At 36.7% G+C, this 72,089-nt stretch overlaps 1 protein-coding gene across 4 annotated transcripts; it reads right to left on the bottom strand.

The window, feature by feature from the left end:
- Positions 1-11,797: 11,797 nt before the first annotated feature.
- Crispld1 (cysteine-rich secretory protein LCCL domain containing 1) lies at positions 11,798-59,368 on the bottom strand. Of its 4 annotated transcripts, XM_087549562.1 has the most exons (16): positions 58,662-59,030; positions 57,521-57,840; positions 41,867-41,985; positions 41,428-41,560; positions 40,449-40,564; positions 39,708-39,808; positions 37,803-37,943; positions 37,365-37,425; positions 37,197-37,263; positions 36,879-37,009; positions 34,083-34,126; positions 33,923-33,995; positions 30,894-30,969; positions 27,635-27,765; positions 21,225-21,293; positions 11,798-14,035 (listed from the first exon to the last, which is right to left on the bottom strand). In XM_087549562.1, exons 2-15 carry the CDS (start codon positions 57,776-57,778, stop codon positions 21,242-21,244), a joined length of 1,503 nt encoding a protein of 500 aa, XP_087405688.1. In that variant the 5' UTR covers positions 57,779-57,840; positions 58,662-59,030; the 3' UTR covers positions 11,798-14,035; positions 21,225-21,241. The 4 variants fall into 4 exon arrangements, with proteins under 4 accessions (XP_087405688.1, XP_087405690.1, NP_001128435.1 ...); XM_087549564.1 differs by lacking the exons at positions 57,521-57,840; positions 58,662-59,030 and adding an exon at positions 49,227-49,327; NM_001134963.1 differs by lacking the exon at positions 11,798-14,035 and having other exon boundaries at positions 19,081-21,293; positions 58,662-59,368.
- Positions 59,369-72,089: the final 12,721 nt, after the last annotated feature.

The following is a 72,089-nucleotide window of genomic DNA, read 5'->3' on the forward strand; positions in this document are numbered from 1 at the left end:
TTTCGAGTGTTATTCCCTTTCCCGGTTTCCGGGCAAACATCCCCCTCCCCCCTCCCCTTCCTTATGGGTGTTCCCCTCCCAACCCTCCCCCCATTGCCGCCCTCCCCCCATAGACTAGTTCACTGGGGGTTCAGTCTTAGCAGGACCCAGGGCTTCCCCTTCCACTGGTGCTCTTACTAGGATATTCATTGCTACCTATGGGGTCAGAGTCCAGGGTCAGTCCATGTATAGTCTTTAGGTAGTGGCTTAGTCCCTGGAAGCTCTGGTTGCTTGGCATTGTTGTACTTTTGGGGTCTCGAGCCCCTTCAAGCTCTTCCAGTTCTTTCTCTGATTCCTACAATAGGGGACCTATTCTCAGTTCAGTGGTTTGCTGCTGGCATTCGCCTGCTGGATCCTCAGGCAGTTCAATGTCCAATTTTCTGAGGAACCTCCAGACTGATTTCCAGAATGGTTTTACCAGTCTGCAATCCCACCAACAATGGAGGAGTGTTCCTCTTTCTCCACATCCTCGCCAGCATCTGCTGTCACCTGAGTTTTTGATCTTAGCCATTCTCACTGGTGTGAGGTGAAATCTCAGGGTTGTTTTGATTTGCATTTCCCTTATGAGTAAAGATGTTGAACATTTCTTTAGGTGTTTCTCAGCCATTCGGCATTCCTCAGCTGTGAATTCTTTATTTAGCTCTGAACCCCATTTTTTTTTTTTTTTGGAGCTGGGGACCGAACCCAGGGCCTTGCGCTTCCTGGGTAAGCGCTCTACCACTGAGCTAAATCCCCAGCCCCGAACCCCATTTTTTAATAGGGTTATTTGTTTCCCTGCGGTCTAACTTCTTGAGTTCTTTGTATATTTTGGATATAAGGCCTCTATCTGTTGTAGGATTGGTAAAGATCTTTTCCCAATCTGTTGGTTGCCGTTTTGTCCTAACCACAGTGTCCTTTGCCTTACAGAAGCTTTGCAGTTTTATGAGATCCCATTTGTTGATTCTTGATCTTAGAGCATAAGCCATTGGTGTTTTGTTCAGGAAATTTTTTCTAGTGCCCATGTGTTCCAGATGCTTCCCTAGTTTTTCTTCTATTAGTTTGAGTGTGTCTGGTTTGATGTGGAGGTCCTTGATCCACTTGGACTTAAGCTTTGTACAGGGTGATAAGCATGGATCGATCTGCATTCTTCTACATGTTGCCCTCCAGTTGAAACAGCACCATTTGCTGAAAATGCTATCTTTTTTCCATTGGATGGTTTTGGCTCCTTTGTCTAAAATCAAGTGACCATAGGTGTGTGGGTTCATTTCTGGGTCTTCAATTCTATTCCATTGGTCTATCTGTCTGTCTCTGTACCAATACCATGCAGTTTTTATCACTATTGCTCTGTAATACTGTTTGAGTTCAGGGATAGTGATTCCCCCTGAAGTCCTTTTATTGTTGAGGATAGGTTTAGCTATCCTGGGTTTTTTGTTATTCCAGATGAATTTGCAAATTTTTCTGTCTAACTCTTTGAAGAATTGGATTGGTATTTTGATGGGGATTGCATTGAATCTGTAGATTGCTTTTGGGAAAATGGCCATTTTTACTATATTAATCCTGCCAATCCATGAGCATGGGAGATCTTTCCATCTTCTGAGGTCTTCTTCAATTTCTTTCCTCAGTGTCTTGAAGTTCTTATTGTACAGATCTTTTACTTGCTTGGTTAAAGTCACACCGAGGTACTTTATATTATTTGGGACTATTATGAAGGGTGTCATTTCCCTAATTTCTTTCTCGGCTTGTTTCTCTTTTGTATAGAGGAAGGCAACTGATTTATTTGAGTTAATTTTATACCCAGCCACTTTGCTGAAGTTGTTTATCAGCTTTAGTAGTTCTCTGGTGGAACTTTTGGGATCACTTAAATATACTATCATGTCATCTGCAAATAGTGATATTTTGACCTCTTCTTTTCCGATCTGTATCCCCTTGATCTCCTTTTGTTGTCTGATTGCTCTGGCTAGAACTTCAAGAACTATATTGAATAAGTAGGGAGAGAGTGGGCAGCCTTGTCTAGTCCCTGATTTTAGTGGGATTGCTTCAAGTTTCTCTCCATTTAGTTTAATGTTAGCAACTGGTTTGCTGTATATGGCTTTTACTATGTTTAGGTATGGGCCTTGAATTCCTATTCTTTCCAGGACTTTTATCTTGAAGGGGTGTTGAATTTTGTCAAACGCTTTCTCAGCATCTAATGAAATGATCATGTGGTTCTGTTCTTTCAGTTTGTTTATATAATGGATCACGTTGATGGTTTTCCGTATATTAAACCATCCCTGCATGCCTGGGATGAAGCCTACTTGATCATGGTGGATGATTGTTTTGATGTGCTCTTGAATTCGGTTTGCCAGAATTTTATTGAGTATTTTTGCGTCGATATTCATAAGGGAAATTGGTCTGAAGTTCTCTTTCTTTGTTGTGTCTTTGTGTGGTTTAGGTATAAGAGTAATTGTGGCTTCGTAGAAGGAATTCGGTAGGGCTCCATCTGTTTCAATTTTGTGGAACAGTTTGGATAATATTGGTATGAGGTCTTCTATGAAGGTTTGATAGAATTCTGCACTAAACCCGTCTTGACCTGGGCTCTTTTTGGTTGGGAGACCTTTAATGACTGCTTCTATTTCCTTAGGAGTTATGGGGTTGTTTAACTGGTTTATCTGTTCCTGATTTAACTTCGATACCTGGTATCTGTCTAGGAAATTGTCCATTTCCTGAAGATTTTCAAGTTTTGTTGAATATAGGTTTTTATAGTAAGATCTGATGATTTTTTGAATTTCCTCTGAATCTGTAGTTATCTCTCCCTTTTCATTTCTGATTTTGTTAATTTGGACGCACTCTCTGTGTCCTCTCGTTAGTCTGGCTAAGGGTTTATCTATCTTGTTGATTTTCTCAAAGAACCAACTTTTGGTTCTGTTGATTCTTTCTATGGTCCTTTTTGTTTCTACTTGGTTGATTTCAGCTCTGAGTTTGATTATTTCCTGGCTTCTACTCCTCCTGGGTGTATTTGCTTCTTTTTGTTCTAGAGCTTTTAGGTGTGCTGTCAAGCTGCTGACATATGCTCTTTCCTGTTTCTTTCTGCAGGCACTCAGCGCTATGAGTTTTCCTCTTAGCACAGCTTTCATTGTGTCCCATAAGTTTGAGTATGTTGTATCTTCATTTTCATTAAATTCTAAAAAGTTTTTAATTTCTTTCTTTATTTCTTCCTTGACCAGGTTATCATTGAGTAGAGCATTGTTCAATTTCCACGTATATGTGGGCATTCTTCCCTTATTGTTATTGAAGACCAGTTTTAGGCCGTGGTGGTCCGATAGCACGCATGGGATTATTTCTATCTTTCTGTACCTGTTGAGGCCCGTTTTTTGACCAATTATGTGGTCAATTTTGGAGAAAGTACCATTAGGAGCTGAGAAGAAGGTATATCCTTTTGCTTTAGGATAGAATGTTCTATAAATATCCGTTAAGTCCATTTGGCTCATGACTTCTCTTAGTCTGTCGACATCACTGTTTAATTTCTGTTTCCATGATCTGTCCATTGATGAGAGTGGGGTGTTGAAATCTCCCACTATTATTGTGTGAGGTGCAATGTGTGTTTTGAGCTTTAGTAAGGTTTCTTTTACATATGTAGGTGCCCTTGTATTTGGGGCATAGATATTTAGGATTGAGAGTTCATCTTGGTGGATTTTTCCTTTGATGAATATGAAGTGTCCTTCCTTAACTTTTTTGATGACTTTTAGTTGGAAATTGATTTTATTTGATATTAGAATGGCTACTCCAGCTTGCTTCTTCTGACCATTTGCTTGGAAAGTTGTTTTCCAGCCTTTCACTCTGAGGTAGTGTCTGTCTTTGTCTCTGAGGTGTGTTTCCTGTAGGCAGCAGAATGCAGGGTCCTCGTTGCGTATCCAGTTTGTTAATCTATGTCTTTTTATTGGGGAGTTGAGGCCATTGATATTGAGAGATATTAAGGAATAGTGATTATTGTTTCCCTTTATATTCATATTTGGATGTGAGGTTATATTTGTGTGCTTTCATTCTCTTTGTTTTGTTGCCAAGACGATTAGTTTCTTGCTTCTTCTAGGGTATAGCTTGCCTCCTTATGTTGGGCTTTACCATTTATTATCCTTTGTAGTGCTGGATTTGCGGAAAGATATTATGTAAATTTGGTTTTGTCATGGAATATCTTGGTTTCTCCATCAATGTTAATTGAGAGTTTTGCTGGATACAGTAACCTGGGCTGGCATTTATGTTCTCTTAGGGTCTGTATGACATCAGTCCAGGATCTTCTGGCCTTCATAGTTTCTGGCGAGAAGTCTGGTGTGATTCTGATAGGTCTCCCTTTATATGTTACTTGACCTTTTTCCCTTACTGCTTTTAATATTCTTTCTTTATTTTGTGCGTTTGGTGTTTTGATAATTATGTGACGGGAGGTGTTTCATTTCTGGTCCAATCTATTTGGAGTTCTGTAGGCTTCTTGTATGTCTATGGGTATCTCTTTTTTTAGGTTAGGGAAGTTTTCTTCTATGATTTTGTTGAAGATATTTACTGCTCCTTTGAGCTGGGAGTCTTCACTCTCTTCTATACCTATTATCCTTAGGTTTGATCTTCTCATTGAGTCCTGGATTTCCTGTATGTTTTGGACCAATAGCTTTTTCTGCTTTACATTATCTTTGACAGTTGAGTCAATGATTTCTATGGAATCTTCTGCTCCTGAGATTCTCTCTTCCATCTCTTGTATTCTGTTGGTGAAGCTTGTATCTACAGCTCCTTGTCTCTTCTTTTGGTTTTCTATATCCATGGTTGTTTCCATGTGTTCTTTCTTGATTGCTTCTATTTCCATTTTTAATTCCTTCAACTGTTTGATTGTGTTTTCCTGGAATTCTTTCAGGGATTTTTGTGTCTCCTTTCTATGGGCTTCTACTTGTTTATTTATGTTTTCCTGGAGTTCTTTCAGGAATTTTTGCGATTCTTTCAGGTATTTTTGCGATTCCTCTCTGTAGGCTTCTACTTGTTCTCTAAGGGAGTTCTTCATGTCTTTCTTGAAGTCCTCCATTATCATGATCAAATATGATTTTGAAACTAGACATTGCTTTTCTGGTGTGTTTGTATATTCCGTGTTTGCTTTGGTGGGAGAATTGGACTCTGATGATGCCATGTAGTCTTGGTTTCTGTTGCTTGTGTTCCTGCGCTTGCCTCTCGCCATCAGATTATCTCTAGTGTTACTTTGTTCTGCTATTTCTGACAGTGGCTAGACTGTCCTATAAGCCTGTGTGTCAGGAGTGCTGTAGACCTGTTTTCCTCTCTTTCAGTCAGTTATGGGGACAGAGTGTTCTGCTTTCGGGCGTGTAGTTTTTCCTCTCTACAGGTCTTCAGCTGTTCCTGTGGGCCTGTGTCTTGAGTTCACCAGGCAGCTTTCTTGCAGCAGAAAATTTGGTCTTACCTGTGGTCCTGAGGCTCAAGTTTGCTCGTGGGGTGCTGCCCACGGGCTCTCTGCAGGGGCCGCAACCAGGAAGACCTGTGCCGCCCCTTCCGGGAGCTTCAGTGCACCAGGGTTCCAGATGGTCTTTGGCTTTTTCCTCTGGCGTCCGAGATGTGTGTGCAGGGAGCAGTCTCTTCTGGTTTCCCAGGCTTGTCTGCCTCTCTGAAGGTTTACCTCTCCCTCCCACGGGATTTGGGTGCAGAGAACTGTTTATCTGGTCTGTTTCTTTCAGGTTCCAGCGGTGTCTCAGGCAGGGGTCCTGCGGCTCCTGGGCCCTCCCCCACGGGAGCCCAGAGGCCTTATACAGTTTCCTCTTGGGCCAGGGATGTGGGCAGGGGTGAGCAGTGTTGGTGGTCTCTTCTGCTCTGCAGCCTCAGGAGTGCCCACCTGACCAGGCGGTTGGGTCTCTCTCTCACCGGGTCTGGGAGCAGAGAGCTGCTGTGGGCCAGGATCCGCGGGTGTGGGACTTCCTGATACCCCATTTCTTAATAGGGTAATTTGACTCTCTGGAGTTTAGCTTTTAGACTTCTTTGTATGTATTAGATACGAGGCCTCTATGAGATGTAAACATCTTTTCCCAATCTGTTAGTTGCTGATTTGTCCTAATAACAGTGTCTTTTGCCTTACAGAAGCTTTGCAATTTTAAAGGTCCCATTTAGTGATTCTTAATCTTAGAGCATAAGTCATTAGTGTTCTGTTCAGGAAATATTCCCCAGTGCCCATGTGATGGAGATTCTTCCTCACTCTTTCTTCTAGTAGTTTTTTGTGTGTCTGGGTTTATGTGGAGGTCCTTGATACACTTGGACTTGAGCTTTGTACAGGGTGATAAGAATGGGTCAATATACATTCTGCTACATGCTGATCGCCAGTTGAACCAGCCATTCTTCATTAAAAATGCTACCTTTTTGCCACTGGATTGTTTTCACTCCTTTGTCAAAAATCAAGGGGCCATAAGTGTGTGTGTTCACTTCTGAGTCTTCAGTTCTGTTCCATTAACCTACCTGACTATCCCTGTACCAAAACCATGCAGTTTTATCATGATTGCTCTGTAATACAGCTTGAGGTCAGGGATAGTGATTCTCCCTGAAGTTCTTTTATTGTTGAGGACAATTTTGGTTATCCTTTTTTTTGATATTCCAATTGAATGTTGGGTATTGCTTTTTCTATCTTTGTGAAGAAGTAAGTTGTAATTTTGATGTGTTGAATCTGTATATTGCTTTTGGTAAGATGGCCATGGCCATTATTACAATATTAATCCTGTCAATCCATGAACATGGAAGATCTTTCCATTTTTTTAAGATTTTCTTCAATTTCTTTCTTCAGAGACAACATTCTTGTCATACCGATGTTTCACTTGCTTGGTTAGAGTCACACCTTGGTATTTAATATTATTTGTGACTATTGTGAAGTAGGTCATTTCCATAATTTCATTCTCAACCTGTTTATCTTTTAGAAAAAGAAGGCTACTGATTTATTTATATTAATTTTATATCCAGCTACTTTGTTGAACTTGTTTATCAGGCTTAGTACTTCTCTGGTGTAATTTTTGAGGTCACTTACGTATACTTTCATATCCTCTGCAAATAGTGATATTTAGACTTCTTCCTTTCCAATATGTATCCCGTTAGCCTCCTGTTATTGTCTGATTGTTCTAGATAGGATTTAGAGTAGTATAGTGAATAACTAGGGAAAGAGTGGGTAGCCTTGTCTAGTCCTTGATTTTAGTGGCATTGCTTCAAGTTTCTCTCCATTTAGTTTGATGTTAGCTACTGAAATGTTGTATATTGCTTTTATTATGTTTAAGTATGGACCTTGAATTCCTGTCCTTTCCAAGACTTTTGCCATGAAGTGGTGCCAAATTTTGTCAAATGCTTTCCCAGTGCCTAATGAGACGATCATATGCTTTTTTTTCCCATGAATTTGTTTATATAGTTAATTATGTTGATGAATCCCCTGCATTGCTGGGATGAAGCCTACTTGATCATGATGGACGATCTTTTTGATGTGTACTTGGATTTGGTTTTCAAGAAACTGATTTCTCTATTTCTTCTTCATCCAAGTTATCAACTTCCTTGAGTATGTCGGGTTTCTGTGGTTTGTATTGTTATTGAAGTCCGTGGTGATCAAATAGGATGCATGGATTGTTTCAATCTTCTTAGATCTGTTGAGGCCATTTTGTGACTGATTATATGGTCAATTTTGGAGAAAGTACCGTGAGGTGCTGAGAAGTTGTTATATTCTTTAGTTTTAGGATGAAATGTTCCAGAACTTCTCAGCAATAGGGTATCTGAGATAATATATTCTTATCTATATTATAAGAAGTCTTCAGAGATAAGAGTAAGCCACATGGAAACATCTCAATTCTTCACCTTTGCAAACAATATTGTACAAAAGCTGGAAGATATAACTAGAGCTTGTTAGCTTGACTCTGTCCTGTGAGATAGAATGAGACCTTATAGAATAAGTAAGGATAGTTAAATAAAAAAGCCCTAAGAATAAAAAATTGAAAGAATGAAAGAGAGGAGTAAATAAAGGAGGAAGGGAGAGAAGGAGGGAGACAAGAAAGTAAGATAATAGGTGATGATAGATAGATTAGATGATAGATAAATGATAAATGATGGATGGATAGAAAGAAAGAAAGATAGATGACCACTGTTGAAGTCAGATGCAATAGACCTGAAGTAGAATAGACACATTTAAAACCAGAAGACCTGTAGAAGTAGAGCAGCTTCAGTAGCTACACATATAACAGATGAGAGGGAAGGAAAGACTTAACTTTGAGTTGAATTGACAAATATTTGATTGATCTTTTATTTTTAAAAAAGGGCGAAATAATTTTGTCCTGAATGGTCTCAAAAAATGATCAAGGATAAACTTTTTAATGTGTTCAAAATGAGTAAATTTATTACATGGAGCAAGCAAAAGTAATAGATCTAAAAGCAAGTAACAGACAGGTAAGAAGAGCAGACAGCAAAACATCAAGTCAGGTACAACATCCAGCAGAAATGTCTACAGTAGTCTGAGGGAGAGAGGAAATAAAAGTTATGTTATTAAATAGGGGTTTACAAACTCTCAGCGTAAAGTCTCTAGAGAAGCCATGTTCAGGCCATCTCCTGAAGTTCCCAATGGTGACCTCACTCTACTGGTGAGCTTTCGGCTTCTCGTTCCCTCAGCAGACACTTTTATGTCATGGAATAAGTAATAATGACTCTGACCTCTGTTAGAAATTATTAATCTTTCAGCTGTTCTCAAGGGTGCAGAGTTTTTATTTTTGGAAAAACCTAGAGTATTTCTCTCATTTACAGACACCAGGGTCCAAGTCCAGGATAGGTGGTACATGAGAGGCATCTGATAGAAACATGCTGGAATCTGGAACACAGAGGACCTCTGTACCACAGGGAACTTTTCAATTATCTTAAGCAGCACATTATAATTTGGCAATATAATATTTAGTACAAATGAGAAGATGAAACATGAAAACTTAGACTTGGCAATTTAAAGTGATTATAGATCATTTCAGAAGAAGAAAAAGCATAAAACACTTCCAAGTTTCCAAGTATGGGCAATGAAAGTTACTTCATTGAATATATATTAAAGGGGTAATTGTGAGATAATGTACATTTCAATTACATGTTATCACTACTTATTAATATGTATAGCCATTTTCCTATATAAATATATAATATTGTTCTTTCTTGATAATGTCTGATTAATATTTCCATCTCAGGACTCTGCATGCACTCCTTTCAGGGACTTCAGGTCAATTGTACATGTAAAGAAGGCAATGTTACTGGGAGATCTGTTAACTTCTAGGTTAATTACTATTAACAGTCTCATTTGTTCTGCTAATTAGAATAAAGACAGTTACCCACTAGATCATCATATGATCAGTTTGCATCTTAGCATTGGACAAGTCTTCATTCCATCAGTTATATTACAGTTGAAAATGTTTGCTTTTGACAGATTCCAGTTCTGATTTTTAGTTTTTATTAGAGTAAAAATACTATTTCATTTATTTTTGAAATTATAATATAGTTATACCATTTCTCTCTTCCCTTTCTTATTACTCTTCTATATACCCCTCCTTGCTTTCATTCAAATGCATGGCCTCTTTTTAAATTAATTGTTCCTCAATACCTTTTCTTGTACCTCTTCCACTTCCCTATTCTTTTTATTTGTTAGTTACTGTAAACTGATATCTGATTGTTCCACTAATTGGATAATAGGCATAACTGTGTCTGATAGTGTCCCTGTGTCTCTCCTTTTTCTTTCTTACCATGCCTAGACATTTCTCAGTAAGTGCTTGACATCTTGCATTCAAACAGTATGCCCTCTGAATCATTATTTCCATTCAGACAGAAAATACCATGTAAGTGGAAAGCAGAACGACCAGATCTTAGTTAGGATTTCATTGCTGTGAAGAGACATCATGACCATGGCAATTTTTATAACAGAAAGCATTTCAGTGCGGCTGAAATCCATCACAGAGAGATAACTGTCAATCAGTCTAGGACTACTCTGATTTAAGGATTCCTTACAGACTTATCATCACATGCTTTTATTAATCTCCAGTCCCAAGATGGAAACTGATGTGTCCTGTGTTTTCATAGGACCTAATGATTTTTTAATTCCTACAGTATCTGTTGCTATGTCTTACTTTTCATTTCTGATTTTGTTAATTTGGGTATTGTCTCTCTACCTTTTAATTAGTTTGGCTAAGTGTTTGTCTATTTTGTTGATTTTCTTAAAGAACCAGGTCTTGGGTTTCTTGACTCTTTGTATTCTTCTCTGTTTCTAATTGATTGACTTAAGTCCTTAGTTTCATTATTTCCTGACACCTATTCCACTTGGGTGTGCTACTTTGTGTCCCATAATTTTAGGTATGTTTTGTCTTTGTTTTTATTGATTTCTAGAACATATTTAATGTCTTTTTTTCTTGCTGGACCCAGTGATCACTGAATACAGTGTGTAGGCTTTCTGTTGCTTGTGTTGTTGTTGAAGTCCAGCTTTAATCCCAGGACAATGGGAGGCCCCAGAGAGTCCATGGGGGTGACTCTAGCTGAGACTCCTAACAGTGGGGAATATGGAGTCTGAAGTGTCCACCTCCTGAACCCATGCAGGACTCTCAGTGGAAGGATAAGGACACCAGCACACTCACAAAACCTTTGACCCAAAAATGTGAATTATGCAGGGACAAAGGGAAAGGCCAATGAATGACTGACCCAAATTGAGAAAGAACCAATGGGTAAGAACAAACCCCTGACACTATTAATGTTAATTTTGTTGTTACGACAGACAGTATCCTAGCATAAATGGAAACAGATGCAGAGACCTACAGCCAAACATTAGATGGAGCTTGAGGAGTCCGTGGAAGAGTTGGGGAAAGGACAGAGGTTTCTGAATTGGATGGGATTCCACAGGAAGACCAATATTCAACTAACCTGGATGCTTAAGGGCTCCCAGACATAGAACAACCAATCAAAGAGAAAGCGTGGGCTGGGATCTAGGTCCTCCACACATATGTAGTAGATGTGCATCTTGGTCCTCATGTGAGTCATCCAACAACTGGAGCATGGGCTGTCCCTGAATCTGTTGAGTGCCTATGGATCCTGTTTCCCTACCTTGTCTGGGCTCAGTGGGAGCGCATTTGCCTAGTCCTGTAGTGACTTGTGCCAGGGTGGGGTGATACCCATTGGAACTTTACCTTTTTTAGAGGTGAAGAGGATAGGGAAATGAGGGGAGGAACTGTGTGATAGGTGGACTGGGAGGAGATGGGGTGGTGGCTAATATTTGAGATGTAAAGTGAAAAAAATGTAAATAAATTAAATGTGTTATTTTGAAAATAAACACACACACACACACACACACACACACACACACACACACACACAAAACAACCAAGACTTACTTGAATCCCATAATAAAAATACCATTTCAAACTACAAGAAATAGAGTGGTTAAAAATAACTTTATTAAAAAAATTACTTTATTATAGTGCAATCTCACTGCATACATATTGACATGACAATAAAACAGGAGACGGTTATCAGCTAGTTCTCATATATTTTTGGAGGCTATACTAAAGTTGTAGAACCATTTTAGAAAACTGTTTAGAGATTTATAAAAGAAATGCATGCACAGACACACAGACACAGACACAGACACAGACACAGACAGACAGACAGACAGACAGACAGACATACACGCACGCACGCACACACACACACACACACACACACACACACACACACACACACCAGAACTATCTTAGTTAGGGTTTTCATTGATGTGAAGAGACACCATGACCAAGGCAACTCTTATAAAGGACATTTAATTGAGGATGGCTTACAGGTTCAGAGTTTCAGTCCATTATCATCAAGGAGGGAGCATGGCAGCATCCAGACAAGCATTACATGGGAGGAGATGAGAATTCTATGTCTTGATCTGAAGATATCCAGGAGAAGACTCACTTCCAGACAACTAGGATAAGGGTCTTAAAGCCCACACCCAGTGACACACCTTCTCCAACAAGGCCATACCTTATAATAGTGCCACTCTCTGGACTGAGCATATACAAACCATACCAATAACTTTGCAAGCATTCTCTAAAAGGCTTTATTTATGACATCTTTAATGAGTAATGTTGAAATATAGCATAGTACCTTCATATCACAGGGTGCTATTCAGAACAATGCAAGGAATTATGTAAGCATACAACAACATGGTGTCAATATGTGAAATGTTATCATATATGAAATAAGCCAGATTCAAAAAGTTACATTAATTTCATGTCTGAAATTCTATAGGAGCTAATACAATCATGGCAGAAGACAGAGAGGTGACTGTAGAATTAGAATAGTGACAGACAAGATCAGCAAACTAGCATCAAATTAGCTTCTGCACCAAAGAAAACAGTGGTGTTTGCTAGTTAGCTATGTATTTGCCAGTCATTAGGAAATCGTATACTCAGTATAATGCATATACTACAATGCATACAAATTAGATCTCTAAAAAAGTTAAATAAATGGTACAAATGGATCTTTCATGCTCAGTCATAAAAAGCCTGGAGTGATAATAGTATCAAACAAATTAATCTCAGAATAAAATTTCCAAATAATTTAAAGTCAATAGTAATAATATTTTTGATATATGGAGTAAATAAACTATCACTAAACTACACTTGATTTTTTTCCTTTTGTTAACAAAGCTGTAGGAACATTTAAGATGATATAAGTTGTTTATCTTAAATCATCATGAGACATTGTTGGAAGAGTATTTCTAGAAATTGGCTTTCTAATGTAGTCCTAATATAAGGTCGGGAGAGAATAGTCCTTTCAACAAATGTATATGGAAAACTAAATGACTGTAGGCAAAAAAACCAACATGAATTAATACCCCTAACTTACACAATGCACCAAAACTAAATCAATACAACTACATAATTATAAAATACATAGAAGAAAACTTAAGAGAAAATCCTTGCAACATGTTATATTTATCTTAGGCATGACACAAAAAGTATATGAAACAAAGAAGATTATTAAGTTGGCTTTTCATCAGTATTTAGAATTTCTGCTAGTATGCTACTAAGAGGATGAAAATATTTGAATTGTGTATTAATACAAAGACCTTGAGTCAAGGATATGTAAAATAATCTCACTGCTATAACTCAATAATACAACTTTTAAATGGGCAAAAGATTTGAAGAAGCACTGAGCTTATAAGGTACAAAAACAAATGATGATTGAAAAGATACTCAATAGACTTAGCTGTTACATAAATGCAAAAGCTCAGAAGGTGTCATTACACATGCATTGAATACCCAAATTAGAGTAAAATTATCAAGTTTGCCTATCTTCAAACAAAGGTCTTCTCACATTACTGCAGGAATAAACAACACCTTAAACAATAATTCAACCAAGTTAAACTCAGTCATATGTCTACCATATGACCTAAAGTTTACTTATTTACCTCAAATGAATGAAAGTAAATATATGTGTGAAGAATTGTTCATGAAGTGTCCATGTACCTTGTTCCCCATAAGATGAGACACAGAACAATGTTGATACCAGTTGGCAGGTGAAAGGATAAGCAATCTGATGTGCATTTGTAAGATGAAAATAATATCCAATGATAAGAAAAATGTATGAAAAATAACAAAAGGAGTTAGATTTAAAGCAGTTCCAGTAGATACTGATAATCACAATTCGAGGGAACTGCAGAAAATTCTGATAAATATCAGTGTTCAAAAGTTAATTCCCACAATCTCAGGAAATTGAGACTTGTCAGAAAAACACAGGAAAATTTGGGGAGGACCATGGAAATGCTTTCATCTTGATTTTCATGATGGCATATATTAATGTATAAGTTTGTAAATACTTACGGTTTAAATTCTGTTGCTTATCTCCCATGCTTATGTTCAAATGGCCAGTATTTCAGAATGTAACTGTATTTGGACACAGGGCCATTCCAGATGTAATTACTTAAGATGAGGATGAGAATAGAGTGGATCTCTAATCCAACTCATCTGACACCCTTATTGAAAGGGGAAATCTGTAACAGAGCCATACCCAAACATAAGGTTCTGTGGAAAATGATCTGTGCCAAATCCAAGGAATGAATAAATTGCTAGCTAACAAAGTTATGACAAGAGAAGGACATGGGAGAGATGATCACTATCCCCTAACACCATCAAAGGAACCATTATGGTATTTCCAAGACCTTAGTACCACCATTCAGATTCCATAACTGAAAGTATACATTTCTCTTGAGACAGTCTGTAGTTCTGCAATTACAACAACTATAAAAAAATTCATCGAAACAAAAAACTTTCAGTACCCATTCTCTATGTCTAAATCATATTCCAATACATTTTCTTAAAGATAATTGAGAACAGTTCATGAAAATCTGAAATAAAATCCATGCAAGTTATGAGAAAATCTACTATTTTAACTCCATCATCCTATTCTGCATATGTTTATGCACATGTAATAATAATCTGCAGAGTATTTTCAAAGAACTAGGTAATTTTAATGAGGTTCTTCCATTTAAACCTCATATATTATAAGAAAGTTATGAACATAATATTACCTTTAATAAAAGTTTAGCAAATCTTACATAGTACCTAACAAAAAATGAAACAAAACTGATATGATAACATAAAATGTCTTTACTAAATCTCCATGTTCAGTCATGATTTGCCCTGAGTTTCACATGCCATCACAATTTAATATTATCACACATTTGGATGAATATACATATTTTGTTGCAGTTTCAAATACAACACTTTTGGTTATGTTTTCTTCTTCTACACTGGTTATAAAATTCTTACTTTTAGGTCACACTTGACCTCTAAAGTCAATCTTCTCTCACAACCAGGAATCAAGTCACTGAGTTTTAGCTAATCACCAAAATCTGGTACTTTCCTTTCAATAGTAGCCTACTCTTGCTTGGTAAGCATAGTTCTTATAAACAGTTGTTGAAGTTGTTGATGTCTTTTGATATGACTTTGTAATATTTGCATCTTGGTGTCAGGTGATATGAGATTTGTCTACTTGTGTTTACGTTTTATTAGCACTTCCACTTTCATGTCTTAAACATATTTGAGGGTCTTAGGGCAGCAGAAGTCTGAGGAAGAATGAATGATGTCTAAGAAGATACATTCTGGAAGTGTAAAGTATATTAGCCAATCACATAGCTACCATGTTTTCAGGATATCCATGCTTTTATGAGTATGGTATTTTTATTCATAAAATTTATAATATTCTGTTCTTTGATGAATTGAGGGAGGAAAAATTACTCATTCTATTCTCTGGAAAAAGTAGTCCACTCAATCAAATTTTATGGTTGATTGTGTGATTGCATCCCAAGGCTCACATTTTAGAATACTTGGTCCTCAGTTGATTTAACTGTTTGAGAAGGATTAGAGGTTTCAGTAATGTTTCAGTGGGGGTGAACTTTGAAGTTTAAGAGAGCCCTGTTATTGCCCATATGCCCTCTGTCTCCTACTTGTGGTTCAATATGTGCACTCTCAGCTGTTCCTGCTGCCACAGCTTCAGTCAGGCACGAGGACTCCAGCTGTCTGGAGCCATAAGCCAAATTAAGCATGCTCTTTATAATATGTATTGCTCATGGTGTGTTTTCACAGCAATAATAAGGTAATGAGGACAATTAGCCTTCTACTTTTCTGGTGCTATCTCAGCCATTTTCTTGTCAATGTATTTTATGGACCAATTTCAATAAAATCAAAATCTCTATTCTTCATTTACAATCTTCTTGCATACTGCAAATTCATGATATTTTTCAGGATTATAAAATGTCTATTTTTCAGTGATGTCATAATCTAGTTGATGAAGAATGGTATCATTTAACAAAGATCATCAGATAGCAGGGATAAAGATTTTAAATATAGAGAAATGGAGATATGAATTATTTATAAATTCTGGTCCCAAACAATGTTACTCAACATTGAGAGTGTGTACTAGTACCAAAGCAGGAATATAATCTCCTATCTCTGGATACTTATTAAAAATAAATAATGTATAAGATTACAATGACATCTCTTCCCCTGAATGTATGTAATTCTTTCTCATGTGCAAACCACTGTTACAAAAATGCCAGTTATATTAACTGGCAGACTTCTTGGATCCCAATAGTGTCAAACTATTCACAATTAATATAAATTCCTTAGGTTGATGTCATTCATATCTATATATTTTTCAATCAAATGCTGAAGCCACTGAATGTATTGTGTATTGTGTCATAGTGGTGTCTCTTTAAATTTAGCAATATATATTTAACCTTATAGAGTTGGATATGGAGGTCCATACCTGATCTCAGTATTCTGGGGCTAAGAAAGAGGATTGCTCATAAGTTCAAAACAACTTGCATTGTACAGAAAGCTCTAGGCTTGTCTGAGCTATAAAATGATACACTGTTTTGGTCTTTTGAGGGGTTGAGGATGTTTGATCCCTAGGTGAGTATGATGCTAGATGGGGAAGAGATAATGGCGAGTTTTCTCTGCACTGGCACTTATTACTCCAGACTGATAAGATAAATATCTCTGTGTATCTGCCTTCATGATGTACCTAGACTATTGTCTTTAAGACAATTGTTGTGTCTAGAATGTCTCTGCAATAACTTGCACCTTCTGTTTTTAATGCAAGAATTGTTCTCCATTATCATACCTCTGCATCTGTAAGTACTCAGTATTTACTATCAATGCTCAGAAATGTCTTTACTATCATTATACCTTTGTAGGTACACAATGCTACAATCTTCACAGATCATACCATGCATTTGATTAAAGCATGATATTTATCTTGCTAACGAGAATCTATTTTTGGAGAACAATTTTGTTTCTAAGAATTTCTACAGTGATCAATATAGCCTGTAGAAGATTTTCTTAATAAATGAAACTAGAATGTTCTGCAAGGCAACACTGTTTATTTACTTGTTTTGCACTTTATTGTTCCTAGCCATGGTATTCTCATGTGAGTCATTTAAAAATTATTATTTTTTTAAAAATTATTTTTTAACGTAAAGACTCAATCTGTGATTTCTCCCTTTGCATTATATTTTAAGTCAATGAATGCATTTAGAATACCAAAATGTGATTTCCACATCTTCTCTGCATGCTTCTTTTGAATTGAACTTATGAATTACATATATACGGGTCCTCTGCTTTTCATCGTCCTGACTGTAATATAACCATAATTGATAACCAATACGGTTTCAATTAGAAAAAATTAGTCACTATTTTGGTATTTTGATGCAGTGATAAGAAGAAAGAGAACTGATTTATTCAGCATTAACTGCTGAATTATAAACAGTTCCCACCTGCCTTGTTAAGATTCAGGTCAGTCTTAATGCTAATGAATTAATGAAACATTTCACTGCTATATTTATTTAGTTTTTTAATATTGTGTTGCCAGAATAGGACTCACACCTCATAATTTCTTTATATCAACTAAACAACAGAATTTTTGTATGAAAATTATCTAAAACTCCAAATATGAAGTTTGGAGATTCAAAAATCATAGACTGTTTCTTTGATTAGCTCCCCATATTATTAGGAAAAATTATGGTTTTCCAAGAATTAAACAAATATTAACAAGTAGTAAAGATTTTAAAATTACATTATTAAATACAAGATGGAAATCAAGGGTAAAGGAAAAGAGAAATAGAGAAAAAAACTAAGCATGCATGAGTAAGCCTTATGGACTCCTAATGTGTAAGTCACACACACACACACACACACACACACACACACACACACACACACACTATGCATAAATATTTATTTAAAAGCATTTAAACAGACGTATCCTGCATGGGTGAAGAAAAACATGCTCCCAGAAGGCAGAGATTGTTAAATGAAATCTCAACACTAGTCATGCATAGGTTGAATTATTGATGAGGTGTACCCCAGAGGCACTCAAAACAATCTAGGTTGTTTTCATAGTTCCTGGTTGCCCACTATAACTATGGGTAAGACCCTTTTCTTAAAACACCATGCATTTAGGTCCCAGGACAAAGGAAAATTAATCTAGAACTGACCAAGAAACTCACTACTGGCTAGGTTTCACAGTACTGGCTAATGCAGATTTTTGCTGGGAATAAAAGGCATCATGGTCTTACCTAGCTCTGTACTTTGCATGATACAATATGATTTGCCAGACAAAATATGTCCAAGAATGCAAAATAGTAGAATTTCCATGGGAAATTCCAACTGCTCTCCTGATTGAACTGAAGGACTGTTACAGAGAGAGGAATTAAGCTTAGTCCTGTAAACATAGTCACCATGGCTAGGGAAATTATCAGTTCTAAGAGTGAAACTCTTGGTATTGTGTTTCTGGTAATCTTTGTTGTCAAAGTGTTTTCTACTAAATATTAGTGTTTATATCTATAGATTTGTGCTGCTCTCAACCTTGGTGAGGGAAGTTTCCTATTGAAGTGGGTAACAGTTAACATCAAGGTGTAACTGTTCATGGTGCAGGGTGCTGGGAATAAGTGATCGAAAGTGCTAAGCTGTAGATGAAATCTGTTCTTCAGTCCTGGCACAGCCATTCCAGGCTTAGAGGAGGGAAAGAGAAGAGTTTAATAACCAGAGGATGGGGAGGAGTGCTGTGTCATTCTGACCTCTAGATGTGACTTCATGCTGCACATGTGCAGCAGCTGTGGTTACCTGCACAGACCTTCAAGAGTTCAAGTCAGTCAAAAGGTCCCAGCATGGATGGGAAACAGGCTCTTAATTTCTCAATTCTATTTGAAAACCCATTTTAGCAGGTGATGGCTATTAAGGGAAGGAAAGTCACTCCTTGCCAATCACCATACCTATTCATGTATGGGAAGTGTTAACTGTATTTAGTGGGTTATACAAAACAAAGATTTAAAATTGAGGAGTTGTGTTGGGGAAATGACCGCAGGGGGCTTGGAGGGAGGGATTTATGGATGCTATGACTAAAATGAATTGTGAACATAATATGAAATTCTCATAGAATAAAATATGAAGAGAAAAAATGGCCATTGGTATATGCAAACTACCTAACAAAATTAAGATACACAGATTATTTCAATAGATGAACAGTTTTACCACAGAAAATGAATATTAAAATGAATATAATAAAAACTAACATACTTTGATGGCATGTTGCATGCCTAATATCTTTTGCCACACCATACATGATGTTTCAATCTCTATAAGGTTTCACATGTCCCACTTTATAGGCAGTAAGATGGAAATTTAAAGAGTTAAGTGGGCTACCCAAAGACACATTTTATAGAGAAAATAAACTATGTGATAGTAAGTGCCTTAAAAATAGGGTTAGTTTTTTTAGGCATTGGAAATTAAAAGAAGGGAACAATTCTACTGGGGTTTGGTTGATGCCCTGGAAAGGAGTAAAGCAGGATAAAGGTAAGGTGGAGATAGTGCACCAGTAGGAAAGATTTCCAGTGAAGCCTAACTAGAGACCAGTCTGAAGGACTGTCAAAAGTAATGGACATTCTTTAGGGAGATCAGTGACCAGAACACAAACTGGGTGAAAGACAGGTGCATGCATGCATATACATGCAAGAAAGTTACAATTAAACACTTGTATAAAATGTCCTTATGAAATCTAGTTCTATATACAATGAAAATGTCCCAGTATGGAAAATATATTGGTAATGTGTATTTTGGGAAAAATAATTCTAGGAAACTATGCTTTATTACTCTTGATTACCTTTTGAACAATTTAACTGCCGGCCAATCCACAACAAATGACCTTGTAATTTTGCCTTATTCTTAAACTACTTTTCTGAAATAATTTCTGAGTCTCTGTTTTTCATTTCTCTTTTGTATTACCTATTTGGCTTTCCCTGATCCCTGCATGAAAATGATCTCCATTTTATTGGCTTTTACATCCCTACTCATTTAAAATTATTTGAATTATTTTCTATATGGCTCTTTCATAATTATAATCATTACCTTATTTTCTGATACTTCATTTCTCCTTTATAAAATTCATAGCTCTCCTCTTATTCAACATTTCTCTTTCTTATAATGTTTCTAAGTAAATGACTATTTTTCCTCAAAACAAATATCTGCATGATTAGGTGGACTCTGTGCATTTCTACTAGTAAGCACTTATTTATATTGACGTCAGTAAGTCAAATTTAGAAAAGTAAAATCAACTCTGGTTATTTATTTTAGAATGATTCTAAGTCAAAGTATGCATTTAAAAGTAAAAATAATCTTCTGAAACTGATTAATTTTAATGTGCTTATAGAAAACAAGTTCACCAGCAGGAATAAAAAAATCTAACATTTTACACAATTTAAGTATCAAAGCACAATATATTTTTACATAAACAAATAAATCACTACCATAGGATCACACTAATGAAAGGTTTATACATAAAGTTGTTTGCCATTATGAAAACCAGTGGTAATAATAATAATGTAATGCACCAGTTCATCATCATTAGACTTTTTTTAAATTATACTTCCTGGCCTGCAGGAGTATTTGCCAGGATACAAACAAAAGTGTATTTTTCAGTTCTAACAATGCTAGCAAACTCTGTCTGCCATCTCACCCTCTAGTTACTATATGACACCAGGAGTGTTCTCCCAACACTGCCTGGGGAACATGGCAGTGTGACCCCTCCCAAGGAACCAAATATTTTCACTTGGATATATAAAGATTACTTTAATACAAAATAACGAGTGCAATATCAAGACTTAACATTTGACACAATGCAACTTAACACAAGAGAAAAACTGGCCAGTCCTAAGGGTAAGGCAGATAGAGATTTAGAATAGTCATAACACAATACTGGACTCGTCTGAAAACAAAAAAGTGACTTAAAAGTTTCTTTAAATTTTAGGCCTGATTGCTTTTCAAGGAACAGATAATTCTCTAGGGGCTTTCACAGTCACTTTAAATATACTTCAGCAGTGGCATATACAAAGCACCATATAATATAATATAAGAAATGTAGAACATCATGACTATGAAATTAAATGTAGAAATAACTGCTAAAATATAGCAATATTTAACACAGGATTTCTAAAACTACTAAATGTTCATTACTTTCCCTAAAGCTAATGTCCCATGTTTTATTTTAGAGACTTTGTCTATCAAGAATGGCATACATTGGTACTTTGGAGGTGGGCTGGCAATACTTGCTCTCTTCTGTACAGTATTGTTACAGTTGTATATAGATGTCAGAAATGTGGTACTTGGAGCAGGCTTTCTGTTTACCTTCCAAGTGTTCCCAGTCAAACAACAGCGAATACCCGGAATGCCTTTCCTCCTGTAGGGTTCTGTAAACTGCAATGTCAAAAGTGACATTAAGTCATCCATACATATTATCCTCCTAGTAAGTCATGCTCTGTGAGGACATTCAAGCAAGTAGCTCCATGAAGTCAGATGGCTCAACTGTCTCAGACTGCCATAATTTACTGTTCTGGGAAGCCCTGGTAAGGATTACATAATCCTCTAGATAGATGTTGCCTGCTGGACTAAACATTACTAAACTAAGTTGAGAAGCTAATGAAGAGCAGTGGCTACTCCAGAGTTTCACAGCATCTGGGGTATATTATCATGAATTGCTTCCTTAAGTTTTAATATAGTGGAGTTAGGCAACTGCTCTTTCACCCCTGTTGTAGGGATACTGAGACTACACTTTGCAATTGGTTTATCACATTAGTAGCTATTTATAATTTAGAACCTGGCCGATAGTTAAGCAACGCTGTAGAGTACTAGCTTACTATCATTTCCTAACTTTAATACAATACAAATAAAAACTGTATCACCATCACTCAGTGTAAGTCATAACCTTGATAGTTTTGAGAAAAATAGAAAAATGATAGTGAAACTTAATGATTAAATTTAAAAAGACCTAAGTACAGAAATCTCTCTCTCTCTCTCTCTCTCTCTCTCTGTGTGTGTGTGCGTGTGTGTGTGTGTGTGTGTGTGTGTGTCTGTGTGTGGTGTCTTTCTCTCCAACCAATGTCATTTGGAGGTTATTTTTATTTTAAGCAAACAATGAAAGTAATCCAAAACTATGTATTTTTATTCTAATATATGACTTATTTGTGTTTCATACAAAATTCTGATTTGCAATCGATACATTTGAATATTCCAAAGGACAAAATAAAATTCCTTTCTATATTTATTCTCATATAATAAGTAGGGAAAGGATTTTAGAGAGAGAAAGTGAGGAAATTAGCATACATGACACACTGACATGACATGTTAGGTGTACAAGTACGTATCAGGCTAATGTAAAATCATTTTTCTTTTTGCAGGATACAGAACACAGGCTCTGGGAAGTGGATGTGTTTCTTCCTTGTACATAGTGATACTCTGGAATCTACACCTCTTAACTTATACAGAATGTGTTAATCCTAGTGTTTGATTGTTATATGAACTTGGGCACATTAACCACTTAACCAATTTGAACCTCAGTTAATATACATACTAATTAGAGTTCAAGGCACTCAGCATTACTCAGCTGGTACAGAAGCCTCCACCAGAGACATTGACAGTGCTGGATATTCACAGTAATTAAAAATTAATTGTTATCCTCAGTTTTGTTAGGATATCATGTATCCTTAAAATAAGTTTTAAATTGAATCTCAGAAGTGTGAAGGCTTAAAGAAACCTAGAACTTAGATTATAAAAGTGTAGTGAGTTCTGCCTGCTTAGCAAGGTCATGATCCAGGATGCAGAAAGTCTCCTTCTCAGCCATGACTTCCTGATATACTCCCATATGGAAAAAAAGACACTTAATGAGTGAATCTTGATTGGGATTGCTAATCTGAACTCTTCACATGATAGTCTTTGTCCTCTTAGAAGCTACTAGAAGCCTGAATCCTTTCTGCTATAATTTTGCAATATGTTTTAGGAAATATCTAAAACTTAGGTATCTTCATAAATTAATGGAATACTGATGATTTTAAAAATCTATTAAACATTTATTTCTTTTTTAAATAAAATAATAAATAATAATCAATAATAATAAATAAACTGAGTAGATAAAATTTCCCAAGTCATAAAAATATGTCTCACTAATGAGCTGGACAACATAAAATAGCCTGAAAGAGTTCATTTACATCACACTAATCCTAGGCCTTAAAATCTTAAAAGAAATTATTGACTTCTGCTCACATTCCTGACAAAAGAGGAACCTACCTAGTACCTTCAGGACACACAAACCCAGGAGCAGTCTGGGACAGGGCATTTCTCGCTTCTGCCTGCTCCCAGAGTTGACCTGGTCCCACAGCTATCTGAATCCAGATCTGGCTGAAAGAAACAGGTCTACAGGAGAGCTGACACACAGGCTTAAAGGAGGGTCAAGCCACTGTCAGAGACAGCAAGACAATCTAACACCAGAGACAACTTGATGGAGAGGGGCAAGTGGAAGAACCTAAGCAAAAGAAAGCAAGACAACTTGATATCATCAGAACCCAGTTCTTCCACCAAAGCAAACAGTGGCTATCCAAACAGACCTGAAAAGCAAAATTTGTATTTAAAATCACATCTCATGATGATGATAGAGAACTTTAAGAAGGACAAAAAATAACTAACTTAAAGAAATACAGGACAACACAGGGAAACAAGCAGAAGCCCTTAAAGAGGAAACACAAAAATCACTTGAAGAATTACAGAAAAACAGAACCAAACAGGTAAAAGTATTGAAAAAACCATCAAGTATTGAAAAAGGGAAATAGAAACAATAAAGGAAGCACAAAGAGGGACAATCTTGAAGATAGAAAGCCTTGGAAAGTGATCAGGGGTCATAGATGCAAGCAACACCAACAGATTATGAAAGATAGAAGAGAGAATCTCAGGGGCAGAAGATACCATAAAAAACATTGACATAACCATCAAAGAAAATGTAAAACACAAAAAGCTCCTAATTCAAAACATCCAGGAAATCTAGGACACAATGATAAGATCAAACCTAAGGATAATAGGTGTAGAAGAGAGGTAAGACTCCCAACTTAAAGGGCCAGTAAATATCTTCCACAAAATTAGAGAAGAAAACTTCCCTAACCTAAAAAAAGAGATTCCCATAAACATACAAGAAGCCCACAGAACTCCAAATAGATTGGATCAGAAAAGAAATTCCTCCTGTCACATAATAGTCAAAACACCAAATGCACAAAATGAAGAAAGAATATTAAAAACAGTAAGGGAAAATGTCAAATAACATATAAAAGCAGACCTATCAGAATTACACCAGACTTCTCAAAAGAGACTATGAAAGCCATACGATCCTAAGAGGATGTGACACAGACCCTAAGACAATACAAATGCCAGCCCAGGGTAGTATATTCAGCAAAACTCTCAATTAACATAGATGGGGAAACCAAGATATTCCATGAGAAAACCAAAACAATACCTTTCCACAAATTCAGCCCTACAAATGATAATAGATGGAAAACTACAACACAAGGAGGGAAAGTACACCCAAGGAAACAGAAAGTAAAGAAAGACATAAAGAAACTAACAAAAGTTGTGAAACAAACAGATTTAACAGAAATGTTTCATCCTAAAACAAAAGAATGTACCTTGTACTCAACATCTCATAGTACCTTATTCAAAATTGACCTATACAGAATTGGTCACAAAACAGGCTTCAACAGATATAAGAAGATTGAAATAATTCTATGCATCCTATCAGATCACTACAGACTAAGGCTGGTCATCAATAAAAACAAAAACGAGAGAAAACCCACAGATACATGGAAGCTGGATGACACTCTTCTCAATGAGAGAAATCAAGGTGGTCAAGGAAGAGATAAAGAAATTAAAGACTTTTTAGAATGTAAAGAAAATGAAGGCACATCATACCAAAATTTATGAGACACAACGAAAGCAATGCTAACAGAAAACTCATAGCTCTGAGTGCCTCCAAAAACAAACTAGAGAAAGCACCCTGTTCTAAAAGCTCTAGAACAAAAAGAACCAAATATATTCAAGAAGGCAAGAAATAATCAAACTCAGGGTTGAAATCAACCAAAAAGGAACAAAAACAAAACAAAACAAACAAAAAAAACCTATACGAAGAATCAACCAAATGAACAGCTGGCTTTTTGAGAAAATAAATAAGATAGCTAAATCCTTAGCCATACTAATTAGAGGGAACAGAGAGTGTATCCAAATTAACAAAATCAGAAATGAAAAGGGAGACATAACAGATACTGAGGAAATTCAAAAGATCATCAGACCCTACTACAAAAGCCTATTTCAACAAAACTAGAAAATCTGGAGTGAATGGAAAGTTCTCTAGACAGATACCAGGTACCAAAGTTAAATCAGTATCAGATAAATCATCTAAACAGTTCCATAACCTTTAAAGAAATAGAAGCAGTTAATAAAAGTCTTCCAACCAGAAAAAAAAGCCCAGACCAGATGGGTTTTGTACAGAATTCTATCAGACTTTCATAGAAGACCCTAATATCAATACTCTGCAAACTATTCTACAACATGGAAACAGAAGAAACACTACCCAATTCCTTTCATGAAGCTACAATTATGCTTGCACCATAACCACACAAAGACCTAACAAAGAAAGAGAACTTCAGACCAATTTCCCTTATGAATACTGACACAAAAATACTCAATAAAATTTTGCAAACTGAATCCAAGAACACATAAACATGATCAAGTAGGCTTCATCCCAGGGATTCAGGGATGGTTCAATATATGGAAATCCATAAAAGTAATCCACTATGCAAACAAACTATGTTTATGACACTGTCATTAGGCCAAAACAGCAACCAACAGATTGGGAAAAGATCTTTACCAATCCTACATCTGATAAGGGCTAATATCCAATTTAATTAAAGAACTCAAGAAGGTTGACTACAGAGAATCAAATACACCTACTTAAAAATAGGGTACAGAGCTAAACAAAGAATTCTCAGCAGAGGAATAACAAATGGCTGAGAAGCACCTAAAGAAATGTTTGACATCCGTATTCATCAGGGAAATGCAAATCAAAACAGCCTTGAGATTCCACCTCACACCAGGCAGAATGGCTAACAACAAAATGTCAGGTCTCAACAGATGCTGGCAAGGATGTGGAGAAGGTGGAACACTCCTCCATTGTTAATGGGATTGCAAGCTGGTACAACTACTCTGGAAATCAGTGTGGCAATTCCACAGAATAATGGACATAGTACTGCCTTAGAACCCAGCTACATCAGTCCTGGGCATATTCCTAAATGATGCTCCAACATACAACAGGGACACGTGCTCCACAATGTTCATAACAGTTTTATTTATAATAGTCAGGAGCTGGAAAGAATGCAGATGCCCTTCAACAGAGGAATGGATACAGAAAATATGGTACATCTATACGATGAAGAACTACTCAGCTATCAAAACCAATGATTTCATGAAATTCATAGGCAAATGCATGGAACTAGAAATTATCATCCTAGGCGAAGCAACCCAATCACACGCACATGCACACGCACAAACCCCACACACTATGTATGCACTCACTGATAAGTTGATATCAGTCCAAAAGCTCCAATTATCCAAGATACAATTCACATACCACATGAAGCCCAAAAATATGGATGAACAAAGTGTGGATGCTTCAGTCCTTAAAAGGGGGAACAGAAATATTCATAGGAGGAGACATGGAAACAAACTTTGGAGCAGAGACTGAAGTAATGGCCATTCAGAGCCTGCCTCACCTGGAGGTCCAGCCCACATACAGTCACCAAGCCTAGACAATATTGATAAAGCCAAGAATTACATGCTAACAGGAGCCTTATATAGCTGTCTTCTGAGAGGCTCAGCCAGAGCATGACAAATACAGAGGTGAATGCTTGCAGCAAACCATTGAACTAAAAACAAGGTCCCCATTGGAGGAGTTAGAGAAAGCATTGAAGGAGTTGAACGATCTTGCAGCCCAATAAGAGCAACAACACCAACCAACCAGAGCTCCCACAGACTAAACCACTACCCAAAGAGTAGACATAGACAGACCCATGGCTATGTAGCACAGGATGGCCTTGTTGGGCACCAGTGGGAAGAGAAGCCAACGGTTCTGCCAAGGCTGGACTCCCCCCCCCCAGAGTAAGGAAATGTCAGGGTGGGTATTCGAGAAAGAGGGAGGTTGAGGAAGGGGAACACCCTCATAAAAGCAGGGAGGATGTGATAGGGTGTCTATGAAAAAGAGAAAGGGTTACATTTGAAGTGTAAATATATCTAATAAAAAATATAAAGCAGTAAAAAAATAGAAATTAATTCTAGGGAAAAGAAGACTCATTGTGTTGGTCAAATATTTTGGCATATAACTGGATTAGTGAAATACTCAGTGCCTTGCACACTTCTAAAGAAATATAAAAGCTAATCTAGAAAATCTGAAAGAGGATGAAGGTAATTTCCTTTTTATAAGATCAATTAAAAAAAGAGTAGTTCTCCGAGTAATCTGATTTCCATGTTGTTTCTTCATAAGCCTGCCAGAGACAGCCACATATGGTACTACAGCTCCTCTCATCCCAGAAGGAACAGCAGCCATGCAAGGGCTCAAAGGAAACACATAGTTCAGTCACTCAGACAGTACTCTAAGTAGAACTGTGGAGTAGCAACAAGTAAAAGAGTCTACTAAAATGTAAAATAGTATATGTTTTGCTAGACTTTACCTTTCTGAGAAGATTCCATTCTGAAAAGAAGCAGTGTACATCCTTCTTTTATCCACAGGCATGACATCCACATAACCACCATGATTTCGAATCACCCCAGCATGTACTGCGGCTCTGCAGATACTAGACAGCTGAGCAAGTGAAGACAATCACTACCATTAGGAAGAAATTCCATGCTGACTTGCCTAGCTACCACTCTGTAGTATAGCCAGTGAGCAGCTATTGCATAATATTTCACACATAATGTGGTATTTGGGAAGTAATACATCAAACCAGTTCTTGCAAGTTTGAATGTAGAGGCTAAACATAGCTGGCATATGAAATCTCACCACCACCAATATTGGAAATACTTGCTCTGTCCCAGCAGAATTTTAAAACCAAAGTAATACAGACCAAATTAATTCCTTCCATTTCTTCAAGCACTATTTGTCACCATTCATAATTCTCAACTTTTGCTGGGAGATACTGGGACATGTGTGACGGAACAGTCACAATATAGAGGAAATGACCCTCCCTTCCCTACTTCCAATTTTACGTATAAGCAACTCAACCGTAGCTCTTCACATATCTAAGATATATTTGTCAGAATATAATAAATATTTTTCCTGATGAAAATAATCTATGCACAGACATTTTACTATGCTGTGCTCACATACTCAGCTACAAAATTCAAGCTAAACAAGAATTCCATGTAGGGGAAGCTTTATTTAATGTCTCTGATCCAAATTTTCAATGTTTATAATTACTGTCTTCCAAAGTAAAAAACCTTACTTTTGGACCATGAAAGTCTTCTCTCAATCTAAATATTGGCTTCCATCAAAATGTTCTATGGAAATGAATCAATAGCTGGTTATCAAGGATAGGAAGGACCTGGCTTGTTTCAGTAACCTACAATCCATTTTTCCTCCCAATAGTCTTTCCCCAACCTGTTGCAGGTGTCCGTTGGGTTCTTTTCTCAGTTCACAATAGGGATGAATTCTAAAACTTCTAAAGTTCACACTAGTGTGCATGACTGTGCCTGACCTTGCTTTATCACAGTGCGCTGACCCCTGGGCATCAGTCAGGATTTATTAGCTCCTAGAGCCTGAAGGCTAGGATGTCTAATCCTTCTTCTGTTCTTTGCTCTCTTAGAAATGCAGAATGTCAAAGACTTCACGTCCTTCCTCTGAGGTGGAGGCACCTCACACAGCAGGTTAAATGCTTCATTGGTCACTGAATGCAAGATGCTCATAATAGACTAAATTAAAAGTAATTTTTGCACATTTCAGTATTCTTCTTGTTTTATTGAAATAGTGTAATCAGCATTCTCCCCTCAAGCCACCAGAAATGCTTCCATGTGATGATGATTAATCCTGTAGGTATTTTAGAGTGCTGTTTCGCTCTCAAGCATGCAGTCAACAGGCATTCTCCCTGCATTCAGAGGTCAAGTTTCTTCCTACCCATACTTTAGAAGAATATATTATTGAAATGATGCATTTCATTCGTGAATATAGCAGAATTTTGAGCATAGTCCGAATTAGTATGCTCTGTAGTAAACTACAAAAAAGATACCCATAGTAGCTGGAAACATAACATTCATTGAGCTCTACAAGCAGAAAGAGAGCAACTTGCAGGGGAAGAGAAGGCAACAGGAGGAAAGCTGGGTGATTCCTCCCTACCATTCCATACCAAATTTAACTGGAGAGACTACATATCTTATGGAGCTAAGAAGATTGGGAGGCTTAGTCTACAGCTCTGCAGTTACTGTGGGATAAGAATCTTCCAGCTCACTAAGCTCATATTATCGGCAGGTTTTAGATAGGGTCTTAAAATCATCTCAGGGTAGACGGTTAACTTCCCTTACAGGCAGAATAGTGGGGAAGGGATTTTGAAAGACTTCATCAGACATGACTAAAATGAGAAGTTATGGAACTTTAAGGAAAAACCTCTAAAGAGTGACTCCTTTTTGTGTTCTATCTCCTGACTCTGTGTTGCCTGGCAGACAAAAAACAGCAACTGAATCACACAGCTGCTGCCTCCAAAGAACTTCACAATTAATCATCACAAAGGTCACATTGCCTAGTAACAAAGTGAGGCCAAAGTGAAAAAAGAGTTGAAAGAAGGCTGGCATCTTAGCTCACTATCCACCTCACAAAGCAAATAGTAACACTTGAGAAATAAAAGGCATGACAATGACATAATTTTCAAAAAGATGTATTTTAGGTGTAAAAATCTGAACCCAAATGCATGGATGAGTGAATTCCTGAAGCAAACATGAGGCCAGAAGCTTGGGATCAACATCAAAAGGGGAGCTGAACTGGGAAGGATTTGGTCCTTAACTGACTGATAAAAAAAAAAAGTAAGAGAAAAGTACATAATTCAGGTTTCCTTGTGGAATCAAACTTCTAGACTACTTCACTGACTTCATACATCACCATGAGACTTCCTATATTTTTTTTTGTAACTCCTTTAAAATCTGCAAAGCCTTCCAAATATCCGCTGCATGAAATCTGAATCCATCATCATGAAAATACAAAATCTCTATCTCTGTGGGATAGTCTATTCCTTTTTCCTCTCACTTGCTCTGCCTTCCTCCCTCCTAATAACAGTAGTTTTTATGTGTACAGAACCCAGCAAAGCTGTCTCTGGTGCCTGCTGCATCTACACTCACCAACAGTTCTCACTAGAACTGATATTCCTAAAACCCTCTAGTGATCAATACTCCAAAAGGCACCTGCAATGAGTGTATTCATTCTGAAGCCATTGCCACTAGAGCTCCTGTTCTAACTACCCTGAAGTCCCACATTACAATGTGCTTGCAGTTAGTTCCCTTTTATATGTACAACAACAAACTACCTGTATGTGACCTTTTATTATGTGTCAAATGCCTCCTCGGCAATGAGCATATGAAAAAGAAATATATATATATATATATATATATATATATATATATATATATATATCCAGTTCATATTTCAGACACAGAAGAACCAAAAGAAAGATTGGGGAGAAACAAACTGAATTTTTTTTCCTAAGAATGCCTCCAGGCCCTGTCCTTTAGGGTCTGATAAACAGGAAAGACATGCAGTAAAATAGTGAAAATAAATAATTATACAAGCATATTTTATGTAAATATTCATTTATAATTAGCTATTCTGAAAATATGTATAGCAGTTCAGAAACAATCCCATGATTATATAGGGAATATATGCAGACCTAAATAAGCACATATATTTAGATCCTCACAGATATTGGGAACTGCATAAGTTAGCATACTTACATCAGAATAAATTCTAGATCCAATTACACGAGCATAATGTGGATTTGCCTGCATACAGTTGCGAGGACAGTATACTCTGAAAAACAAACACATAAAGAGCTGGTATGTTCAGTGCTTCTTATACATGAAATCTATATAGAAATGAAATCAGTATGAAGGGTCTACTTACCTTCATCTCTCCTACAAGAGATCTATGGCATGAGCCAGCACTTGGCACAGTGCTTCCTTTCACTTAAGTCCATGTTTTGTTGTTGTTGTTTGGGTTTTTGTTTATGTTTAGTCAGCAGACTTCAGGATTTAAAGCAGAAAAAAGCATAAACAAAGCCCCGTGGAACTGCATTTGAAACTCAGTGTTGGCAGAATTTAATAAAGGCATGACTCGGCAAATCAGTGTGCCAGACTGTCATTCACTATCTGCTTCATTCACAACTTAAGTGTCTTGTTCAGGGTCATGGTCTTAGTTTCATCTACAAACAGTTAATTTCCGGTTCACATCTTTGGCTGGAATGTCTTTATTTGCACTGTGAATGCCTGCTGCTTTCTCAACACTTCCTCTTACAACTAACAAATATCTCAATCTTATCTGGCACAAAATAAAATTTATCTCCTATCAAGTCCTGCTCTTCTGTGCACTTCCCATCACAACACAATGTAAATCCACTATTGCAGGAATCTTTTACAAAGCCTTTATTGTAAAGAGGTTCCTCTTTATCTAGTGCCTTACATGCAACTGGACAGTAATTCTTACCACTTGCATTTAATGCAACCATGCTCAGGGTATCCCTCAATGAGCTTAAATCATGGTAAGTACAGATCAGCCATTGTGTTACTTACAGTAGCAACCTCCCTTTTGACTTTGCTTGAATTGATTCTCCTCCATCAATTTACATGTATTTAAACTAAAGATGGAAGTCCTAACATGCCATCGATCCCTTCTAATAATCCCAAAGGCTTTCTCCCTAATTGAAAATAAATGAGCAGATCCTTACAATATTTTCTTCATTTGGTAAATTTATACATGACTCTTCTACCTCATTTCCTTGTTCTGGTCAAGGTTAGTTATTCCTGCAACATACAAAATATGCTATGTGCTCATGCCTCAGGGCCTTTACATTTCTCTTCTCTGCATGGAATGCTCTTTCTTGTGATAGCCTATTGACATTTAATATCTGATTGACTATGCTAATTTTTAAAAAGCTTCCAAAAGTTTGGTTTTAAGTTGAAACATCCAGTTCATAATAATGAAATACATTCTTAGAATTCAAGAAACTATCAATTCATATTTTTAAAAAACCATATTACTTCTTAATTGGTATTCCCTATGTGTGTCTGCATGTGCCTCTGTGTATCTCTGCGTGTATAGTTCTTCCCCTCCACAACACACAAATAGTTTTACTTAAAACTGTAAAAACATTATTTTACATAGTATACATGACTCACCATTGTAACTATATGAAAATACCTTGAACATGATCACATCCATGCGTTTTCTAATAATATCAGTAATAATAATAATAAAAACAGTAATAATACCCTTACCAATTAAGATATATCCTCCTCAAGAAATAACTTTAGTTGTTACTTCAAAAACTTTTGTAACATCATATAACACTCAATACTATGTATACTTTGTTGAATACATAAGTCAAAAACCATTTAAAGGTAAATGATAAATAATTTTTGGAGGGTGGATTATTATAAAGAACATGGCTGGAGATTCTGAAAGCTGAAATATGTCCCCACTGACTAGAAATGATCTCATTAAATGTAAAAACTAATGGGAGTTCGTCTTCCTCCTATGGCTATCAAACCACCTACCTTTCCCTAGGCTCATGCTGTGTGTATAAACTGTGTTCTTACCCCTAACTGTCTGCACCAACAGCTGCAACTTGATCCTCTTCCTTCTTGAACAAGTTCAAGTAAAGAAAGATGGGGCGAGGTGCTTGTTTATGCTCTTTGTACTATTATTCCATATGTTCCTGATAAGGGGTGATCTAATAGCCAGAACTTGACTCCCATTTGCTTATAAGCTGTGAATAAAATTGCTCATCATTCATTTAGGCTTTCAAAAGGTATTTAAATTTTGAATTATTCACAGTGAGGCATATAAGGTTACATCAATATTGAAGAAGAATAATTATATATTTAATATTTACTTCAAAGGTTATTGGGTTCCTTGAGGACATGAAAATTCTGTAAATTGTGCATCTTCCCATACTTTTTGAGGTAGTTCCTTTAAGGATACAGGATAACTGTGTCTATGTTTAAGATAAGTTGTTCACACCACATCTGAAAGCAAGAGCCTCCCAATACACAGCAAAAGAAGAATCCTTTTCCTATCTAATTGGCATTATTTTAGGTTACCAGCTGCAATTAAATTCCTCTAATTTAGGAATCACATGTCAATGTTAAGTGTGAATCACATTGATTTCTGTTAGAAGAAATTGTTGTAGAATGAATGTTATAGACAGTCCCACATGCATCATAACCCACATTACTCTGGAGATAGGCAGGGCCTTTGTGGAGTGAATTTGGCTAAATGAGGTCGGAAGAGATGAACTCTTATCCACTTGGATTAGTGCCCCTGCAAAAAGGGTGGAAGGGAAAGAACTCTTCACATCATGTAAGGACAATTACAAGCTAGAAAGAGAGTCACATCAGTGATCAAGTCAGTGGCACCTTGATCTTGGACTTCAAATCTTCAGCAATATGACAAATAAATTCGTGATGATTATACAACCCAATGTGACATTTATTATAATAGATTATGTGAACTAGTACAAACCCTGTGTGGCACATCTACATGTGATCACATGCATAAATTCCAGTAGAGGTTCTGGGGCACATGTTGTTACTCCCTCTAAGAAGCAAGACTAGATCATAAAAAATTCTAAACCTTAGAACCAGAATTTTATAAAAACGGGTATTACAGACCAAAGTGGTACACATTAAGTGACTATGCAGATACATGTGCACATATGCAAATTGCTAAATTTATTACAAGGATAAGAAACTCTGAAAAGGGTTACCTGGGGCAATGTGAAGCAGGTTTATGAAATGGACAGAGCTGTTCCACTGTGGTTTCACATGTCACAGCTTGAACTGAAGAATGAAGGCAGAAAATAAGTGAATTCCTTTACAAAACATCCCATACAAAGTAAGAGAACAAGTTAAGAAAATAGTGCTAACCTGTTACTTTGGAGACTATGAAGGAATTAGCAGAACGATATTTGCTGAGGACAAAAAAAAAAGAAATGTCAATCACTTTGGGCTTTATACAATGTAACTCCTGGTACTGCTTAGGACTTTAAATCTTTAAAAACATTTGTTAACTGTCTGGACAAATAGTGTAAGCACACATCATTTATTCACAGTAAATCTATAGACTCGTCCTTTTTTCACAGACAGTTTAAGTCTAAAGAATCAACATAAAAAATTGCAAAATGACAACTGTCTTAAATGTCTCAAAATGACAACTGTTATTTATTCAATTATTCACTTTTGTTAAAAGGTCTTCAGTAAATGAATAAACATCTTATTGTATGAATCATCCAGTCAAAAAATGGAAATAAGATTAGATGTACCACGATATATTATAATTTTTAACAGGATAGCATAGACTAAATTTTTTTTTAAAAAAATCATGTTATTGAGCTTTGTTTAATTTGCAAGTGATATTTCATCTTGTTTAGTATTAAAGATGTAAAACCTTAATAGTTTATTTCTACCAGTTTCATATTCAGTGCTTAATATTCCTCATTTAAGTGATCCTACAAATTAAGATCTTTCTCTTCACAAAATGCAGAAACTAAAAATGTATCACATTTAATATTTCATTAGTACTTCTATGATAGTCAAAAATGAAGTTTAAGATAGACTGTCCCTTAGAATAACATTACCAGTTCAATAATGCTGCTTCAATAATGACTATAATTTATTAATCATGATTTATGCATTTTCCTAAGTGAATAAACTAATAAATTGTACTAAGAAGAGACGTTGTCAATGAGTAAAACCACATAACTATACACACAGAATGTCAGGACACCGATTTGAAAGGAGCATTCTAAAGTTTATTTTTTATAATTATGAATTCCATTTTTTGTTGTTTTTTCAAGACAGCGTCTCACCATGAGTCCTGACTGTCCTGACACTCACTGGCTGGCCTTTAACTCAGAGATATGCTTACTTCTGTCTCCCAAATGCTGGGATTAGGAAGTGCACCACTATACTCAGCAATGAATTCCAATTTCATCTGTTAAAGTTCATGCAATTTCACACTTACAAGGAATATATGTTCCAATCTCTAAGGAAAGTTTCTTCTGTGAAGTTCAATATTGTCTTTTACGTAGAAAAAAATGACACTACTCAAAGACATTTCAAAAGGGTACACTGCTTTACTTTGAAGCACACATGAAAATGTTCCCTTTTAGAATGAGACACATCATACTAAATTTTTGAAACACTCAGAAAGTGAATCAAAGCTTTTCCTGTGTTTAAATTGCACTTAAATAAACAAGCAAAAATGATAAGAGTACATTGCATGCTTAATTCTTTAAAATCTTCTCTTACTTAGTAATCATATTTATTGTATTAGCCAAATTACCATTGCATGAAATAAAATATTTCATTGCATTAAATAACATGCAACAAATTAGCCTTCTTTAAGGTATTTTCTGTCATAGCTGAAAGATGTATTCCTTTACTTTAAAAGTTATATATAATTAAAAATATATTTTATACTTGTAAGAGTTTTGCCTATTTGCATATGTATTTATGTTCATCATATGCTTGATTGGTGCCTGACAATTCCAAGAAGAGGTAGTTGGATTCCCTGCAACTGTAATTACAGACAGTTGTTCCCTTTAGTGTGAGTGCTGGGAGCCAAATTCTGGTCCTCTGAAAGAGTAAGGTGATTTTAACCAAGGAATCATCTCTTCAGCCCAGAGACTAACTATACATTTAATATACTTATTGAATCTCTTGAAAACTAAGAATTTTTTTTGAGGGGGGATTAAAAGGTTTATTTTCGTTTACAGGTTATAGTCTATCGCAAAGGGAAAGAACTAAGAGGCACACATTGAAACAGAGGTCATAATGAAGAAACACTGCTTCCTAGTTTGTTTCTCATGGATTGCTAGCATTTTATGCAACTCTGGACCACCTGCCTAGGGCTGGCACCACCCACAGTGGTCTAGATCCTCCCACATTGATTATTAATCGAGAAAATGCTCCCACAGACATCCCTCTAGGCCAGTTTGATGGAGATATCTTTTGAGTTAAAGTTGCCTCTAATTAGCATATGAAATATGGGGGAATGTGCTCCAACTATGCTAAATACATGCCTGAAAATATCATTACATAAATTTGCACAGTAAAAAATTGTAAAGCATTAAAATAATCCCAAGCTGTTCCCCATTGGTTTTTCCTTCCACATTGCCACAGGGTTCTTCCATAACTGGAGCTGCCATCATTTCCATGTTAAAGCAATTAAATATGCGTGAGGAGGTGAGCATTCACATGCAGGCTCAGGACCAGTTTATCTACTGCTTCTACCTTAAGTCGATTGAGACAGGCTCTACTCCTACAGAAGTTGAAGTCAAGATCCTCCTCTGTTTTTACCATATATCTGTTCAGTAGCATGACCCATTGCATGCCTAAGAGTTTAACTTCAAAAATGCTAGTATCTTGCCACAGGACATCACATGATGTCATCCACCATGTGATACTTGAAACTAGCTTCACCTAGTCAAGAATTGCATTAAAGATATCTTCATTTTTTTTTACCTCTTACTTTCCCCGGGAAACTAAGAATTTTATTAAGCCTCAAAACAAAAAGATCCCATCCTTGTATGTATGGAAACTAAGTTAAAATGAATTTTGAAAAATTAGAGAACTAATAAATTCTTCTACGATTGGGTCAAAAATATGTTAGCTCTGTACAATTTCGTTTCATCCAAGAGAATAACTTGTTTGGATTCTTACCCAATTGTTTGAATGCCATTTCTGTTGGATTTGATGAAGTAATGCTTTCTCCCTTGTCGAGTGACATCTACCCACCCGCCTTCATTGTCAATTATCCCATAATGAATGGCAGCTCTGCAGATACTGGATTGCTTTCAGGGAAGGAAGAGATAGAAGATATTAAAGCTCTATATGAAGAAGCGAATGACTATAACCTTAACCTAAATAGACATTTCTGAGGAAAATATAATACAGTTGATATAAGTTGCAATTTCCACATTAAAAATAGATAACTGTATGAAGAGCTTGCATCCTAGAATAATTTTCATTTCCACTTACCATTTCATAATGTACACTCCCAATGACTTTAGCTTTACTGTCCAAGCAGCCAGCAGGGCACTCATATCTAAGTGAAGGTCGTGAGAAAGAAACTTTAGTTTTCTGAACACCAGCACAGAATGCACACAGTTCTTTTAACTTGTCAGCGGACATTGAACTGACACCCACCTGTTGCAGGTGGTCCCTTTACACTGGTCTCGCAATCTTACTTCACAAGAAACAATCTGAGCTAAAAACAAAACAAACAAACAAAACCCAGATAGTTTTAATAATTCCAATAGTTCTAAAATGGGGTTTACATACTATTAAGATATGCTATTTTTTCTTTCCTTCTTCCTTCCTTCCTTTCCTTCTTTCTTTCTTACTTCCTTTCTTTCTTTTTGAGATAAGAGTTTCTCTATGTAGCTTTGGCTGTTCTGGATCTCACTCTGTAGACCAGACTGGCCTGGAACCTGTCTCTGCCTCCCGGATACTAGGATTAAAAGAGGGATGTGCTGCCATTGCCAAGCTAAAACATATTCTGACATTATGAAAATGTGCAAATAAAGCTAGGAGAGTTATCATCCATGCAAAGTCTAAGCATCTGATATGTGATTAAGCTCTTACACATCTGCTGAGTGCTGATGACGTCATTTCTATTACTATCATCTGATCTTGTCCGAACATGAGTGTCATGGACCTGGGACTCCTGCCGTTCAATTTCATTTGTTTCTTCTTCTTGAGGGGTATAATACTGGTCCGACCCTTCTGCCAGAGGGAAAAGATTGAAAAATATGGATTTTACTTACATAAGCACAAATTATTATACAAATGCTTTTCTACACCTAAATAATTAAAACCTACAAATACAGTACTCTTTTCAGCACAGGTTTTTGGCACAGGCAATGGTTGTGTATACCACACTGAAGTGAAATGCACATATTAGCCTTCAATCTGTGTGTGTGTGTGTGTGTGTGTGTGTGTGTGTGTGTGTGTGTGTGTAGTTGGACCTAGCTAATGTCTAATGGAATCATCTCTAATCTAGTTCTAGTATGGCATCAGTGTTTGATTTTCACAAAGACACATGAAACCAACCCTGTTCTCTAATAGCGCCAGGGCTTAGGAAATCTGTATCTCGACCCCCTCCTCCAACTGAAAATATCCCCTAAAGGGTGGGTAAGCCCTTGTTATTTGTTCAAGCATCAATTCCTATGGACTGGATTTTCTGACTTTTAAAATAAACTTCAAGATGCAAAGATTTCCACTTTAAATAGAGAATAGTTTCAAGGTTGGCACTAAACTCTCCCACCCTGGGTTGGCCTATAACAAGAGCTTATTGCTGTCCTGCTGTAAAAAAAAGTGTGTATTTTCATTTGTATTCTTAAACTCAGAACCTAGAAGAAAGGTGTGGACAAAGAGGAGTGTTGGTTTTAAGAGGGATACACCAATTATTGGTGAAGGGCAGAGAAGGTGCAGCTTTGAAGGTATATGTACAAAGACCATCACTGGAGGGCATACTGCAAATTGGGCAAGGAAACCAAATAGGGACAGTTGATAGGGAGACAGAATGGGTACTTCTGGTCCACTTATCACTTCCGAGGAGCACTCAGACATGAATACAAACAACACATGGCTTTTCATGAGTGTTGAGCAGGAAAGGAACATGCTTCCAGCCTTTCTAATAGACCTGATCTACATCAACCTCCATTTTGTCATCAAAATATAGGAAATATAAGGTAAAACATAGCCACATGGATGGCCAAGATCATGGCTTTACCCAAATCCTTGACATACAAATGATGTCTTCAGGCATCATTAACAGGGCATTTTATTCATATTACATGGTTCTGAGACAGGATTTAAGGTATTTCAGGCTGGCTGTGAACTGCAATAGAGCTGAGGATGAGTTTTTACTCCTGATTTTCCTGCTTCCTCCTTCATAGTGCTGAGATTAAAGGCGTGTCTGACTACTGCTGCTGTTTGGGATTCAGTCCAGGCCTTCTTGCATGCTAGGCAAGCATTCTACCTCCTAAGTCCCATATTTTCATATTTAGACTTCAAATTTGTTTGACACCACCAATTTTATGTTAATGTGTTAAGTCTTTAAACATGACAGCTGAGGAGACATCTCACAGCAACACATTAAGATGCCTTTTAAGATATATACTATCTTTCTGGGGTAGAAATAGGTGTTAGAAGCAGTTGTTTAAAACTCTTGTTACTGTTCTGTAGGCACATGATCCCTGTCACAATGGATTCCTTATATGAATCTTTTAAAAACAAGTTGAAATAATTATTCATATTTAAAAATCACCTCTTCAAAGTGCTTGAACTGGTGCTCTGGTTCATCTGACAACTAATGTGGGTTTAGACTCCTTTTTAATTTCTTGGCACTGGGGATTCCACTCCAGGCCTCATGGACATGTGGCAAACCCTAGCCTTTTTTGCAACACCCTGCAGGAACATGCAAAGTGCTATACAGAGCTGACACACAAAGGTTTCAAAGTGAAAATATACCCGTGGAACACTGACCTTTGTAGCACAAGTTTTCTCTACAGCCTCCTCCAAAACTGGGCGGGCAAGCAGAACAAGGTTTTCCATGTTTGTAAGGGGCATGACCCCACCAATTTCCCCTAAAGAGATGGTCCACTCCATTAAAGCATCGTCTTACAGCACTACTAAGACATGCAAACATCATTACATAATCCTTTCCTGAGTAATGACATAGGCATCTTAAGATAGAGATTTCTGCATATATTTGGTATGGATTCCTTTTGGTTTAAGCTTAACTGCCTCGTTATGTTGAAAATTTTCAAACTAACTTGACATGTTAATAAAAATTTAAAAATCAAACATATATAAAAAACTGAATTCAGAATATGTACCTATCCTATGCATCTTAATAATTAAATCTGATTCTCAGAAAAGATGTGTGAAATTTTTAACATAAATCTTTCATGTCTTCTTCACATATGTAAAACATATATCTCAACTATGGGTAGCTGAAAACCTCTCATCAAAATCAGTAAATTTGGACACCTAAATGGCAAAACAAATGAAGCTTAAACACAAAAAATGTTTATTTCTTTAGATTTCAATAATCCTTTCCCTTTATGCATTGACTTAATCTACTATAATCACTGCAATGGAAGATAATGGAATTAAACCAATATGCTTTATGAATGTACCTTGAAAATTAGAAAAATCAGGATTACAAAATTATTTTCACAGTAAGAAAACTATCCATTAGAAATTATTGCCCTGTCTACTTACTTGGGAGAGTAATTGCACACCAAGTAGACAGCCTTGGGCCATATCTGCCCCCAGATGTTCATGTTGTGGCACAGATTGATGGCACAGCCTATTCTGCTACTTGTAGCCCACACCACCTGTGTTAGAGAAAAGAGAGGCTCAGGGAGGGCTAAGATGAAATGAGACAGTAGTGTATCAAAAGAAATGGATAAAACCAAACTAAAGAAGCCCAGAGAGATCATTCATGCTAGAATGAGATGTGCCCAACATCTGTCTTGTCTGTGATTTGGTTTGTGCTTCTTATGCAATTTATATAAAAAACAGACAAACAAACAAAAAACAAAAAACCTTATAAGCAAAGAGCTCTCTCTGCAGTACAATGTCAGCATTTTCAAAATACAAACTACTAAATAATTCAAACTTACATCTTCATCTTATGCAATGGCCATTTCTATAAAAAAGCTTACTAACTAAAGCAACAGAAGTCTGTATAAGAAGTAAACCTGCAATGCTCAGAAATCCCCCCATTCTAGAAAGAGGGCAACAGTGACCTTTGTCTACTCAAACCTGTCTTCCCTTGTTTGACTTAGAGATTAGGAATCCATGCAATCCTAAACATGAATGTGAAATATAAAACATATCCATATATATTATAAATTCTACACATGTAAATAGTGAAAATCAATCATGAATTATATTATTGGCATCAAATTATTTCAAAGAGGGCAAATTGTTCCTTAACAATATTTATTGGGGCCATACTAAATTATTTTATGTGTAAAGTCATTAAAATAACCTTTTAAGGTAAGTGTTCAGATTTGTTTGATAGTGTTATTGCTTATAGAAATCTTTATTCCTATTCTAAAGGATTAATAATGCTCCACATTTTTAAGTAATCATATTAAATAAAAAAAGAAAAATAAAAACACATGCTTGTATGTTCTCTGGTAGTTACAGTAGCGAATTTGGAGGAAACAACTGTAGCTCACACAAAGCCTACCTGAGTGTAGTGTGTACAAACAGGGCCAGAGCATCTGAAAGGACAGTAAGGGTCGCACTCATGTTCATATGGGTAGCTAAAGTCTCTCACTTCATCATACCATGCTTGTACATGAAAGGTTGGGGGTCTGTATCTGTTAGAAGGAAAAAAATCACAAGTAACAAGAAGAGTGGGAGAAAACATTTAAAACCAATGTAGATTAACAAGGCTTGACAGAAAACTCCTCTGTCTAAGCTACAAGTCTTGAGGACATAAATGATACAAAAAGAAGCTAGGAAATAGGTGACTCTTCTGGTAAGATATTTGAGTTTTCTTTGTTTTGTGCTCTGCTCTTTTAATCCTAGGCAACCAGCATTAGGACACTGCCAGTGATGGACTAATCAACATTTCATTCATGACATTTGTGTTTCCAGAAATAAAAAGTTGTGCTTTCTACTACCTTCCCCAGTGCGCTCCCAAATTCTGTCCAATGGAGGGCAGCAAGCTTGTGGGTCCATGCTCCCACAAACACGTTTCAGCCCAGGATTCTGCAGATCTTTCCAGTTCCACATCCCATGTCTACAGGGTAAATAGAAATATAACACAGACATACAATGTTCACAACTGAACATTTCTTCAAATATGTATTTCTTGTTTTTCCCCTTCTTTCTTAAGTGAATGCATTGGTTTGGTTTTCCCTCATATATCACCTAGAATTTTTTCTCCACCACATTTCTAGTTAACTTTCCTGTCTACACCTGTTCCTCTTCTAGTATCCCTAATTTTTTTGGAATTGCCAGAGTGATAAGAAATGAATTTACCTGACTTTTCTCCTTTAATGTAGCCAACAAAATCCCGCAGATATCTAGAGCAAGGTTTCCTTATAGAGCCTGTAGTATCTTCAAGACTTGATCCTGATCTAAGCATCCTTAGGTGATTGGCCAGCCAGGAATTTATCCTTGGCTTTCTATCCTGCATTATCTAACATGTTCTCTATGTTACCTCTCCAACTCCCCCAGAAGTAAGCTCCACCTTCTATGAGGCTCTCAAAGCTTTGTTACATTCTTTTGTTTGGCACTCTTACCATGCATAGCAATATTTTTTTCATGTCTACCTTTCCCAAGACAGCATGGGTTGCCTGAGGTAGCTGTTTTATTCATGCCTATACCTTTGACCTATTTCCTGTGTTCATTATATAGATACAGACAAATAAGAATTTGTTGGATATATGAATAAATATTGATTCTGGCTACAATAAAGTATGTATATACTATCCTTATTTACAAAATTCAATGAAGATGACTGGCTCATTTAAAACTAATTTACAAAACATCAAAATACAAATTAATAACATAATGAAAATTTACAAGTTATGGATTTAGTATTCAAGGTTTTACTGATTCAAAACATGGCTGTGAATGAGAATAATATTAAAATGACAAAACCATATATACATGAGTACATTGGCACTTTCAGAGCAGGACTCCATATGATAAGAGGACAGGAAAAGAGTCCCAAGTTTGGAACATTTGAACCATTTAAGGGATGGGGCTGTAGAAGAACAGACAGGACAAAATAACACATAGATATGTACATATTTTAAAGTTGATTGGTGACTTAATTTAAGCAGTCAAAGAAAAGAAATGATGGAGTAATAATGTCACAAGGAGATAAGGGAAATAAGCATGTGTCTGTACCTGTTGGAGGAGTTTCAGAAGATTGCAGTATGCATATCAAGAGAATAGTAATAAGCATGCCAACAGACTATAACAACATGCAAAAGCAATTCTAAGGAAAAATATGTCCTGAAGATATACATACTTGGTTAATTATGTAGAGATAAATAACATCTATATCAAAAAAAGGTTATAGAACAATGAGAGTAATGAAAAAAATCTAGGATTATTAAAATTGGAAGGAAGGTAAAGAATGATATAATATTCTTTTCAAGCCAAGAAAAATACCTCAGAAAGGGTAAAGGAAAACTAGTGGCAAATTCCACTATAGAGAACAGAAAGATTTCTGGAGTATATGGGTAATGATGTGAAGAGAGCAAGACAGGAGATTGGCTGAGTACTAATGGATGAGTAAAAGCAATTCCAGATCAGCAATGGAGAAATTTGCCCAGAGACGTTAGAAAGCAAGTGAAAAGCAAAACCACAGACATTGACTTTCCAGATAGTTTAGGGGTGAGATATTGGAGAAGCGAAGGAAGTGGGGGTCCAAGAAGCCATGCTTTCTTTTCTCTCCTTGATTTTAGAAACTGAAAACACCCTAATATGACCACAAACTGAAAGATCTCCTGAAGGAGACAGCCTACCTATCTACACACACACCCCCACACACACAGGTGCACGTCCACATGTACATGCATGTACACACCCTCATATTTACAAAAGTACATGCACATATATTTACAAACACATATGGGTATGGAATTCTTTCTTGTTCATTCATATAATTTTTCATAATAAGTATTTCTTCCTGTTCAAGTGTGAATATAAAATATGGAAAATAGTTTCACTATAAAAAATAAAAGTTTACATTAAATAACTATATTCTTGTTATAGTGTACAATTATTTATCTATCAAAGTACTGAAGCATCTCTACATTCAACTAAAAATTAAAGAGTGGTAAACAATAGTTGGTTATAACTAAAAATTTTTTATTTTTTATTTTAAAAAGTTTTATTTTGGATTAATATCAAATATTCCAAATTACTAAAAACATCATAAGTATATGCTACCAACAAATATTAATCCGGTAAGAACTTTATTTACTGATATAAGTATGCTATTAATTATTTTCATTACTTGTTTAAGTTAAATTATACATTTTAACTTATTATACAAAATATCATTCAAGTGACTGTTATCTCTTCAACAAAAATTACACAAGAAATGTGAATTTGAGTTAAATCCCAGATGATAAGCAAAATGCTGTATCCATTTTTGCATCAGAAAATTGGAAAAATAATCAGGTTTCCAGGCAGTCACCTGGAAAGTAAAGTATCCTTAAGAAACAAACAAACAAAAAAAGGTTTGTTGCCTACCTTGAAACACAAGATTGTAGCCTTTCCCACAGTGCTTTAAGTCACATTGCAAAACCACACTAATCCATAGCTTTACCAGTAGGCCAACCTCATGTTAAGGGACATACACAAACAAGAGGAAAACCACAAATAGAACTTATACGGCTAAAATTAAGATATCTAGAGACTATTGTGTTGATTTTTAAATGCTCATCTTCCACAAGGTATTGCCGTTTTGTCTCTCACTTTCAATCAGAGACTTACTGCTAACAAATGCAATGAGGCTCAGAGAATTCTGGGGCTAGGTTACAAAACAGAGCTTCTATTTGGCTCTCTTTTCAAATACATCTTGACTAACTTGAGCCAGCACAGAATGCAGCCAACCACAGGTGAAAATTGGCGGGAAGGACATTGTGGAGAGACCACACAGAGGGATCAGCAGCTGTGAGATTTTTTGGCCCCAGCTTGAGAATGAAGAGAGTACAGACCCTCATATGATGGTGGCCCAGGTCCAGCAGTAAAGGAAAGCCTCAACTCCACCACCCACTCTCAGGGACCACCCAGATGAGCCCACGGAAAAGGCCTGGAGACTCTACCAAAGGTCAGTTTCTTCTTGCTTTGCACTTGACTATAAACTCTGGCCTGTGAGATTTTTCCATAGAGACTGGAACTTTTGAAAGAGGATATACAACTTCTTCTAAACTCACAAATTTGTGTTTTCCAAAAGAGTGTTTATATCTGTTATAGAGAAAGTGAAATAAAATTTAAAATATGCTCAAACTTTATGTTTAATTAACCTTCCTTAATTATAAAGTGTGTCAGATAAAATGCAAGATAACTCAGAAAGATGTCTTAAGGACTAAAATGTATTCATTCACTTACATGTACTTACAGATACACAGATATAACAACAATTAATGAAAAAGAGGCTGTGAATTTGAAAAGGAGCAAGGAGGAGAATGTGGAAGTGCTTGGAGATAGGGAAGAAAGGGGTGAAATAATCTAACTGTATTATAATCTCAAAAAGAGATTTTTTTTTAAAAAAGCAACAACTATTTTTTTGCTTAACACGTTGAAAACAAGAGAAACAAGAAACAACAGAATCTATAATGTCTCATTTATAATACATGTATATATTTATATATAGATATATATATAAATATATTTCTAAGGACTAAAGCAGAAAATCAATAATTAAATTTAATTTTAAATCCCTATTCAATAACTATTAATTAATAATAATCTTATAGTGATCATTTATCAAATTTAATTATGCCTAAATGTCTAGATGAAGACCAACAATGTAAAATTTTTTAAATTTTCAGAATAAAGTCCTAAAAATCTATCTGTCCTGGGATTATTACTAAAGCCTAATGACAGCATGGTTCACGTATATATAGTTTTTAGTACACATGTATTTGAGAACAAAGAATATTTCATACTTTAGACTGCCAATAACTCATACCCTTACTATTTAAATGGTTTGTAAATCAAATCAAGATTATTTAAGAGTCTTTTTTCTTCCTCTGAACTATTCACCCAGCGCTAATATGAGGTCATCCTACAGTAAAATTACCATTTCTTTATAAAATGGGTACATGAGGTATGTCAAAAGAAAACATGGTTATTTCCGAACTACATATATAACATACACCCACCTATGGGAAAGGGCTACAATGCATTCCTTCCAATTTGGGGATGCCTTCAGGTTGTAACTACTCTGCCTCATTTGTTCTGAAGGACTGCGTAGTAGGAGGGAACATTCAGAAGGCTCAGAGGCTGCAGAGGAAGCAACATTACCCTGAGGCAATGGATGTTTATTAAGGTTTCCTAGAAACTACAGAGATGTGAATTGGACTTCGCTTAAAATCTACTTCCAAACGAAGCCTCCAGGATCATACAGAAAGTAGCAACATAACCATTTCAAACAATTTTCGTTTCTTTATCAAGTTTAATTTCTGAAATGGAAATTAATATTCAGATAAACTCAAGACAGTATTAGTAGTCTTCTTTTCCAGGAATACTATTTCAACATCACAGACATTAATGAGCCTGTCTTCACAGCCTAGAGCAGACACTAATCTGACACCATTCCTATATTTCTCTACAAAATTTGTACTTATTCCTCTCTTGCCTTGCAACTGTCAAGGCCTTTACAGCCAAACTTTCCTCTTTGCTGGCCCTCTACAGCTTCCACTACCACACTTTGAAGACCTTCTTGTTAAAATGCAAATTATGACTCAATTGTACTGGACAGAAGTTATGGTATGCCCAATACCTGGAGCCAAGACCAGTAAGAACACAGAACAGCTAGGTCCACATTTGTACAGTCACCTTTCTTGGATACTAAATTTATTAGTCTCTTTTCAACAGGACTGTTACCCCTTCTTCTAAGTTACTCGGAGATTCTCCAAAGGAGTGTCCACTCCAACACTCTTTACCATAACACCCTTTCAATCTGTTTAAACACACAACTTAATAGTTGTTATATTTTCTTCTTGCTCTGTCTCCATTGTTTTGAATCTTAATTCCCAAATGAGAATTTTAAAAGAAGAAATCTGTTATATAATCTTGTGAGATTTCTGTGACTCCTAATAAATTATTTGCCCCAGAGGAGATCTAATTGTCCATGTGTGCTTGTTCTCTGCTTCTCATTTCACCAGATCCCCAACGGTGGGCAAGACATACTTGGGTGACTTAGGTGCAAGTGGTAGAGTAACCATAACACACCTGTGTTACACACACACACACACACACACACACACACACACACACACACACACTAAATAAATAAACAAAAAACCAAAAAACAACAAAAAAACCCCAAAACTCTGATACTTTGAATTCTTTTTGTGAGTACTATTACCTTTTAATAGACTTTCTGATAATCCGAAGACTATATTGTCTTCATTACATTACTGATGTGTTATTAAGATGGGAGTACTATGGACTGGGGATGTACCTTGACCACCCAGTCTAGTTGAATCTGTGAGTTCAAGGAATAGTGATACTTTGTCTCAAAAATAAGATGCTTAGTGATGAAGACTCCCAGTGTTTACCTCCAGCCTCCATGTGCACACATGCAAAGGTGTGCGTGTGCAAGTGCGTGCGTGCGTGCGTGTGTGTGTATGTGTGTAATCACAAATATATTATTTTGTGACATCTTGATTGGTGGATATGTGATCAATTTGTGACAATGAATTTCTTCATTAGCTACATTCATAGCCCAATAAATTTTAAAAATGAATTTCATTAGCTATATTTATATCCCAACGAGTTTTAGAAAATCAAACCTAGAAAAATACATGATGTAAAAATTCTCACAATAAATCACATTATTTATTTACATAATGTATTAGCTCTTTTGCTCATCACTGGAACCAAAATACTTGTCAGAAACAATGTCAAAAAGGACACATTTATTTTGGATCAGGTTTCCGAGAATTATAGTCTACCACAAATAGGAAGGTATGGTAGAGCATCTGTCCTGTGTCAGAGTGACCAGAAAAGCAGTAGCTTGTTACTTGGTAGCGACTAGAAAGGAGTGAGCCAGATGGGAACCTGAAGTAGGCATGACCATCAAGTCCCATCCTTAATGGCTTCTGCCAGCTGGCCTCCAAGGGACAAAGCTCCTCTAACCTCCCAGAACAGCATCATTAACTGATGTCCAGGTGTTAAAGCGATGAGATTAGGGGTGGCACGTCACACTCAACCTGAATAAATAGCAATAACTTAGGTTTCTAAAGCTGAAGGGAAAGCTAATTGTTTCTATTTACTATGCCTAGGGTTTTTTAAAGATTAAAAATGAAAATCTCCTCCTGGGTTGAATTAGTTTTAAAAAATCTTACATAAACAAAGAAACTGAAACCACAATATACTCCAAAACTTCTATTAAATCAAAGACTGCTATTATAAACACACAAATCCGAGTTTACATGCTTTCAACACAACTGATGTATTGTATGTACTCTTTGATTCTCTACACTGATATTTACATATTTACATCCTATGCTGTCTATATTAATAACTATTCCATAAAGGTGAAAAATTTGTATCTTTCAGTGAGAGATACATAAACTCTATACTCTCAGTTTCTCTTAATTGCTAGAAGAATTAAAATCAGTTTGATAAAAATATTTTCTATGAGACTTTGAAAGACTACCGAGGAATAATTTTCCCTGAATATTTAAAATATAAATGATGATACTAAACAAGGACTATGATGGTTTATATGTATGAGTATGTATATGCATATATATATACACAAATAAATACATATGAATATGTATCTATATGGTATGTATATAATGGCTTTCAAGTATTTCTGATTATCGTGTGTGTGTGCGTGTGTGTGTGCGTGTGCGTGTGTGTGTGTTTACATATTCTCTGTTTCAAGTCATATCTTTGTCTCCAGTGTCCTCATGAACTCTAGGCACTGTGAAACAGAGCTTACAGTAATGGAAATCCCACTTACACTCAACCTCACAAAGACCCCTAGCATAGAAGAGCCATAGACACTGTTTCACAATGTTCCTTCATCAGACCCTCTTCATTTTCCTCTGATCTGAGCTCCAGAACTCACTGGAGAAACCAATAGCATTCACACAAATATAATCTCTTTTCTTCAACAACTGAATCCAATGTTTTTCACACACGTGGCCTCAGATTTGCTGCTGAAATTAATGGAATCATGTTGTGGAAGCTATACCTTCTCTATATTATGTAAGATCCTTCATTATTTTAACACATTCTCTCCTAAACTGAAGAGCAAAAGTGTTCTGATCTTACCCATTAGTTGCTTTCTCACTTCTCTGATCTCCCCAGTGTCATCTCAGAAAGTCAAAGTGATGTCACCACCTGCTCCCCTCACCTTTTTCTATTTCTTCAGTAGCGTTTCTGTGCACAAATCAATGATTAACATTCTTTTAATGAAGGTTACCAAGGACTCCCACACTGATGAAACCACTGCTCATCATCATATGAACTTTTTAACAACACTGAAAAACTGTTGAACTCATTATCTCTCCTCCTGCCTTACAAGAAACCTGTGTATGTCATCTGCACCTCCAACTGTGCCGAGTCCTTGCACTGTTTCTTTGTTGCCCATTCCTTTTGGTTTAACACCAAATACCATAATTTGGGCCAATCCAAAGCATTCAATCTTTAGTCCATAACAATTTTTTCTTTCATTCAGGCAGTTCCACCTCAGCTAGTATAACTCCTGACAATATCTACAACCCCCCTATTACTATTACCTCAAACCCCAACTCTTCACTGAATATTAAATGTAATTAAGGATGGTGTGGCCCTTCAAGCTCAGTCTTCCCCAGAAAAACCCTGTGATGTCATCTTCACTTTGCTCTGTTTTTCTCCTTCTGCCACAGGAAATGCTTCAATTAGTCATCAAGGAGCTGGGAACTCTTATATAACCTCAAATTCTTCTTTATCATTTGTCCTTCTATATGAAGTGAGTCAACAATATCAATGAAACACATTCTGAAACTACCTGTTACGCCATTGTTACCAGTCTCGTGCTGGTCCAAAGCATCTCCCTGAGAGTACAGTAAGGTCTTTCTAACTTAATTCTGTCTTGTAACACATGGCTGTCTAATCAGAGTAATTTTATGACATTTGACAACACTGTAAGTAAAACAAGCTGCATTTACTCAAAATACTATAATCCAGTTTTCTTTTTGCTTGAGAGAAAAAGTGATTCTACTTAACGCTTATGCTACATCATTCTTTACTCCTCCAGTTGTTGGAGAACGTACACTCACTTTGGAATGTAAACCTCCAATCTTATTCCACCCTATACTGGAGTAACAGATTTTGTGTATGGTCTTCTTTCTGTCTGACACATTAGTCTCTGCTTCTGTGATTAGCTGAAGCATTGTAATCCAGTTGCAATAGAAAGGCATTACCAAGCTATAATAATAATGGCAGGTTAGTTTTCTGTCATTTGTATTACCTCACTTAGCTTATGTTTGTGAACCAGATGCATTTTCAAACATCAATTCATTCCTGACACGCAGGTACAATTTCTGAAGGAAGAATGTACAGCCCAGATCTGCTGATATAAAAATTTCAAAATTTCGGACACAAATAAATTGTTTAAGAAATTATTACACCTTTGTCATGTACTCTTACAATTATAAAGACTAAAGGTAAAAAACTTAGGTCAATGGTTCTCAATCTCTGGGTTACAATCCCTTTGAGTCTCATATTATTACATATCAGATATCCTGCATATCAGATATCTATATTATGATTGATAACAGTAGAGAAGTTACAGTTATGAAGTATCATCAGGGAATTTTATGATTGGGGATCCACAGCATGAGGAACTGGGTTAAAGGGTCACACTAATTGAGAATCCCTAACTTAGACTTGTTTCTCCTGTGGCAGAAGGAGAAATAGAGCAAAGTGAAGATGACATCACAGGGTTTTTCTGGGGAAAACTGAGCTTGAAGGGCCTCACCATCCTTAACTGTACCAATGAAATTCTGTGGAATGTTTGTATTATATAAATTCCTAAGAGAGATGTGTGAAGAAACAAAATTTGCAAAACTATAAAGAGAGAATATCCCTGAATTAAATAACATTATTAACTATGATTATATTTATATAGATGGATATTTTCAATTTCACATGAAGGTACACAATATAGACAACTGAATATGCAAAAATGCATTTTTAAATAAACTGTCACTAAATTTGTGATGTGGTCTGTAATTGAAGTTGAAAACTTTTGGCTTAAAAAGATTTAGCATTGTTACTACTACTGGCTATATAAAGTGATGCTGGTCCAGAAAGAGAATGAAACAAGAAAACATGCTAATTTCTTCTACCCAATCTTCATTGAACCAGCCTTGGGCCATCTCATCATTCAGTGGATTCCACATAGTCAAGTATCACAACACACCCTTGATCTTTTTTGCTCTGAGATTTTAAAGAAGCATTTGTAAGAGTTACTTACCTTTCAGCTTTCCTCCATTTTGTATTCAGCCCAACCCATCATCACCCCTCACATCCCACTTCCTAATCCTCCATTTACTTTGTATTTCCTTCCCTTTATCCACACCTCTAGTTTTCAAAGAGTTTCAAGAGCTCATCTTTTTGTTGTTGTTTTGCTTGGTTTTGGTTTTTTGCTTGTTTGGCTTTTTGAGACAGGTTTTCTTAAACGCACTCTATAGACTAGGCTGGCCTGGAATTCAGAGATCCAAGTGCTGGGATTAAAGTATGCTCCAGAAGTGCCCAACAGCCCAACTAGAGCTCCTGTCTTAAATGTCTTTATCTATGGAGATCTTTGTTCTCATCCTGACTTTACTGAGTGAATGCTCATGAACCATAACTTTATGCTGCAGACTGGATACCATGAATCCTACTGATATTGTTTAACCACAGTTTAATAAATTCATGTGGATATCTACACACTCTCCAACACTAAACTCTAGTTTCCCCTAACAAAAACCGTTCTCGAAGAACACATAGCCACTTGCCACATGCAAAGCCTAACAGTACTGCTTCAAAAATAAGCTTATATAATCCACCCATGATAGCACAGTGATGACAGGGGAAGACATTGGTCCCTATGCTGTTCTGAATACCATGTTACAGTTTTCATCTTCCTTATGAAGGAAATTTCCTTATAGAGGAAATATGAGTCAAAACCTGGTTTGGAAAGAGGAGCTCAGAGTAGGTAGGAAACAACTAGCTATTCTGTCCTGGGAAAGGAAGAGGTAAATGTGGATTCTGCCTTCTTTAATCTACAGGGATTGTATCGAATGCCATATAACCAGCATTCTGCAACTTTCACAACATTCTAAAAGTTCCTGGAAGTTTGTAGGATGAATAATGATTTCCATTCTTATATAATCTAGAGTGAAAACTGCCACTAATCTTCAAAATTCTGTATCCCGACTTGGATACACAGGCCTTTCATGAGGAGAGGGAATTCTGTCTCCTGGCTGCCTGCTAGCCAGGTCAACACTATGTATCTTAAAGAAAGGCTTCTTTGAATTTTTCAGGATGCATGAACTAAAAGGAGGTAATATTTATATAGCCACCATTTCTCACCACCTTCACACTGTCACCCACTCCTGGTCACTATCAACTTGACAACTGTTAAAACACCATTGTATTGCTGTAGTCAACTGAGTTTCAACCACTTAAAGCCTAAACCAGTTATGCTTGGAAGAATCCTGAAATCAAGCTTTCTACTACTCAAATGCTCAAATTTTGTTATATATATATATATATTTATTTATTTAAAGGAACCTATATTGTCCCTCCCAATAAAATCTCAGTCTTCATTTTCTCTTCCACTTCCCATGTTCACTCTCAGCCATGGCAAACAGCATGGTGAGTCTAGATAGTCAAGGGGGAAAGCTTGCATTTGCTGCTGAGCCCTTGGTGTTGCCTCATATAAAGGACCATCCCAAGGTATGCTGAATGGAGGAACAAAGCCCCAGAACATTCCCCAGCCCTTTATACCCTTTCTCTCTATAAGCTTATATAGTCAGCCTCTGTTTCATCTCCTGAACTTGAGCAAGTTAAACCATGAATACGAACTTCAGTAAAGCTGGCTTTTTGTGTTATTTCTTCTTCCAGTATTGCCATGATAGTGGCAAAAACTTCCAAAGAGTAAAGCATATTAATTTTAAAGTGCAGATATTTTTACAAAAAATAAATCCTGTGAATTTAGGTTTTGTAGTTAAAAATACTTTTAAAAAGATAACTTTGTTTCTAAGCAATACTATTAAAGAAAATTGAAAGACTATTAGAAATTAAGCTATCCTGTATATTATTTTAATTTCTCTTTCATGCCTCTTCTCCACAATTGTCTCAGATATTATTACTTATTATTTCTGTTATGCCTTCATTTAACACATGTATTCAGAACTGAAGTCTAGAAAAGAAATGACATGCATATATTTCACTGAAACTTAAGTATTATAAATAGGGTACAATAAGGTATTTTAGAATGGGGTAGATGAGTGGGTCCACTAGAAAACTCTTTGGAAGAAGGATGACATTTGAGCTCAGTTTTGAGGGATAAACAGGAGTCTGATAAGAAGAGGTGGAACACAGGCATGTAAACATGGAAGATACTCAATTGATTAAGAAGCTACAGAAGCATGTCCTGCATTCAAAACAGCAAGTGCATCAAGATAGCTGAGGTCCATGGTGCAGATTACAGGTGCTTCCTTGCCTGAGTTAATACTAGAGCCTTTAACTTCTTAACCAAGGAGAAGTTAATAGAACGTTTGTTCAACTGAATCACCCATACAGACAAACTGAAGGAAAGGTCAGCTTTACTAATGGTGAAGAGGATGCACTAGACTATAAAACACAAATGAATTAGTGTAGTCTGCTAAATGGGAAGGTGTGATGCCAATGCAGATTTGAGTAGAGAAACAAAGGTGTGAACAAAATAGAAGAGGTGGGGTCAACAACATCTGTGATGTAGATGCTGGAACTGGATTAGCAGATGCACACTCATGTGTGTGGTGGGGAAATCAGATGTGTGGACTTTTATTTGTCTGTGTCTTGGAGAGGACTGAACAGACATTATAAGGCCCTTGGCTTTCGTTTGAAGTTATTGTAGAATGTGTCTACATGGAGGCCACCCCATGCATACTAGGAAATACACGAAGACAGTAAAGACAGAGCCATGTAAGCCTGAGAACATTTCAATTGAACTGATAAAGCAAAAATCAGAGAAACTATTTTTCAATGTTGAAAAAAAAGAATGATATAGATGATCACACAACACTTCAGAGTCATAAATCCATAGGAAGGTAGGCTTGAAAAAAGAGTTACTTCAGTGTCACCTCTGGACTTTGTATTTTTCCACCAGTTTTACCACTGAATAGCCTGGGCCCAGTAGGGTAGCAGACTATCAGAGTTCACATTCCAATAAATAACAGAGGCAAGATTTAAGCCTGCTGCTGTACATATATCAAAAGCCGGTGTTTATACTTGGTAATCTCTTGTCTCTTCATTTGATGCCCTAAGGCTCATTTCTTAACTAACGCTGAAACAAACTCTCCCTGGGGTTTCCAGTTTCCATCACCATGTCTGTGGTTCCAGATTCTTCCCCAGCTCTAGGCTTGTACCTATCTAGTCTGATTCTCCCTAAGCAGACTGTGTCTGGCATCTGCATTTGTCTACTTTCCACTTCTTACCCACAACTTCTTCTCTTACCTTTAATGGTGTTGATCATCTTTGTGAAACAGGACACACCTCACAAGTAGTCTGGAAGAGCTCTCACAAAAAGGAGAATTTCAATACCCTCAGATCAAAGAATTTTGTGCCCCAGGTATGTGAGGATTTTAAGTATATCTATTTATTTTTCTCCATCAAACTATAAGCTCTTCAAGAAAAGGTCTGGTTTTCAATAGATTTAAATCTGCACATTAAGTGATGGTAAAGATAGGAATGAGGATATGACATTAATTAAGTCAGTGTGTGGCTTGGCTGTTGTAGGACTATAATAAAAACCAATTATAAATATGGAGATTAGTTGTTTCAACAATTAAGCTGAAAAGGCATATAGACCGTAAGAGGGCATTAAAAGTTACACAGAAAATGGCTCTTTGTCCAACTTTGAGATTTAAGCTCTATCCTTTTGAAAATAAAATATTTAAAATAAAAGCATTTTAAATAATTGAGCTCACAACAGTCTACAAGTGTCAGTTTTTCCTTTTTATGAACATCATAAAATCAGTAATAGTCAGAATAATTATTTTTAAATAACCCTTCATAATATGTATTCTAAAATTAATGTCTCCTACTATTATAGTGGGGCACAGAGATTTGCAGGCCTGGTTAAACTCAGCACATAGTTCCAATGTTAATAATATCTAAGGGCAACACAACATAAACCCTGGCTGGTTTCTGAATCTACATTTTATGGATAGGAAGAAACCAATGAGTCAAAATGAAAATCAAAGAAACATCCCAGACTAGGCATTATATGTACTCTGCAGTTATTGTTGGTTTGTTTGTTTTTGCAAGTAGACATGAGAATCATGAAACTTATTTTTCATGATCTGATTATTAAGTCCCACACAGTGACCAATCACAATCTCTTATGTAGGATTGAGCCAAGTTCTCTTTTTATTGTAAATAAAAAAGCCAATGGAGAAGCTGGGGCAATGGTTCAATCCACAAAATACTTACCACATAAACACTAGGATCTAGGCCCTGTCATAAGTGAGGCACTCTCCTAATCCAGGAAGGTGGTGTAAATTGATAAAGGTAACACTGCAGAAGCATAGACAAGAGGAACTATGGCTTTCATTGGCCACCTACTCTTGCTGGTTCAGGGAATCCCAAATTCAGTGAGAGACCCTGTCTCAAAAATAAGGTTGCGGGTGATAGAGGAAGAAATCTATTTCCAACTAGTAACTTCAACATGCATGTACATACATGTGCTTATGCACCTACAAACACAGCATGTACACACACATATGAACATTTACAAACACATACACCACATACACACAAGCATACATGCATACATGAATCCACTTAAGACTAAGCTTATCATCAAATAAGCTTAGAGAGGATCCATAAGTTGCTTTTATTGAAGGCTCACTACTAAAGGAACTTAGAGAGTTTTTTCCCCTTAAGCATATTCATTTTGTATTCAATATTGTGATATCACATCCTGCATGGAATTTTGAGAACTGAACAATATTTTTAGACACCATGTATAAATAGTGCTAGGAAGTCTAAAAATCCATGACATATTTCACAATGATATATTGTCACCTTGTAATATTTATCTTAAAGAATTAAACCGCAGGCTATTTCAGTTAATCACTACAACCTTTCCTGGGATAGCCTTAAGGAGCATGCATCAGAGAAACATTAGTAAGTGGCCATTCACACAGTCAGTGTGAGTGATGGCACCAGGATTTCTACCTGCTACATGGGCCCAAAAATCTCAGGTTCTGATGAGGTATCTTGAATGCAACCTTTCTTTAGCATAAAACAATTTTCAAATAAAAGTTAAAATAATGTATTGTACTATTTTGTAAAAGGCAATGAAAAGTTAGAACTTTCATGTTTCTATTGATTTATCTAAAGGAATAACCAGCAGAACTAATGTAAATAAAGGGTGAAAAGGGACAATGGGAACACACTAAAACTACTTACATCACACAACCTGTCTAAGGTATGCCTTTGAATGTGCTCATTAAATAAGCTTTGCTGTCACTGAAGTATTGGCTATCTGGCTTTGCTAGCACAATGCATTCTGAGTTCATGGGAATAATATAATACAGTTTGAAAGTTTGTCTAAATATGTAAGGCATGCAAATAATTTTAAAGAACTAATTTTGTGTCCCAAACCTGTTGATTTATATGAAGTAATTAATGACAAAATGATTCTTTAAAATTTGATTTTTTTGTCTAGGGTTATATTTATACTTTGAAGCCCACAAACAATAAGTTGGTTAAAGCAGTTGAACATAAAGCAAATATAAAGTGATTTTCATTTTGCAAGAAACAAAAGTCTACTTGTGTGCCAACAATTCAGAACTCTTCACTAAGTCTCAGTCTGAGTTGTGTAGATCCACTATTTACAGGAAGGTTCTATGGGACCCTAGAGCATAATCTTTCTACTAAGTAGATTAAATGCCAAGCCTGAGGATCAAAGTTTGATGACCTGAGTTCATGAGCTGAAAGAGAGAACTGACTGCTGAAAGTGGGTCTCTGATTGCCACCTCTTCATCATGGCATGTGACCCCTACACAAAAGAATTAAATGTAAAAAGAAACATTTAAAGTCCATACAGCGGCTATTTAGGAGTGGGATGACCTTCCTTCTGATCAGAGCAGAGTTTAGAATATTTAGGAATAGTAAATCTGAAGGTACACTGAAGTTGAAAGAGCTCTTAGCAACAGAAACAGGAACAGAAAAGTGTCCAGATAAAAATATACTTGAAGAAAACATTAAAAATTAAAGCAGAATGAGTGGGAAAAAAATTAAAGAACACCACGAAGGAATTTACCTATGTTGCTCTATGCACCAAGAACATTTCTTTGATATACACCACGTGAACAATGTCTTACCATATACTCCATATTAGAAGCGGCTGGGTACACCTGACTTCTCAGTTTATTATGGAGATCCAAGATGCTCTGCATGTCATTATCTGTGATGGCTCTTTTCCCTCTTTGTTTAGCTGTCCACCATTCATCATCCTCATCCATGTACTTTTCCAAAAGTTTCTCCAACAAAGTGGCATTAGGAACCACCATAGCTGGAACTGCTCTAGCCACGAATAGCAGTGCGGTCATTCTGAGCCACTCCTGTGCCTTACACATCATAATGAATGGCCTCGGGGCTTACCCGGGAAAATCTCCAAGACAGGCTCTTCCACTCCTTTTGGCTATAAGACATGTCATACGATTCAGATGAAATTATTTTATGATAGCAAACTCCAACACGTAAGCACTCCGATTCTGAACATCTCTCCATTTTTATCTCTCCATTATTCCATAAATTTCACACTGCACCGTTGGCACTAAATATTTTTCCAAGCTACCCACTAAGCCAAAAGTTGAGGGCAAAAGTAGCTACGGAAGCTCAAAGCTTGAGAATAATTTCTGAATTACAAGGTTTTAAATGACATATCCTGCAATGAGTACTATTTATAGTGTTTTATTTTTGTCTAGAGGTTGATATTCTCTGTAGTAACTTTAAAGGTTTTTGTTGTTGTTGTTGTTTGCTTTGTTTTATTTTATTTTTAAGGCACAATATCTCAGCATTTCATCTCTGGTTCATAGCTATTCATAACACTATTAATACCCATGTTCCTGGGTACTTGGAAAAGGCCCTGTGATTCACTGCAAATAAATGGCTTAGGTCCCTGGAGCAATTTTTTTTTCACCGATGCACAGAGGGAGAATTCAATCATATTCCCATATTCCGGCAAAGTTTGACATATACCCTACCAAGAGTGCTCCAGAAGAACTTCAGAGCATGTCCCTCACACAAAACTGGAGCCCACGGTTCACTGCACCCTGCAGGGAGGGAGCCCCCAGGACAAGGTGAAACCAAGGGTTCTGCTCTGCAATCCGTCTACCCTGTCTCTCCTAGACCTTTCTCTACAAGTCAGCGTTTTTCCTAGATCCTGTTTCCAAATGGGGAACCAGGAAAACCTGGCAGCTGGACTAGTCTAGATGCGGCTTGTGCATCAGTCACCCTTACCTCTCCAGTGTGATGTTACCCCCGAGAGCAGAGCCTAGCAGGACGGCTTGTCTCTGCAGCTGCTCGCAGCCTGGACTCTGCTCTTCACAGAGTCGACGAAGGCGAAGGGCCAGCCACCACTGGAGTCTCAGTGAGGAGCTGACCCCTGGGGACCTAAGTCCCTTCCTCTGCAACTCCTCGAAAACCTGGGAGGGGCAACGAGGCACAGGCTCCAAAGTTAGCCGTGTGGCCCCAGAAAGCAGCTCGCAGAGTGGGCTCCTCTGTGTTCCAGAGCTGGAGGATGAGGTGGAACAAAGGAAAGATCCGCAGGACCTAGTGCTTCAGCTGGGTGCTATCTCAGCGTGCAGAGACCTGGCGCCAGGCACTTCCGCCGCCCCTCAGCGCTCGCGGGCATTTATTGAGGTCCCTGAGCAGGCACGTGATGCCCGAACTCTCCTTGCCCAGCCCCCACCTCCACCTCCACCTCCACCTCCACCTCCACCCAGTCCTGGCCGGTGGCCCACAGGAGTCGACTTGCTTTCGTGGGCGTGAGCTGTGACTCTGTGAGTGGGGGCGGGCAAGGTCTGGGCCTTGCCCAGGAAGAGAGCCCCTAACTTCTCCCGCCTCTCTCAGATCAGGCACCCTCCCTCTAGTTCTCTGTTGGGATGTTAAAATTCCTTACAAGTCTGGCTGCAAAGGAGCTAGCTCCAGAAGTGAGGTAGGTGGGCATGGAGGTAGGCTCAGAATTTCCAGACTTGTACACACAAAAGAAAATCTACGGAGTGGGATGAAGAGAAATTTTCTCTAATGGTCCCCATTGGTCTCTAGTTTCTAGAAGGGAGAAGTCTCTTTTTGGCCTTAATGAGGACCAGATGGAAAAAGAGTTTCAGAAGAAGATTGAAGCGGATATTGTCTGACAGTTAAGACCTGTAATTCTAGTCATAAAACATGCAGCATTGGCTTCTCAAAAGGGATCGCTGGCACTTGGCATTTGTGAAAATGAGAAAAGAGTCCTTTAAACAACATATCATTGATAGACTGTCAAGATCTCAAATCTCAGTCCCAGGACAGATACCTGTGTTGCATCCCAGAGTAGGAATTTACTAATTTTAAATTCAAAAAGTATTGCTCTACTGAGTGTGGTGCAGCTTGTACAAGCACACTTTGTTTTGAAGTGGATTGTCTAATTTCCCTGTCTTTGCTCCTTTGAGAGTTCTCATCTCAAATTTCTGTCTCTATATCTGAAATGTTTCACAAGACCAAATAAAAACCCTGGTAGAAATTCTCAGTTTGTGCCAACCTGCCTCTTCCTATTATCCAGCTGCTCTTCTGTAGTCAGGCCCAGAGGTCTCTGGAGACAGGAGTCCTTGCTGCCTGAAACAGCAAAGAATGGGAAACAGAACTATCAGAAAGAGGAAGTTGTTGACTACACCAAACCTTCTCAGATTCACAAGTTTTATCTTCAGCATCGTACACACAGAATGGCTGCAAATTCGTCGTTTTGGAATATTAATTCATAATTCTTGTCCCTGGCATTCCGGAAACAGGCCTTTTGCATCTGAAACAGGCGAGTTTGTGGTAAAGGACAGGTGATATTACTAAAGATGGAGATCATGTTTACACTGAACACTTTATGTGTCATTGAAAATCATAGAGAGAATTGAGTTAAAACTGTTAAAAGTAATTGTATATATTTGAAATATTTGCAAATGACTGTAAATAAAGATGATTAAGAAATTTGGCAAAACAATTATCGTATTTTAATATAAGAATGATTTAAATATTCATCATATTAAACATTGATCTTCAAGAATCTTGCATTTCCACCTCACTACATAAGCTTTTACGATACAGTTCATATTTTTATTTACTATTGCAAAGTCCACATGTCAACAGAAGAAAACATCTTATCCACATACAATGCATGTCAAAATGGTATTTTGGTTTATGGCTGAAGCGGTCCCTCATAAAGCCATGGTAGATTGTAACATTTCTACTCTATTGTGGCAGACATTGTTGTGCACTTGGTCAACACAGGGTCTCCCACTTCTTTATTCCATCCAGGTCTGTAGCCTCTGGTTTTACAAGGGGTGTCCCATCAGCAGTAACCTTAGGAAGAGACTGTTGTTCATTCTAAGAAAGTCTTCAAAATGGATTCCTGGAGAGTGAGAAAGTTCACGCAACCCTTGTTCATACTTCTAGAGGAGCAGGGATGTATTTAGAGGTGAGGAAATGGGTTGCAATGGTTTTCTTTTGTGATCAAACAAAAATATATCTTTAAGTGCTAATCTGTAAGATTTGAAAAATACAAACAAGGGACAGACTAAAGGAATGAGCTGTTTATCTGTTGAACAGAATAGTCTCTGCCCCTCTCTGCTCCTGGCCACTCACCTCATCTTCGTGTTATGTGAAGTAAGAAGTGCATGTTTAGGCCACACTGGCTCGGCTTGAGTATTAGCTACTTGTCGCCTAAAACACTGCAATTCATGTTTCTGCAAAGATGAATCTCTTTTGCTAGTGTTATATTCCCCATGCTGTAATTATCCATGTATGTGGAGAGTAAGGAATTACCTTAAAATGTATGCAAGCCTACCTCTGAATTTCTAAGTGCACACATGTTGAAGAGGTGCCAGTTACTCCATAGTGCCATAACCTCATGTATAATCTATCAAGTCTTTTCTCTGGGATGTATTATGATACATTTCTTGTGTTTAGTACTTTAATAAATAGAACTTGTATGGATGTATCTATTTATTTTAAAGACTTATTTTCCTCTTCTGTGTACATGTCAGTGCCTGCATATATGTGTACATGTACATTACATGATGCCTGGTACGCAAGGAAGCCTTTAATGTACGTATGGTGTAAGTGCCTGCATGCTGTTTGTGTGTGTGTGTGTGTGTGTGTGTGTGTGTGTGTGTGTCTGTCTGCCTGTCTGTCTGTCTGTCATACCTTGTCCCCAGGGAAACCAGAGAGGACAACAAATGCTCTGCAGCAGGAATTACAGGAGGTCATAAGCCACCAAGTCAGGGTTGAGAGCCAAACCCAGATTCTCTCCAATAGCAGCACCTGTTCTTAATCCCTGAACCATTTGACCAGTCCTGGACCCTGCATGAGAAATACTTGCCTATCCCAAAGTCATAAAGAAAACACTGCTATGTTATGTTTTAACTGTATTGCTAGTCATTTTTGAATCATGTCTATGTTCCAAATGGGGTGGATTGGTGCTCTCATGTGAAGAAGGCACTTCATATAGACTAATCGGACAGTATAAAGCTTAAATTTCAAAACTAAGATAGAGAAATAAATTTCATTGTAGAAGCTATGATACTTCGGTTGGGTTAGTAGAGAATGCAACTGTTCAGACCCACATTCACGTTATAAGTTGGTAACTCTTTTAGTGTGTCCTGGGGTCTAGGAAAGAAAAATAGCCTGTTTTTAGATTTTAATGAGACACGTTGTTATTTTTCAATTTGGGTGCTCCTCATTCACTACCTTCAGGAGTTAGTTCCACTTTAAGATCGCTTTGCTCGCAGCTAGGCCACTCTATACATTTATAAAGTATTCAGTAATTTCCTCATGCTTCTCTGTCTTTTCTGCTACTCTAATCTACCTAGGAAATCTGAAACATTCAGTCTGATGATCTAATACAAACCACCCCCTGCCACAGGTCTACATGGTTCAGCCATCCCTTCTGCCACTTTCTTGCCCTCTTCCAGTTTCTCAAGTGAGAGCTACTTGTATACTTGCCCCACTTCCCAATAATGGTATAATTTTTTATAGAGTTAAATACACAGATGAATGGGACTTTTGGAAATACAAAAAATGATCTTGGGAAAGTATGTTTGTGACTTGATTTTTTCCTATTGCCTCAACAAAATGCCATATAGAAACAAGGAGAAAGGGTTTGTTTGGGTTTACAATATAGGGCACATACAGTCTTTAATTGCAGGATATATGGCTGAAGAACAGTTTAAGCAGATGATGGCTGGTCACAGAAGGAAGCCAGAAACAGAGAGCTTGTTCAGGAAACAAAGAGTTCTGGCTGGAAGGAAAGGCAGGCAATGACCCTTAAAGTCCTAGTGGCCTCCATATGCAAGCTAGGCCTCATGTTCCAAAGGCTGTACAACTTCTAAATACAATGCCAAGGACCTAATGCTAAATTCTAAATAAATACCAAGGTCCAAGTGGATAAACACACTTGAATCTAAGGGTACGTGTGCATAACAGACAACTGGAATCTACAAAATAAACAGAGCTCATCATGCTTGTTTGTCACATAAGATATTTTTCCTTTGGGATGAAACATCTACAACTAAAGTAAGTTTGTGGGAAACAATTGTGCTACTGAGAAAGGGGCAATTATTTTAAAAGTAAAAACTGGATAGGAAATTAGCAATTATAGGAAGTATCACCAGACCAAATAACATTAATAAATTTTCAGTATTTTTTAGTTAAGGAGTACTGTCCTAAGACATTCATTTAAATTAAAATTTATAGATATAAAGTCTCTCTTAAATAAATGCAATTCGTGTCTAAGCCATTTATTCTTTTCCATAGTTCTTTCCTAATGACCTTAGAAAATGTTTCCTAACAGTAGAAAAAGGTCACATATTTCAGGAGGATGCTGTATTTGTGTTATGAATGTTTTTTCAATTAGTGGATTATCTTTCTACATATCATGGTATAACCTGCATGTATAATTACAGCGTCAGCAGATTTTTAATCCAGAGCACATCCCAGAGGTAAAAAGATACATTAATTGACAAAACTATCCATCTGGATTGAGCAGTATATTTTCACTTCCTTAAAGCATAATATAGAGAGATGCAAGTGTATTTTTCAAATGAAACAAGTTGTAGGGCACATTCATGGGTAGCCATCCCCATCTAGATCTGCAGATGTGCTCCACAAAGAGTTTGGGATAGAGGTCTTCCAGGATTACTGGGGAAAACTGCTGAAAGACCATTGTTACAGGGAAAGTCTCTACCCTTTCATCAGTAGAATTAATGGCTGTGACAAGTTTTTCATTCCAGCCTAAAAGGCACGAAAGCTTCCTCAGCCTCAGCCTATGAAGAGATAGTTGACTAAAGCCTATATTCCATTTTAAATTACAATTGTATATAATTATGCGTAATAAAACTGAATAAAAAACATTAGCGTCTGACATATAGATGCACTTTACACCATAGAATGGGCATGTATGTGTAAATGAGTATGTGTTTGTGTGTTTGTGTAGTACCTTAGGATTAAATGTTTTTTCAATTTATATCATGGGAGTTATTAAAAAATTGATTATAACTAGACAAATTGTACAGAAAACATGGAAAATAGGGAGGATTTGAGCAACCCTTTTATTTGTAATATATAACCTCCAACTTTTTCCTGAAAATAAGACCAAAGATTAGTATGGATCTTATCAATGCTCTCTATCTAAATATCATTACTGGGGAGATGTCAATAACACATTTTGTGTATAACCACAAAGAAGTGAGTTTAGATTAGAGCCCTTTTAAAAACCGGACAGGCAGCACAAGAATTGGGTAGGCAGAAACAGGAGGATCCTTGGAACTCATTTTCCATTCAGTGAGCTCCAGGTTCAGTGAGAGTACCAGTCTCAAAAAATAAGATGAAGAAGTAATGAGTAAGACAGATGACATAAACCCCCAGCATGCATGTGCATAAGCACATATATACTGAATAGATACATAATACACACACAAAGAAAGAGGTGGAGAGAAAGGGAGAAGGACAACTAGGAAGAGAGGGAGAGGGGAAGATACAGAGAGAGTAGGAAGAATTACTATTAAATAAAATATTAGGTAACCAATGATTTTATAAACAAAAAGCAAAGCATATAGGCAAATAGAAAATGTTGAATTATTTGCTTAAATAGCAAGCTTTTGCAAACATATTTGAAACATCCATAAGGTCATTATTAAAAAGTGCATCATTGACAGGAGATGCCTATTTCTTGCTTCATTTAATGATCTTAATTTCAGTACCAATTTTGGTATCTTCTTGCCTCTAAATATTTCTTTCTTTGCAGCACTTGTGCAAATTCTTTTACAAATTATAATATAAATCAACAACTACAGTTACCTCTTTTCTCTCTTCTTTCCTTTTTTCTCAAGTCTTAATTTTTTCAAAAACTTCATGGTTGCCCAACTATAAAGATATTCTAAAATCTGCATATAGCTTAAAATGCTTAAGGAAAAGCAAGGAAAAACTATAATTTCTTTTAGACTTAAAGAAACTCATAAGATTGAATTACAATGGGTGCCTAGATTTGAGACTCTTTGAAATATATCTTGTATGTGTATGTGAGTATGTTTGTGTATACGTGCACATACGTGCATTTGTGCATAGACACCAGTGGTTGACGTACAATGTCATCCTCACTTGAACCTTACCTTATTTTTATAAGGTTTATTTTAACTGTTTTTAAAATAATTTGCTTGTGTAAGAGTGTGCAGGAGGCAGGGGGAGTATTGCACATGAATTCACATATTTGCAGAGAACAGGACTCTCAGACATCCCTGAAGCTAGAAGTCCAGGTGGATATGAACCTCTAGGCACTACTCTTGGATGTCGAATTCAGGGCTACAAGAGCATTATGTACTCTTAATCACCAAGAAATGCCTCGAGCTCAGGTCACCATATTTCTTGAAACAATGTTTTCAGTTTTTGCTGTTTTTTATATGTTTGTTTGTTTGTTTGTTTTTACTGTCTGGAACTCATATGTTCAACTAGACCATCTGGGCAGCTAGACCCTCCAAGAATCCACCCATCTTATCATCACTAGTGACACAATTTGCAATTATAGGCATATGTCACAATACCTGACATATTTTATATGTGTCAGAGATCTAAACTCAAGTCTCCATCCTTGTGTAGTGAACATAATAACTAATCCATCTTTTCAGCCCCCAAATATAATCTATTTTACATAAAATAAATACATAGCAACCTCATAATAAATACAATTAAATTTAATAGGTATTTTCTGTAATTTGGATAAAAAAGAATTTTTCTATGGAAATTTTTGTTTTCTTTGAGTATCCATGGTAAACTAAACATGCCTCCTGTGGTGACTGATTGAGTTCTGTCCACAAATCTTTTTCTTGCATTGACTTTGAGCTTGACCTAATGACTTCTGTTGCTCAACTGAAATGTTGGCAGAAATGACAGAGTATTGATTCCATACTAACATTCAGGAGATATATCAATTTGAACCTGTCATCTTTGAAGTCCCTCGCTTGTCATGAAACAGCATGCCATGTGTATAGTTGTTCTTTCCAGATAGGCCTTGAATTAGACTCTCAGCCACAGAATTCAGCCTGTCCAAGACCACACAGTCTACCTACCAGATCCATGAATACTCTTAAGTATATTGATCTAAGCTCCAGAAATTTTACTGTTGTAGTCTGCACATGAACCATCAAAGAAAAGGCTGAGCCCTTAACTGTAAGTAATAAGCTGGTCATGTAGAACAAGTGTTGTTGAGGTTAAGAGAGATCAGGTAACTAGAATCGAATGACCCATCTTTTCCTCAAAATTATTGTCCTTGCCAGAGCACTCCCATAACCAATCTTCTCCCACAAACTGCTACTTTCTTAGAGGTGCAAGTAAAAAACTGGAGGTGGGAGGCAGTAGCAAGCTCATAGGGGACATCTGAACTAATTATTTTATTTTGCAGTTTAGATACTTTGATTACTTCTCATTTCACAAATGGCCTGTCATTTGAAATGTTGCAGGGTTTTTGTTTTTATTTTTATTTTTGTTTTGTTTTTCTATGAATCCTGTCAATAATCCAGTTAATTTCTCTTAACCAAACAATAAATAAATACAAGGATAATTGTATGTAGGTGATTCACTTTTAAAAGAAAGCATCGAAACAGTATATAAAATATTGCATTAAGCTGTGCCCCATAGCAACCCTTTCCTTTTTAAGAAATTGTTCACTTGGAAAAATTGAATTGATTTTTCTAAAGGATTTCTACATTTAAAAATGTATGATTTAGCCAATCATACTCCACTGTTACATAGTATTTTAATAAATGAGATGTTTAAGAAAAAGTATAACCCTGAAAGAAAGAATGGTTTAAACCAAACAGGATTTCTTATTTTAGAAAGAGCTGGTTCTGCAACATGAACACTTATTTGACTTAAAAAAATGGCAGGAAGCATGCAGGGTCAAATCCAAGATGAAACACATTTCTTGATATGGAAAAATAAAATGAAGTACAAAGACTTTCTGCCCTCAACCTTATTATATAAAAGACTCAATGTTCTGCAGAGTCAGGTTAAGCTTGTGCCAGGAAGGAAGTAGTAGATGTGTGTTTTGAGAAGGGAACAGGGGTTGAGATCCAGATGGCCAACAGAATGGCTGAGCAAGGAATCAGAAGCATTCAAGACATGTTTCCACCATTGCCAAGGCAGCAGCCTCTCCAACTCATTAATGAATTTATAGAGTAAGTTGGGGTGCATCTGTGATTTTATTATATATTCTAAATGTAAAGATCAAGATTATTTCAAAGGGAACATGCAAGAAAAATCATCTGCTTCATCAAGTGGAAGATGGATTTGACTTCTCCTTTAAATTAATGGCTTTCATGTTTGTAAAAATTCAGCTCACAGACTGTCTATTACCAAGCTGAACATTGCTCCCACATGTTGAGCAAATTGCCTTCCTCTATCTAACCAGATTTCCTGTTCTACTTCTGGCTTCTCAAGATTTTTTAAAGTAGACTCTTGGCTCAGTTTGCTAATCCAAGCGACAGGGATAGAATTAAAGGAAGGAAAACCAAGAGAAAAACCATGTAAAGATATAAAGACCTGTTTTCTTTCTCCTCATCTTTTTACTATTTTACCCACAATTTCCCTTTTCTTCCTATATCTTTTTCCAAAGACAACTTTTTCTTTGCAACACTCTGTGCTACATTGAGCACTAGCAACTTTACATGTCTCAACTGTTTTCTAAACATTTCTAAAGCTATTTAATTTGGTAAAACATACACTGCAATTGATCTTCAGTTTGTGGCATAAACCTGGCATCACTCTTTCTGGAACCTTCTAAGGTGAATATAATTTCCTTAGACAGAAATAGTTTTGTCCTGACATTTCAGGAATACCCAGTGATCATGACTTCCTGCTTAAGTTCTGGGACTACGTGATTTGCACTGGTAATCAACACCATGAAAATACCAGTCAAGGCTCATAGCAGCCCTTGGGAAACTTATCTTCCTCACTGCATAGCTTTCACTTAGTCATTTATGCTATAATAACATGGTAAACACCTTTAGATTACTATAAAACTGAGCTGTTCCCTGTCATTATAGATCATAAAGTATGAAGAAAAAACATTCTCTTTATTAATTTTGTTGTTGGTGGTATTTTTTTTGTTTTTGTTTGTTTGTTTTTGTTTGCTAAAAGGCAAGTATATAGGACAAAGAAATGACCATTCTCTGTGCTGTTATGTTACGTACATTTATTTTAAGCCAAATTTCCATTTAATTGAAAAATTGAAAGTATGCAAAGGTGGGACTGGGGAGATGGGTCAGTCAGTAAAATGTCTACTGCATCTAAGCATGAAAACCCAAGCTCAGATTTCTGACACCCATGGAAAAAGCCAGGCACGATAGACCAAACCTATAATTCAGTGCTGGAGAGACCGCAATAGAAGGTCTCTGGAGTTCCTTGGCCATTCAACTTAGTCAATTCGGTAAGCTGGAAGTTCATTGAGGGATTCAGTGTCAAAAAATAATAGAGTGGGTTAGAAAAGCCCCTGAAGTTGAATTCCATCCTCCGCATATGCATGACAACTTCACAAAAATCAAATCTAATGTTAACAATTTCTTACCAAGAAAGTGTCAAAATTTGGCTTGACATGGTTTGTTCAGAAATGCAGAAATCATGATTTATATAACTATGAAAAATTATGAAAGCCAAGGTCAATCTACTTTTGAAGTAAAAGCAAAAAAGATAACATCTCAAAACCCCAAGATACTAAATTCATTATATATTGCCTTAATTATAAGGTACATTCGAAGGCCATACTGTCTCCTAGGGACACAACCTTCATAACCATATTCTGAGAAACTATTTCCACCTATTTTTCTAACTTCACCAACACTATTTTATTTTAGTTCATTGCTATTTCCAGATTTCCAAAACAAGAAATCACTTTTGCTTCTAGATTCAAGTCTGCTAGGATTATACTTCAAACATTAGGACTTTAATTCTAAAGACTGAGCATACCTGGTTATTTTCTATGGCCTTTATTATGTTTTTGAACTTTTCTATAAATAAAACCCAACCTATGAACATTGTACCATGTTGTGTCTTGAAGTTTAGGGTTTTTAAGTCTAGGCAAAAAAATGTACTTGATGGCACTTTCAACAAAACTGACTACTTTGGATGAAATCTGAGGTGACTGCTTAAAGCTATGCCAGATGAAGGTCTCAGGCATGTCCTGACAATGTGGCAGCCTTTCCTTTGCTAGCTATCAAGACCGGATGGGTTACTTACCACAGATGCTAACAACAAACAAGGTATGGAAGGAACAGTACAAGGAAACACACATCTTTTGATGGAGTGAATGGGTGAGTCCCCTGACTATAAACCTAGAACCAATGAGTCCTACTCTACTATTTTATGTGGGCACAAGGTTTCCATGTAGACCATAATTATTTTTAATCAATTGAGATGGTAAATTTTCATAATGTATAAGTTTTAATTTCCCAAATATAAAAATCATAATTTTACATTAAGAAGACCAACAAGGCAAAGTCTGTCTAAACACACAATGTCCATCTGTATATCAGTCCTTTGCTTGGATTAATTAGGACAAACCTTGGGAAGACCAAATGATCTCAAATAAAAGTGCACAAGATTTCATGATTTTGACTTTGGAAAAGGTAGAAAGAAGCCACATCATAAGCACAAGTTTCTTATCTCTTAGCTATTAGGAAAAACAATGTTCCTTGATACTGTTGGAATCATGACTGGTAAAGTTTGGCAGGGTAGTTCTTCTTTTTTAATCCATACTTGATCCCGTTTAAAGGAAATACCAAGACTAAGTGGGGAGCAGAGACTGAAGGAAAAGCCATTCAGAGACTGCCCCACCTGGGGATCCACCCCATATGCAAACACCAAACCCTGACAATATTGCAGATGACAAGATGTGCTTGCTGACAGTAGCATGATATAGTTGTGTCCTGCCAGAGCCTGACAAATACAGAGTCAGATGCTCACAGCCAACCACTGAACTGAGCATGAGGACCCCAATGGAGGAGTTAGGCAAAGAATTGAAGGAGCTGAAGGGGTTTGAAACCCCATAGGAAGATCAATAATATTAATCAACCAGACCCCCCAGAGATCCCAGGGACTAAACCACCAACAAAAGAGTATACATGGAGGGACCCATGGCTCCAGCTAAATATGTAGCAGATGATGGCCTTGTCTGGCATCAAAGGAACGGGGGCCTTTGTTCCTGTGAAGGCTTCAGGCCCCAGTGTAGGGGAATGCCAGGGCAGAGAGACAGGAGTGGGTGGGTGGGTAAGGTGGCACCCTCACAGAAGCAGGGCCAAGGGAGTAGGATAAGGGGTTTTCAGAGGGGAAACAGAGAAAGGGGATAACATTTGAAATTTAAATAAATAAAATATTCAATAAAAAAAGAGAGAAAACCCACTAGATTCTCCAGGGTTATGGGTAACCCACTCATCTTTTTTCAGAGGTTTTATCTATAGAGATCACCATGTCAATTAGATGTTAGGTCACTCAATCATTTCTCCTATGGTGAATTATATTTGCACCAAATTTCACCAAGTGACCTCCTAGCTGATTCTTGAAGTCCTCACTGTAGAGAGAATAATATCATAACTCTTGCCTAATCAAACCAAACGCAGCCAAAATCATTCAGTGTGGGAGAAGCAGAAACCAATTCTGTCCATACGTGCTGCCATAAAGCCCCTTTCAATACTTTATATAAACAAAATCTCTTGTTGTCACTAAAAAAGTTATTTCAGGTTCAGGAATTGTAAATCAGCAAACAGCAAGCCCTCTCCTACAACCCCATCTCTCTCTGTCTGTGCTGAACTCTTCATTCGTGCATTCTATGTGTGTGTGTCTATGAGTGTGTATGTGTGTGTATAGTATACGTATGTGTTTGCTCTGTGTGTGTTTGAAAGTTCAGTGTGTAATGATTCTGATTGTATAGAAAAAGAAATTGAAGAAATTGTCTTAAAATATTGTTTTCAGTATAAAAATATAAATATGACACTGATTTCATTAAAGACTCTTAAAGTGAGATTATATAAAAGAGAATTGTTTGCCTTGTGTCTTAGGGACAGGTTCACATGTGTAACCCACACAGGCCTTGAACTTAAAATCATTCTGTCTCAAATGGCATAGTTTGAGATTGCAGGCATGTGCCATCACACCCAACCAAGAGAGGTATCTTTGTATTATTAAATATGGAAAGAATTTCACAAATAAAGCAGAATAATCATAACACAGAAGGGAAACTTTCTATATTTGATTATGTTAAAGAGCTTGTAAATTTGAGAGAAGTGTATTGGGGGGTGTTGACATAGGAGAAGGAGAAAGGAAGGGGTAGAGATAAAATAAGCACAGTCCTCAAGTATAAAATTCTCCAAAAAGGATTTAAATTAAAATTTAACGGTATTAGGCATAACAAAAGAAAATGCTATTAAACTAAATAGCAAGTTCAAGTTTAAACAAGTATTTGCTGGAACTTTTGTATTATGTGATGCTTTTTTGCTCAGAATAAGCAAGCAATCTCAAAAATCACTCAGTGAAACACAAATGATTCAATTATAAAAGAATGCTAAAAGAAATAAAAGAAAAATGGTAATCTAAAGACAATTATGTATCTTGATTTTAATTATGTAAATTTGGGTTTTAAAACAAATAAGGGTAGTACTCATAATTGTAATTTCTGATAGAAAGCACAGAAAAGTGGATTCTCATACTAAGAACTCAAGCATATTCTGTTATCAACTTAATTTTTTGTGGGTAAATAGAGAACACACATAGGGAGGATACACCATTATAAACAGAAGCTATGAAGTTCTTACACTAATAGAGTAGTAGCAGAATATCATTATAAAATACTGTCATCTATTATATCCTTAAAGGAGAGAGGAGTGAGAGGAGAGAGAGAGAGAGAGAGAGAGAGAGAGAGAGAGAGAGAGAGAAGAAAAATGGAGAAAGAAGAGAGGGGGTATGTGTATGGGGGAGGGGGAATTCTTCTGAAACTTTTCCAGGTATTTTACCCCAGGACCTCATAGAACTTTTGAGCTCTCCTGATAGTACTGCTGAAGATACTCATGGTAAGTTTAAGAAATGGCATTTTCCTTTGAAAAGGCAATGGAAGAGACAGCACGAGACCCTCATTGATTTGCTCAAAGCCATCAATTGATGATT

This window comes from Rattus norvegicus, chromosome 5, assembly GCF_021556685.1.
Source record: "Rattus norvegicus strain SHRSP/BbbUtx chromosome 5, alternate assembly SHRSP_T2T, whole genome shotgun sequence".
Lineage (NCBI taxonomy): Eukaryota > Metazoa > Chordata > Mammalia > Rodentia > Muridae > Rattus > Rattus norvegicus.

Bases quoted from the DNA above. Each gene is read 5' to 3' on its own strand.
- Crispld1 (XM_087549562.1), bottom strand. From the start codon at position 57,778: ATGATGTGTAAGGCACAGGAGTGGCTCAGAATGACCGCACTGCTATTC. The intron at 40,565-41,427 runs GTAGGCTTTGTG...TCTCTAACACAG, and splicing joins TTTGTACACACTACACTCAG to GTGGTGTGGGCTACAAGTAG. The intron at 33,996-34,082 runs GTTAGCACTATT...TTCATTCTTCAG, and splicing joins CATAGTCTCCAAAGTAACAG to TTCAAGCTGTGACATGTGAA.